The 67380-nt window shown below is 40.5% G+C and overlaps 4 protein-coding genes across 6 annotated transcripts; 2 read left to right on the top strand and 2 right to left on the bottom strand.

Annotated features, from left to right (window-relative positions):
• Positions 1-309: 309 nt before the first annotated feature.
• LOC143516342 (uncharacterized) lies at positions 310-3779 on the top strand. Its single transcript, XM_077007892.1, has 7 exons — positions 310-378; positions 451-730; positions 884-1011; positions 1090-1209; positions 1311-1358; positions 1449-1529; positions 3711-3779. Exons 1-7 carry the CDS (start codon positions 310-312, stop codon positions 3777-3779), a joined length of 795 nt encoding a protein of 264 aa, XP_076864007.1.
• A 10512-nt stretch (positions 3780-14291) lies between these two features.
• On the top strand, positions 14292-25360 carry LOC143516826 (uncharacterized). Of its 3 annotated transcripts, XR_013131803.1 has the most exons (8): positions 14292-14566; positions 14646-14902; positions 16216-16363; positions 17179-17288; positions 17670-17805; positions 24735-24795; positions 24905-24955; positions 25046-25360. XR_013131803.1 is itself a non-coding variant. In XM_077008677.1 (7 exons), the coding sequence occupies exons 2-6, from the start codon at positions 14744-14746 to the stop codon at positions 24749-24751; spliced, it is 570 nt and encodes a 189-aa protein (XP_076864792.1). In that variant the 5' UTR covers positions 14292-14566; positions 14646-14743; the 3' UTR covers positions 24752-24795; positions 24905-25033. The 3 variants fall into 3 exon arrangements, 2 of the variants coding, with proteins under 2 accessions (XP_076864792.1, XP_076864791.1); XM_077008677.1 differs by lacking the exon at positions 25046-25360 and having other exon boundaries at positions 24905-25033; XM_077008676.1 differs by lacking the exons at positions 24735-24795; positions 24905-24955; positions 25046-25360 and having other exon boundaries at positions 17670-18907.
• Positions 18745-19999, bottom strand: LOC143516115 (E3 SUMO-protein ligase ZBED1-like). The gene is made up of 3 exons (XM_077007710.1): positions 19307-19999; positions 18877-19090; positions 18745-18779 (listed from the first exon to the last, which is right to left on the bottom strand). Exons 1-3 carry the CDS (start codon positions 19997-19999, stop codon positions 18745-18747), a joined length of 942 nt encoding a protein of 313 aa, XP_076863825.1.
• A 23096-nt stretch (positions 25361-48456) lies between the features above and the next one.
• Positions 48457-61612, bottom strand: mfsd2ab (MFSD2 lysolipid transporter A, lysophospholipid b). The gene is made up of 14 exons (XM_077008679.1): positions 61392-61612; positions 60230-60355; positions 58713-58837; positions 55599-55722; positions 55432-55510; positions 55168-55337; positions 54926-55016; positions 54102-54220; positions 53785-53868; positions 52888-52971; positions 52540-52652; positions 52321-52464; positions 51823-52011; positions 48457-50090 (listed from the first exon to the last, which is right to left on the bottom strand). Exons 1-14 carry the CDS (start codon positions 61464-61466, stop codon positions 50033-50035), a joined length of 1581 nt encoding a protein of 526 aa, XP_076864794.1. The 5' UTR covers positions 61467-61612; the 3' UTR covers positions 48457-50032.
• Positions 61613-67380: the final 5768 nt, after the last annotated feature.

A 67380-nucleotide genomic window follows, 5' to 3' on the forward strand; every position in this document is an offset into this window, starting at 1 on the left:
AAACTCAAAGCCATAAAAGAAAGGTGAAGTTCCAGCCCAAAAATATCCTTCGAGGTTGTTCCTTCTTTATTGCAACAAAAAATATGGTTAATACAAAAACTAGTTCACCTTAGTGCTGTTGAGTGCATTAAAAATGTGCTGTCTTGGCTGGTTCCCCACGGCTACGGTAAGAACCGTGTGTTCCCCAGTCCAAACCGTCCTAATTACTCATCACAGGCACCTGCCTTTATATCTGTGACCTAAAGTGCTCCCCCAAGTGAGTAAATAAAAAAATTACACTAAAAACCTACCTATACGTGCAGATAAGAAATGGCTCCTACAGACCCAGAAGATGACATTAATGGGAAAGTTACAGAAATGAAGATCCTTAATGAAAAGGTTTGCATGAAAACTTCACCATAATCTTTGTTACTGTTGTACATGTGTTGTTTTGAGTGATTATTTTTGTAGGTCCTTAGCAATATAGAGGCAGCGCAGAGGAAGCAGCAAAAGACCTTTGGAGACCGGAAGCAAAAGTCTGCCAAGGTATTTGCAGCCAACACTAGGGACGAGGTTCTTATTTCCCACGACTCTAAGAAGCGCTGCACTGGAGACAGTCTTGGAAGTCTGCACCAAGGACCATATACTGTGTTGGACGTTTCATCAAAAGGTGTAGCCACTCTGCAAAAGGGTGTCTCGTCGGTCCAGAAGGTCAACATATCTAGACTTCAACCATATAACAGATTAACAAGTAAGTGTTAGAAATACAAAATGAAAATTTTATGGAAAAAATATGAATAGTGTATATTACAAAACAAGATGAGAGTTAAGACATTATTAAATACAGAAACATTCCATTGCATGAGGCAACATGGATACACAGTGTCACTTTTCGTACTATCAGATGTACCGACTGAGAGGACATATTTGCGGGACCATTGCTATCCTCAGCTGGAATGGCAGGTGGAACACCCATATGCTCTCTCGGGTCTGCATTGGGAGAAAGACCTGAACCCTCTTCAAGATGAGCTGGTTAGCAGTGTGTCCATTCTGCAGTGTTAAATTTTATTGTCATGTTGATGACTTACAGTTGTTGATCTTGATATTTAGCTTCACTATGTCCTGGATATTAACCGTCCATCAAATGAACTGATCGTGAAGGATGGTGTTACCTGTCTGACACGTGAGGACTTTTGGAGCCTGGGATTGAGTCGGTGCATGGAGTCAAATGTGAGCATTTTAAATGTGACACATCTTGGTGTATTACATTATAAATTTATCCTATACACATGACTTGTATCATCAAAACTGTTGTCTGTGATAATTTCCAGATTGGAAATGCATGCCTTAGGATTGTGGAAGAAGCAGCACGGAAAAACGTAACTGCTTGTCCTATTTTTAATACTGAGGCTCCCTAAATATCTCTTTATTTTGCATTTGGACATATTTGTAATCTTTGTACTGCATAGGGAAAAGATGTTTATATTTCGGACTTCTACGTTGTTGCTACATGGAAAGACAAACATGCAGACCCACAGCTCAGTTTGCCGGTAGGTTTAGTTGCGGTATTTCTTTTACTACTAATGAGATCTATTTTTAGGATAAGATGTGTATGCAGTGTCGCATCTGACCGTGCCAATGTTTGTACTTTCCCTTTACTACCAGGAAAGCATCAGGTTAGGGGTGGGCGATATGGGAAAAAAATAGTATCACGATTTTTTTCATAAAATCACGATTTCAATTTTTTATCACGATCTTCCATCCAAAAAAAAAAAAACAAAAAAAATTGGGGCTACAAAGCTTTCTTTTTAAGCAGATTTAAATGAATGATATTGCAATTTTCCATGTGCAAACATTGTAAACAAAAAATGTAAACAACACACGTGTGTAGCGGATACATATGTTAGTTTATGGATTATGAACGGGGCACCATCCTGATTGCTCAGGAACCAGTATTGTGATAACGGAGTTAGGTGGAATATGGTTTGATCAGTCTCATTACTAAAGGGTTAAGTTCTGGTTCCGCGCAGTGACCTAATACCATCGACCAAAATATGCATTTACCACCGTGACCAGATGAATAAATGTCCACATTTATTAAATGGTTAATATTACAATTGATACAAAGCATATGAATGATTTGGCTCAAATTGAAACTAAACCTATATGTGAATCTACTAATTTAAACCAGGGATATAATAGTGAACAACAAAGAATATAAAATTAAACAACAATAGCGAGTGATAAACAACTGTCGGATCATGAGATTTATTTATTTAACTATCCTAAGGCTTGCCTAACTAGCGTAGGACCCAGGGACGGACACGAGGTCTTTGGAGAGAGAATAGAAAAGAAGAAAGAGGAAGTTTGGGCAGGTTAATGGTAACAGTATTTACTATTTTGAACTCCGGGAGAAATAGCAGCTGGCAACCCCAAAACAGCATATGAACTGAGCGTCTTACTTCGAAGGAGAGACGTGGTTACGCGGACCAACCGGTGCGCGTTCACGGTTCGTTTCTTGAGACGGCTAAGGTCTGAGGAGCAGGTCACGTGAGACGGCTCGGGTCGCGGAGGCTTAGCGGTGACGTCACAGTCGAAGCTTGAGGGCGCAGACAAACTTGTGCAGATGACTTGACTGAGAAAGAAGATGAGCTTGACTTGAACGACTAGACGAAATAAAAGTACTTTTGACGACGAAACGTAGAATAAAGAAAATAAAAAAAATAAAGAAGAATCTTCTGTTGGACTCTGTGAGAGCGTTAGTTGCGGTCTCTTGGCATCGCTCTTCTGGACACTGCGGTGTTCGGCGTGAGTCCAGCGAACAGTCGCGATGGTTTGGCGTGTTCGAGTCTTTGAGTCTCGGCGACTCTGGCGAAGTTCTCCAAGTCTTCCCAAATTACCAGGCTGCCAAGCTCATTGTTTCGCTTCGAGCTAGGGCTTTTAAAACAAGTTTTAGGGGCGTAATTGTAAGGCGCTTTCATGTTCATCAGGCCATTGACCATTGGCCTTTATTAATGAATATTCATGACCTCTGCCCAGACAGGGGAGAGAAAGAGAGAGAGAGGGGGGGGGGGAGCGAGGAGTGCCCGTCTTTCCAGGTCTAGTTAATGACTTAACCAAAGAAGACAGATTAACACAATTCGAAGACAAAGTAAACTAATCCTAAATAAATTGTCTTACATACTCTGCCTAAACAAGAACTAATTTGGTTCTATTAGTCTACACATTGAGCCATTCTCAATTTCCACTTTTGGACAATAAATGACATAATGCACAGACAGGCATAAATGTGAGGTCACATACGTACACATGAGAATGATTACATTCGATGAGTAACATACAAACTAATACATAGATATGCATCAATGTGGTGTGTTTATACAGTAACACGTATTCTAATAAGATCACTTAATACTGAATACATGAAAGATCATAAGTTGTGTCTTTATATCAACCACATGGCACAGTGTTCATTTAAATGGTCTTGTGGTCCTTTGTTCTTAAGGCTGGAATGCTGAATACTGGTTTCAAGAATAATTAATCTTTCCTTGTATGGAAGGTAGTCAAGTTCGGTGTCTCTAGACTGCATTCGCCGAGCTGGTTCCTGTAGGCTGAAGCCCAAATCTGTGTACAGATCAGATTTGGAGTTACAGAGATCTCTGAAATATTTGTATCTTCAGCTCTGGATTATAACACAGGACATAGAGTGGGTTTAAACTGTGGGCGATCAGATAAGGATGGAATTTAGAGTTTTATGGTCCTTCCTGACTGTGGTCCCAGTGTCCTTCGACGAAGGTTGAGGTTAAACAGCCTCTCTCCGAGCCCAGGAGGTCAGATAAAGTCAGAGTTCTAAGCTAGGGGAGAGAAGCACCATTGTGAATGGGGGTCCTTGGGAACCTGTTGCTGGGTAAAGAATCAGTGTTTATCTTTACATGCAATCAGAGAGATGTGAGTCAGTTTCTCAGTTCAGTGGGAAAGGATTCATTTGGGTGTCACAGTGAAATGGCGTTTAGCTGTCTCCACTACACGTGACACTGTGTAGGGCTACGCCCCCCTCTCCTAGCTGTCACTCCGGTTTCCCTGTTCCTCATGTCTGTTGTTCCCTGCTCCTTGAGCCCGCCTTGGTGTGTGTTTCTATGGTTTCCCCACGTCTGCCACGCCCATGTCGTTATTGTCTTCACCTGTTTCCATAGTTGCCAGGTTTGCGGTTTCACGCCAAATTGGGCTTGTTTGAAAATCCAGCCGCGGGTAAAAATTCTGTGGTCGCGGGGTGCGGTTCTTTGGGCTACTTTTGAGTTGGGCCACCACGGGGGTTACAAGTCAACACAAAGAATTGATCGCGATATAATACTTAATTTGTCTCCATTTTAAACACTTTGTTCTTTGTGCCACCATGCCCGTTTATATTTCATGTTCGGACTACCTACCTGTTATGACCCCTGCCCGGTATTACGACTCTGTCCATTCAATAAATCTCGCTCTCCTCAGCGTTTGTGTCCACCTCCCTGCTCTGCGTCACGCAGTTCCTTACACTGTGAAAGTGCACTATTGCACTAAATATTTCCCAGCACTTTAAACTTAAAGTAAAATATTTATACATATAGTCGAAATGATTCGATATAATTCGCTTTTTATTCACATTATTTAATGGTTGTTTATTTTCAAAACACCCTATCTTAACGTCTTCACGTTCTTTCATGTTTCGTCCTGGAATTACAAACGTAAAGAGAACTGTTCAGTCAGACAGCTATTTGTTGTGAAACTAAGTAGTTACAATTTCAACCATTTTCAAGTACTTTAGCTTAAATTCCAGCACTTTTCAAACCTGAAACACAAAGCAACTTTAAACTTCGTCAAGTAAATGTTCCTTCCCCTGTTTTAGAGGGGTGTTTCTTTATACTACCACATATCGTTCGCGCGAGGTGTGGCGGAGTCGCGCGCTATGGTCACTTGTGAGGCGGCTGCCCGCATTGTTTCACTTTCGACATATTACTTGGGATGTCTACGTCTCAAGTGATTGAATAAATTTGTTGTACTGGCATCGGACGTTTTCACGTGTTCTTTGCACACTTTACATATCGCTGTAGTTTGGTCTTGGTCAGTGGAAGAAAATCCGAATCAATTTCAGATTACAGAGGTGGATTTCCTCTTCTTTACCTGCTCCTCGGTTTGGCTTTCAGCCGTCGTTGTCCACGCAGTTTTTAGTTATTACAAACACAACATGGAGGCGTGGAAGACGCACAGTTCGCTGTGATTGGTCCGTCCTACGCCCTACGTCTGACGCATCGGTGGAAATCAGCATAAAAAAGTCATTGCGCTGGCAAAGGCGATCTATACGATTTCTCTAATTTGGTAGATCGCCTGCGATTCTCCACTCGTTATCGCCATTCACGATTTTATATCGTCATATCGTGCACCCCTACATCAGGTCAAAAGATGCCATTCTTTTTCCTTCCTGGAGTAGGCAGCAGGATCAAGCAGATCACTATTTACTCTGTGTTGAGTGCAGTTTTGAAACATTGATTTTAGTTTTCGTTGGAAGTTGGTTTATTGTTTTATATTTATTTTGGAAATATGAATTTCAGGTGATTAGTACCACAGAGGGAAATTTTTTTTCTTGATTCTCTTCGTCCAAATGGCTTTGGAAATGATGTCTACAAAACAGTATTTAGGTTGAAATTAAGAATAACTGTTTTGACTTTGTCCTAAGGCAGTGTTTTTCATATTTTTGCCCAAAAAGTGACATTAAAGGGGGGTGGGGGGGGGTCAGGTGGGGAAAAAAATGTAAACATTAATTAACCAATATTTAAAAGCATCTTACAGAAATTGCCAGTTAGCAAGAAGCTATGCAGTGAAAAAACACTGTTTTGGAGACAAACTCGAGGTTTTGCGAGAACCTCGTTCTCAGGCTCCGAGTTTTAGGTGGTTCTTGTTCCGCGTTTCAAGCAGAGCCTCATTCTTAGGAAACAGATTTCAGACAGAGCCTTGCACTGGAAAAAATCAAAATCTTACCAAGTGTATTTGTCTAATTTCTAGTCAAAATATCTCATTAGACTTAATATAAGACATAATTGCCTAACAAGTACAATTTCAGCAAGATATAGGGACTTGTTTTAAGACAATACAACTTGAATATCTTGTTAAGTGAAAAAGTCTTGAAAACATCTTGTTTTGAGTCATATGTCATGTGAAACAAGCTTTTTTGACATTTGAAGAGGTTTTTAAGCTGCTGTGTTATTTGCAACAGATGAATCATCTTCTTTCAGGAATTACACTTACTTGATTTAAGAAAATATATCTTATTTATAGTAAAGCCTTAAGTTTCACCAGTTTGACAAAAACGAGTGACTTTCTGGAGTCTCTGCTGTTTGCCTCATGGTGATCACAAGACTAGGAATTCCCAGAATGTTGAACTATTCCTTCAATCAAAATAAAACTCCAACAACATTGAATAAAATACAATGATACACAAATGCAATGAGGAGTTTTTAATGTTCAGTTACATGAACATCTCTACATTTGAAAGGGTAAATAAATGTTTGAGTCATTTCTCATTTAACATCTGAACATTACTCAAATTATACCACAATACCATAATGTTACTACACTGAAACCCCATTCACACACAAATACAACACATGAATCAGTTACTTATTAAAGTATCTGATACACACTGGCCTTATCTAAATGGTTCAATAGTGAGAGGAGAAAAAAGTTTAAGTAAATGCTCCCCAGAAAATCAAGTTTATAAAAGAAAACAAAAAAAAAATCAGTACATCAACATAAATAGTGGCAGTAGTGGTCTTAATATTTGTAGTTAAAACATTAATTTCTGCTCAAAACAGACACAAGTATTTGTATTAAGAGAGTAATGCTCATTGACATCTGTGATATCATACTTCATTGGAACATACTTGCTATTATTGAAGTTCAAATAGTAGTATGGTGTATAATCAACAAGTTTTTCAGCATCTACAAAAATATTGGCTTGGGCTAGGTAGGGAACTTCTACCTCGTATGCTAAATAATGATCATTCCACCCATTTATTGAGAGAGGCTGGCATTCAAAACAATACAATGAAGAATTTACTATGTAGATGTTTTTCACAAGTCCAAACTCTGGAGTACTATTGATGACATTAGTAATAACCAAAGTTTTCTCACAAGTATACTTATTTCCATGTTGCATTATCCACTTTACCGAAACTATATGTTGAAGATGCTCTATTCCTAAGAAGTCTGTAATCTTTCCTTCTACATAGTGAACATTTTTAACCTCAGAGACTGGGCCGATTTCAACTTCATTTGAAAAAATTGGATGTGTCTCATGCACATTTTGACTACATTCATATAGTTGGTTGTGCTTCACAAGAGACTTACAAATATTCTTAAAACTACTTTTCAAAGCCCACTGCTTGAAAAAGCAATGCTTTGACTCAAAGCGCATACACATATGCCTCACCATAGGACCAAGAGCCTTAATCTGAGAAGGCAGATGCAGAAGGAAATGCTGTTTAGGTATAATATTTTTATCTGGAAATAGTTCTTTGAAATCTTTTAAATGTTGCTCTATTAAAAGTTTCAGCCTTGAAAGAGTTTGGAGAGCAATAATAGGTGAAAACAGAATTCTGACTATCTGTAACAACTTGAGGAGCATTTGCGTGTACTCATTGTCTCCAATTTTGTCAATAAGAAATGGCATGATCTTTAACAAACCAGCATCTGCCCTGCTGACTGTTTCAATTTATTGTCATTTGATGACAGTGTATTGACAGATATCGGGCAAGGCTTATCTCTTGCATCCAAAGGAGAGTAAGGGAAACTAATAATTGCACTGTTGAATGTGTCTAACTCCATATGCCCTGAAAGCACAAGATGCTTTAAAACACATTTGATTTCATATGGGGCAATGTACGAACGTAATTTGTTGAGTGGATTGCAGATTGGCTACCGTGAATGTCAATCCAAATACAACCGTCACTGCAGATGTGCGATTCATCTACTACTATTTTATGTGACGAGATCTATGCACGTTCCTTCGCGATCGACCGACACTTCTTTCGCGATCGACCGGTCGATCGCGATCGACGTAATGAGCACCCCTGAGCTAGAGTGTCTCCACACACAGACATAAGTGCCCCAAAAATTGTCTTCTCACCATTTGCAGTGACAACTTTAGCACCATCATACAGCTCAATCAAGTCGCAATTAATCCTCTCAAGGACCTTATCAATACCACAATCAGAAAGATCTTTTGATTTTACCATGGCAAGCAGACGAATGGCAGCAAGTCTTGACCTGTATTTAGGGTTGATGTTACCTAAGGTATAATAAATCAATAACAATTTGTTTTTGTTGGCCCGAGATCCAAGAGGATTGCACAATTCAATTTCATCTGTATATAAAATTAATTGCAATGCTGTGGGAACTCTCAATATTTGATATAATCATCTCTGGTTCAACTGGCTGTAACAGTTCTTTGATTGTCTTATCCTGCAAATGTGTTGTAGCAATTTGACTGAAAGGGTCATTAAACTGGTCAAATACTCCCATTATATCACTCTTCAGTTGACCAAGGTCCCCATTATGTGTCTCAATCATATTACTCATTTGATGTTTTAGGTGCTCCAGTAATGCTGCCTGGTATTGCTGGACTCCGGACACCATTTGGTTAACAGCTCAATCAAAACAATAATGCAAATAAACAAACAAATTACAAACTAATGAGAGAAATGTGAACAAGGCTATGGAACAGTTGGAATTGAGTTTATAAATGAAATTTACGCTCATTTCAAACTCTGTAATTTTATTCTGAGACTCAAGAGATTCACAATTACAACATATCCTTATTTATCTTATTCTGTCTGAAACAAGCCCTTTTAGACAGAGCATTCCAGGAGCCTATACAAATAAAATTTGATTTGATAAAAAACCTGTGTAAGTCGATGGGTTTCTCTGGCCTGAAGAAGAAATGCAGTTGCATATTTGGAAAAGTCCATGTTGACATGCCCTTCTCCACCTTCTTGAAATCCACGCTGAAACAGATTTACATCTCTATTAAAACATGTAGCAGAAAGCACAAATGCAGTAGTATGTTTCCTCAGAAGATTCACATCAGGCTATTCATGTAACACTCTCTCAGCTAGAGAAAAGCAAACATCTCATCTTTGATATTTAATGAACATCACATTTTTTAAATATCAACATACTAACCATTTCATGAGTACACAGTTAGGATTTAAATATATTCTGAATAAAGCAGTTAAATTCACTTCACTGTAACAACGAATATTAAAAATATTAAAAACAACGAATATTAAATAAGACACCGATATCATCATATCCGCCGTTATCATGGTTCATCGGACCAACACGTTGTCTTGGGACCCTTAAAAAACTACCTTAAACTGTACAGACTGGGATAAAACTTCAGGAAACAAACAAACAAGAATATAATGTAACGGTCCACGTATCTATTAATATCTTTTGAACAGTCCCACAATGTTTTTGAACGGGCCAAACGCGAAGTTAAAATTCAAGCAGGCTCAAAAAGAAACAGGAGCACGAAATGCGAATTCTTCTAACGGGATGAGAGAAAGTGGACATTCAGTTATGTCATATTACCAAAACTCTGGGAAGAACCTCCTAAAACCGATGAAAACAGCGATTTATTTTACCGCGCGCTTGTGATGACTTGATTTCGCTTAGACAGCGCGACCGGAGAAAAATGGCCGCGGCTCAATCATTATCACGCGGAAATATCCAAGTCCCTACTCAATAGGAATCGACTTATTAGTAAAAAGGGCAGACTGGTACAGATAACATAAACGTACGGGCGAAGGTGTATTAATGTAGACAGAATACACAAATAAGATGCAGAAGTACTCTGCTGCGTTACAAACTGCTGGTAACTTACTTGTGTAGATTCAGGTAGTGCTACATTCTGTTCCGCCTGGGTTGGAAGTGTTGCGTCTTCAGTATAAGTTGATGGAGCGGCGTGACCTGGGGCGTTTTCGGCGGTCGAGCAGCCAGCATCACTATCAAGACAACCTGGTATGCTTGTTGTAGTGGGTTCGCGTGCCTCAAGTGCTACCTGAATGCTGGGTACATTAAAATCCTCGAAATATCCTTCTCTCGGGTGCATTCGAAGTTTTGTAGATGTACGTAGCCCTGCATTGTCCTCCGTGGCTTTAGCTGCCGTTCGGTCTCCGCATGGCCTCATACATTTGCGACTAAGAAGATGCGAGGCATGGCTCCGATTGACGTGGTAGTAAAAAGAGTTGTACACTCTGTAATCCTGAGTGCAACCATCAATGCCACAGATAACACGGAAATTCGGACTACGGCTGTGTACGGTATGTATGTGGTTAAGTAATGTTCTTAATGTCACTGCCACAAAAAGGCAGCAAATGAAGCAGCGCCAAATCATGTTAATGTATAAAGACACTCCTCACAACAGCCCTCGATCCCATAGCAAACCACGAGAAGGATTGTTGTAGTGGCGGAAGGTTACATCAATAGGAAAAGATGGTACGTTTTAAATTATTTAAAGTTGATAAAGCGTAAAATTGATTGACACCAAAATAAGGGGTTTAGGTTGTTATTGTGAGATTAAGACTAATGTAACTGTCCTATATTCCAAAGTTTGTTAGTAAATTTAAATACATTTTATAACCCATTATGCTAACAGCGGATGTAGACACTGTATGTAGTACTACAGATCGTGTAGGGCCCTTCTTCCGAAAAAGCGGGAACGTCCGTTAAGACTTGATTAGAGAATAGTTTTTACCTCAGAGGTCCAGTATATGCGAACATTAACGCCACAAGTTAATTATATTGGATTTTATGATATAATAATAAAACTATATGTTATATACTATTGTATGTTATATACTATTATATATATAACTATATACTGTTATATCAAATGACCGTGTAAGCTCTGCTGCCTTTGTGAGCTAGCTGGCTAACTCTTGCTAGTTAGGTTAGCTAAAAGTAAGATACCTGACTTTTGCTAGGACGTCCTTGGAAACGTTAGCTAAGTACATCTGGAAACATCTCCCTCAGACGTCCTGAGTTATGGAAAAAATGGACGCAATATCAACGGCTACCTTACAAGGTAATTATCATTAAGTATTATTTAAGTTAACTTGCATGTGCTGCTACCCATTCATGGTGGTAGCTAGTTAGAATGACTGCGGTGACTCGTGCTATTTTTATATTCAAAGTTGTGCAGGTGTGTACATAATATTTTACTGAAATTAGTATAGCTACATGCTAATGTTTTACAGTAAGCTTATTTTTGTATGATTAATTTATATAGTATGATTTATATAGTTTATTATCAAAAATAATTATATTAAGACCAGAAAAGAGAAAGCATGGGAGTTAGGCTAACCATGTTTTTTTCTTCTTCTTTTTTATCTTTCAAAACATGCTTTATGTAGAGGGGGTTAAGTTAATGAGAAGTATCTTTTAATATTTTTATTTTATTTGTATGTTGTTGTTTAGCTGCAAACATCAGTGAAGCCTTGTTACCAACCCTGTCCCGTGAAGACATTCGTGATCTTTTTCCTGGACCTGAACATTTTCACAGGAGAAAAGCCATATGGAACCTGTTTCACAAAGAACAGGAGGTACACAGTAACTTAAATCAGCTTACATTATACTTTCACCATCAGCATTCAGTCAGTTTTAACAAATAATTATAATTATAAACAAAATCATAACAATTACAATAAATAATCTGCTTTTAATGGACTCATCACTGTATGATGTGGAGTTTCAGCTTTTGTAGTTAAAAAAATGTGTGTTAAACTTGTAATTACCAGCTATATAATGCATAATTATATATTATATAATGCATAATATAATTTTTATTTATTTTTTTAGTTCTATATAATGTTGCTAATGTTTTAATTTATGAATTGTAATATTGTCTTATATATTCCTTAGCATGTGCAGCAAACAGCATTCCCTAGTCAAGAGAATGGTTCAAATGGCAGAGTTTCAGAAACTCCTCAGCCCAGCAATGCCCAACCTGATGTGCAAGAGACACTGGACCCTCCAAGAACCCTGCAGATACCCAACCCTCAATATGTTGTGTATACTGACAGTGAGCTGGAGTATTTTAGGAAGCAGTATTTTGAAATGCAGCATGTTGGCCAAGAAGGTGAATGCACTCTTTCAAAAGAACTTCGCTGCCGATTAGTGAGGAACACACTGACCAACATGGTGTCCATCATCAGAGCAACTACTACCGAATTCATGTATCCACCCAAAAATCATGTACAGTCTATGGCAAAGCGGCTTGTGGAGTATTATCCAATGCTACGTGATAACTCTGTGAACTGCAAACACACTTGGGTATGTGTTTGTGAACATTTCATTAATGTCAGTTTTTAGTTTCAGTGATGGAAAACTGTACACCATCCATGATCGAACATGAAAACTGAACTATAAATAATATTTATGGAACTATAGTATAAAGTTTAAATGTCTGTTAGGCATTTCAGTGTAATTTTATTCTGTTGTCATGGAACCTGCCATCATGATCTCTAAATTATTTATTTATAGTATTCAGTTTTTGTTTGTTTGTTTTTACATAATTTAGTTACTAGTTAGAATACAGAGTATAACAAATCCCCCATAGTACAACAAAATGTGCAGTCTAAATGTTTGGTTGTAAATGGTGAAATTAAATGAGTGCATTACTTACATGTCTTTCACATGCAGGAATTACTTTTCAAGCAATTAATGAAAAGACTCCACAACATAAAGACACCAAAAAAGCGACAGGGATCTACACCACAAAGACAAAGAAAACGAAGACGGCTCGATTTTCAGGGTTCTGATGGTGATTTACAGTTGTGATCAAATTTATTCAACCCCCACTGAAATAAAGTGTTTTGGCCAGTTTGACATTGATTTTGATCATTTCAGTCATCTTATTTACAATTATATCAAAGAGGCACTTATAAATTAGACAAACATAACATAATATTTATGATGGAATAACCACAAATGTCTTTACTGTGCTCACATCATTATCAGTTTTATTCAACCCCCTAGTGACATTATTTTTTAGTACTTAGTACAACATCCTTTTCCAGTTATGACAGCTTTCAAGCGTGAAGCATAGCTTGACACAAGTGTCTTGCAGCGACCTATGGGTATCTTAGCCCATTCTTCATGGGCAAAAGCCTCCAGTTCAGTCACATTCTTAGGCTTGCGCACTGCAACTGCCTTCTTTAGGTCCCACCAGAGGTTCTCAATTGGATTTAAGTCTGGTGATTGCGATGGCCACTCTAGAATGTTCCAGCCTTTCATGTTCAACCATGCTCTAGTGGACTTGGATGTGTGCTTCGGATCATTGTCCTGTTGGAAGGTCCAACGTCTCCCAAGCCGCAGGTTTGTGACTGACTCCATCACATTTTCCTCCAAGATCTCCTGGTACTGAAGGGAATTCATGGTACCCTGCACACGTTGAAGCTTTCCTGTACCATTAGAAGCAAAACAGCCCCAAAGCATAATTGACCCCCCGCCATGCTTCACAGTAGGCAAGGTGTTCTTTTGTTCATAAGCCTGGTTCTTCCTTCTCCAAACATAGCGCTGGTCCATTGTCCCAAACAGTTCTAATTTAGTTTCATCTGACCACAGTACACTGTCCCAAAACCTTTGTGGCTTGTCCACATGACTTTTGGCATACTGCAGTCGACTTTTCTTGTTCTTTGGAGTCAGCAAGGGGGTGCATCTGGGCGTTCTGGCATGGAGGTCTTCGTTATGCAGTGCGCGCCTTATTGTCTGAGCTGAAACTTCAGTGCCCACATCTGACAGGTCTTTTTTCAGTTCCTTAGCAGTCACGCGGGGATTTTTCTCCACATTACGCTTCAGGTAGCGCACAGCAGTCGCGGTCAGGATCTTCTTTCTGCCACGACCAGGTAACGTTTCCACTGTGCCCTTTAACTTGAACTTGCGAATGATACTTCCGATAGTGTCTCTTGGAATATTTAACAACTTCGCAATCTTTTTATATCCATTGCCATTCTTGTGAAGAGCAATAACCTCTTCTCTTGTCTTCTGGGACCATTCTCTTGCCTTCACCATGCTTGGAAACACACCAGTAGATGTCTAGAAGGAGCTGAGTATCACAGTCCTTTTAAATCTGCCTAATTGGTGCTTATCATGCTTGATTGCTGCTCGTTGACATCCACAGATGTTTTCAATACCTGATGGAAAACACTGGAATGAACCTCTGTTCTTAGGAGTGGTAGTCGTAAAGGGGTTGAATAATTGTGTCAATGAAGAAATCACAAAAAGGCCATTTAATACTTTATGACAAAAAAAATTGATGCTATCTTAGTTGCATTTAGTTCTTTAACAAGTCCTTGTAAGATTTCATTATGAACACAATTACAAATGTGCACTGAATTCCATAAAACCCTTCGCAGCATTGGGGGTTGAATAAATTTGATCACAACTGTAAGCACATCCATCTCAGAGTCACCAGGAAGCACTGCATCAACTGTAATCTTAGACAGAACAAGAAGCAGCTCATCATCTTTGGATAGGAGTAATTCACCTGATGGTAAGTGTGATATATTATGATGTTTCATTATAGACTATATGTGAACAAAACACTGACTCCTTTGCTTTTTAAAAAGCAGAAATTGTTGACCAGAGAGAAACTGCTGAAGATCCAGGAGTTCATTTTGGCCCTGATAGTCAGCAAAGTCAAGCAAGACATTACCGTACCCTGCAAGAGATGTTAAAAAGACCGAAACCTAATAAGGAGGCAGTTGCTCAGCTACTTGACCTTGAGTTTGATGCTCGTAGAGCCTTCATCAACTCTGACACAGTGAAAGACCAAGACAGACCTGCTATCATACTGCAAGCATACCCCTGTTTCAAAGAAGTAGATCATGTAAGTAAATGTATTTATTCAGGCATGAAAATCTGTCACCTTTCGGCGAAATTCGCCGTTTTGAAGTCGAAAAGGGTGACCTACGCGAATCGTGTAGATCCGATGAGTTTTTTGTTTGAGGGGGTGGGGGGGTCGGGAGATTATATGTATATATTTTAATTATCATATTGACTTAATAAGCAAACAGAGCACTTCTGAAATTGGCAATTTCAATGACAGTGGCGAGCAGTTTCCGCCCAGAACCTTCATAGAGGCCAAATTGCGTTTCAATCATACGAACGTTCTTCATTCATGTTATTCATTTTCTGCTAAGCGGGACGAGAAGCAGGACCTAGTGCTACACCGCGGACAAGTCAGAAGAGCGTACATTTACCAGATCGTACACTTACCACTACATTTACCAGATCGTACATTTTTAATTGGGTGGATTTAATTGGGTTAGGTTTCAATCGTTTTCATATTTTGCGGTAAAACAAAGTTACTGCCGTTCGCTACAGCGTTGAACACTGTCTAACCACAAGCTCTTGTGATATATAGGTAGATAGATGGGCCTATTAAGTTCGCGTCAACCCCGTGTAGTTAACGGTGACATAAAATGAGAAACAAGTTTTTTTTTCTAGTGTGTCTGTAGTTGTAACTGGTGAATCCAGGGACGGGTGAGGATCACATTCGCGCCAGGGCTGAAAAGGTTGAAGATGAAGTTGTAAACTCTTGTCGTTTGAGTCTACCCTGTGCTTTAGCCCATGTTAGAAAATAAAAACACGTGAACCCTGGTATTTTTACAGTAATTTTCGCCGCTGATGTATTTATTGGTTCATTAAGACGTAATGGTTTTGACTGAGCCATCCATAATGGCGAAAGCGGCTTCTTGCGTTTACGGATTGCGTTTACATTGAATCCATTGACATGACAGTCAAAAAAAAATTTTTTATGGATTATACTATATTTTATGGAGCCCGTAAGGTGACATCATGTAAAAAATAAATAAATAACGCGTGGCCACGACTTATTAACGCGTGGGAACGAGATACTAACGTCGCCTTTCACACGCGGCAACAAAGTTTATTTTTTCACAGCAAAGCAAGCAAGCCCCCCCCCCCCCCCCCCCCCCCCCCCCCCCCCCCCACATGTCATCGCCCCGTCGCCGTATCCCCATGACGTCACATGCCCCGCCCCCCGGTCTTCTCACCTTTTTAACCCCTGACCCATTTTCATGCCTGATTTATTTCATGTATGCCCCTAACTAGAATTATGAACATATTGTGTTAAATCTTTTTTGTGTATGTTTGTGTGTTATCCTTTTTTTGAACCAGGTTATGGATGAACTTCGTCGTATCCTTGACAGATCTAACCCTGACTTTATTTCTGACCTGAAGACCCGCTGGGAAAGCTTTTATGGCAAAGCACAGTTCTATGGGGTTTTTAAAAAGGTTCTGAGACCCCCAACAACACAGGACAAAGGTAGAAACTTTTCAGGAAATACCTTTTTGTTGTTTACTGCTGCTTATACTAAAGCTTAGTCATCAGGAGCTTCAGAGCTTTATGTTGGGTGCTGGAAACAGATCCAACTGTGTTGTGCTACTCCAGAATATACTGGAGGTTCTCTAGCCTGGTCTTGACAGGGTACCCGTGGGTCCTTAAAAAGTCTTAAAATGTCTTAAATTTAGTTTTCCATATTCAAGGCCTAAAAATGTCTTAAAATGTCTGGAATTTTATGAGGGGAGGCATTAAATTATTATAAGTGTGTGTTGTTCAGTTGTTCTGGCGCGATGTGAACTTTGCCGAATCTAGCGCTAATGCAGAAAATAACCGCTCCAGGGTCCTAGTGCTAGATTCCTAGCATTGGAGAATACGGCCTCAACAACGTCAACAATTTTCGTTCGCCACCCCCCCCCCCCCCCCACCCCCACCCCCGTCAACAATTCTCGTTCGCCAACACCAACCCCCCCCCCCCCCCCCAAATCAACGATGTGGAACACACCAGCATCCCCGGTAATAGTATTATTTTTTCTTGTGAGAGGTATTAAAAAGGTCTTAAAAGTCATTGAATTTGAGATTTAAAAATGTGCAGATACCCTGCTAGTGCTTGACTTTTAAAATAAAATGTGTGAATATTAAGGTGAAAATTCATAAACACAGACTACACACCACCCTGCACTCCCATTGAGTTTGATCCAACTTTTTGTGCAAAAAATCACACTGATTTAAACACAAACAAAGAAAACAAGCACTCAATGCAAAAAATATATTAAATAATGTGCTTATGTCTGGAACAGTGACACAATCTATAGCTATGATGAAGGCGCTTCCTGAGCTGTTCCCATCACCTGTGGCCCTACCCAAGAAGTTGGGACATGCAAGTGAGGTAATGGTGCATATTCTTGAGGTAAGAAATCTGAAATAAATGCCTAAGGCCTCATATGTGAAAATCATATGAACTATTAGACACGATTGAGCTAGGGAATGCCTTTTGGAATAAGTTTTTACTCGTGGTGTGCTTTTGATAAAATAAAGGTTGTCTTGCATGAGTAGTGAATTGAACCCTAGTTTTTTGTGTTGATGGCCAAGGTTGTGTTCTCTATCTTGTGTAATGATCAATTCACCATTCCATTTCAATTTTTTATTTCAAAACCATGGTTCGCATTTCTCCTTGAAAGTTTGATTGCAAATTGTATGAAACTTCATAACTATTCAAAATCAAATTCAGACTCAAATATACATGCATGTTTCAGACAGTATTATTCCATACTCATTTATTTTGTTACAGCCCACAGAAAACCCAAACATCTACCTTCAGAGAAGACAAGTCTTCAATCCAGTGCTGATCATTTGTGAAAGCAACTGCATGCTGGCCATTGGGTCTACACCTGTGACAACCCTTCCAAAAGAAAACATAGACACAGGTGTGCTCTATCTTTTAGCATACTACTACACATTTCATCTGACCTATCCAAAGTGCATCGCAACACTCCTGTCAATACTGCAAACAGAAGTTCTGCAGGATGCCATTCATGATAGGGATGCAACTTCATCCTACAAAAAAGCTTTGTCAGAGTGGAAAAAGTTCATTGGGGAGTAGTGAAAAGAGCTCTATGGCCATGCAGCTGTCACCATCATATAGTTGACATAACATATAACGCTGTGAGCGTGTACTGTTTAGTGTGTTCTACTGGTGTTTTGATGCGCCGTGAGCGTTTACTGTTCAGCGTGATTGCTGTTTCAAGACGCCGTGAGCTTGTACTGTTTAGTGTGTTCTACTGGTGTTTTGATGCGCTGTGAGCGTATACTGTTCAGCGTAGGGGTGTAACGATACACTCTGCTCACGATTCGATTCGATTCACGATACTGAGGTCATGATTTGATTTTCTCACAATATTTTCTAAAAATGCAAATTAAGAAAATTATTTATTTTTATTAAGTGTAAACAATGTAAAACAATGCACATTTCCATAAAAAAGGCCTCAGTCCCCTTGCAATTAAAGGTAATTACCAAAAACAGAGGTTTAATATTGTAAACAAAACACTTTTCTTTGGCTTCAGCATCTTAAATAGCCAAGTGAAAACAAATTATATTTTTTCTGAAACATAAGTGTACTTTTTCTTTTACACAAAAAACCCTCTTCTCTGCAATTAAAAGAATGAAGAATTATCTTTAAATTATGCTAATGCAACAAAATATACTACTGCAACAGTATTGTACTATAACCTACTAAAAGGCTGAACAAATGCTTAGTTTTTAAACACTCTACTTTAACTAGCCTAACCTAGGGCACTGACATGTTTTTTTTTGAGAAAAATCAACATGTCTACATTTTCAGGGAGGAGCTGAGATCTTTGAGCGCTTACAATGTCCCCTGCTGCTGAAAATACTCGTTCACTAGGAACAGAAGTTGCAGGCACTGACAGACATGCTTTGGCTAGAGGAGAGAGCAATGGATACAAATGTGCATTTTCTTTCCACCACTTTAGAGGACAGCTCCTCAGTGGAATTGGAGGGTCTTTTCTGTACATTTGAATTTCTGCCTCTACCCCATTGTTGGTCTGTGCTGCTGGTGGTGGTTCAGTAAAACAGTCCCCAAGCAGATCTTCTAGTGCTGTCTTCTTGAAAGGTGGCTGTCCCTGAACAGTTCCATGTGCTGTGCTTGTCAGGTCAATTGTTGCTCCCACCTTTTCTGTTTCTTTTACAGTCTGGGTCATAATAGAGAAAAGAGGATATTTTAAGCCAAACCCAACCTGAGGTTGTGTCTCATTTTCACATATGCAAAGGTGAAAAAAATATATATATTCACAGTCATGATGCAGAATTAGCTATTTACATTAGAAATTAATGTTTTTATACATACACCTACATTGCATTTGAAACATTAACAATTAGACACATGCGCACAGAGGAAATGAAAGTACCTGTTCACATTGCAGCTGGACTGCTTTTTTCATGATCCTATGGAAGACACCCTCCCGCTGCTCGTGGTGTACATGGGGCAGAGCTCGAAATCTAGGATCCAGTGCTGTGCTCTCTAGTAGATAATCATGCTCCCCAGTGTATCTGCTCGAGATGTCTTTCAGTATGGCCCTCTTAATGTTAGCCACGGTGGCAGAATCCTCTTCGATGGGCTCCATGCTCTGCTCAATCATGTGCTTCAGCGGCAAGATGAGTGAGACTGTGGGGTTGTTTTCATCGGACAGCACGGTGGTCGCTGTTTTCAGAAGTTTCACAATATCCTCAGCGTCACTGACGTCGGAGCTGTCCAAAGTGTCGATGTCACGGACATTTCGACGTATCTCTGTACTAACGAGAGCTGCCGTTACGGCTGCTTGTTGTTCCAGATAGCGCTCAAGCATTTCCAGAGAGCTATTCCACCATGTGATTATATCCTTGATGAGTCTGTGCTGTGGGAGCTGCAGTAGATTCTGTTTAGCCGCCAACACGGCGGTGGCCGTGGCGCTTCGGTGAAAGAAGGCGGCTATGCATCTCACTCGACCCAGCAACCGACTGACGCGGTTTACACTTAGGCCTGCTTGGGAAGCCAGATTTAAAGTGTGGGCAAAACACTTAATATGTGGTGCAAGCCCAGACTCTTTCACGGCTACGTCCATATTTCGTGCGTTATCCGTAACGACAGCAATGTTGTGATTAGCTCTTTCGAGCTCCCACTCCACAACGGCTGATTTCAACACCTCGGCTATGTGTAACCCCGTGTGCGACTCGAAAAGCGGACGTGTTTGGAGGACAAAACTCTCCATTTTCCACTCACCAGTGATGACATGTACCGTTATAGTAATGTAGCCCTGCGTAGCCCTCGAAGTCCACCCGTCGGTTGTTAGCGCTAGACTATCTGCCTCTTTGAGAGTTTGCATTACCTTCGCCTTTGTTTCACTGTAAAGAGCTGGTAGTACAGTGCGACTAAAGTGCGGGCGCGATGGAATGCTATACTTGGGCTCGAGCGTGTTAAGAAGTAGTCGAAACCCATCATTATCGACTACCGAAAAAGGCCTCATGTCCTTTGCAATAAAAACACCAATGCACCTGGTTATTTCTTGCGCTCTTGTACTGGATTGGGGAAGCGGGGGTGCAAAAGCACTCTCTAGAGATGTTTGGCCTTGGAGTAGCTTCTTCCTCGCAGGCAGTGGACGGAGCTTTTCACCGTGGTTGCGCTGTAGGTGCTGCATCATGTTTGTAGTGTTTGCCGTTATGTAGGCCATGGTTTTCTTGCAGTATTTGCAAATTGTTTTGTTTTTGTCGGTTACCCTTTCACCGTTTTTGTTTCGGGAAACAGGGAAACCAAAATGATGCCACACCTCGGATTTAAAAGACAAGGGAGCATCCTCAATCTCAAATTCACCTGCCCCTGTTTCCATTGCAAACTGGAAGAAGCTGTAAACTGAGCGTGACGCATGACGTACTTGCAGGGATATAATCAATTGGCGCCCTCTGGTGTTAAAACAATGCTATTCATTTAAATGGAAAAAAAAAACAGAACGCACTCGCAATCGTCAGTCTCTACGATGCACATCGCTACATTTTTGAATCGCGATGCATCGTGCCACGATGTATCGTTACACCCCTAGTTCAGCGTGATTGCTGTTTCAAGACGCCGTGAGCTTGTACTGTTTAGTGTGTTCTACTGGTGTTTTGATGCGCCGTGAGCGTTTACTGTTCAGTGTGATTGACTGCTGTTTCAAGACGCCGTGAGCGTGTACTGTTTAGTTTGTTCTACTGGTGTTTTGATGCGCTGTGGGCGTTTACTGTTCAGTTTGATTGACTGCTGTTCCAAGACGCCGTGAGTATGTCCAGCGTCAAGCTTAATAAACATAGCCTTTAAACACACCTTGTCTTTGACTCCCTCGCACCCGTTACAATCCAGTTAATAAAAATGCTTCCTCAGAGGGTCTGATTGTTAAAAAATTTTGTTTAAGTGAAATGTAACTTTTGTTTTAAGTTTCAAAAACATTTTGAGTTACCACCATGCCTACTGCATACTTGTTTTTCATTAAGTGCTATGTAGCCTCATTTCATGTCTCGAGTTAATTAAAAAAAATTGTACCATACTGGATGTTGTTGTTTTTACTGTTCCTTGTGTTATTATGAAATATAGCTTATTATAAGTATTACAGTCTTAAATTAGAATGACTTTAAATTGTTTTTTTGTTCATTTAAACTTCATATTGAGTGTAAAATGCATTAAAGGATTCTAATTTTGAGATTTCTTTACCAAATGAGGTTGCTTAAAACAAGATAGGCCTTTCTCTCGCTTCCGGGGTCGACATTTCCGGTCTAGACAGTTCTGTGTAAAATCATTTCCGTTTGGAGCGTTCGTACTTCTGCCATGGCGCAAGTGACTAGCAAGTGTTTTTGCAGCGTACCGCTACAAAAACAGCCTTATTTGAGTTTCCACTCGTTCCCAGCTGACGAGGAACTCAGAAAGAAGTGGTTGAAGGCCATTAGAAGGAGTGAGGGGCCGAATTTCCAGGTTATTAGGAACAGCACGCACGTGTGTAGCGCACATTTTAAGCCGCAAGACATCTACGTTACGGCAAAGGGCAAAACGTGGCTGAAGAAAGGTGCTATACCGCGTCGTTTCAGCTGGACTCGGCCAGCGAGGCAGTCTGTGTACAGCAGAGTGAAATCCCGCCTAGAGGCTTTCCGTGCACATCCTATGTACAAGTCTGTCTGGGCTTTGGGTCTAGAGCACACACTAGGGTTGCAGCGGTAACCGGTTTCACGGTATACCACGGTATTAAAATGCACGGTTATCATACCGTGTGCGTTTGCTTATTACCGGTAAAAAGCAAGCCAGCGGAGAAACTGACCCGCGCATGCGCAACTCCGCTCCGGTTCAGCTACTCAGCACACAGCAGTGAGAATGGCAGAAAGTGCATCAGACTTAACACATTTTTTAACAAAAAAAAAAAAGCTAAACTAAAATCAGTGGCGAAAATGACGTAATCGCGGTGGCTCCGCCCGTGCGCGAGGGTCTCGCGCGCTGTCGATTCGCGAGGTCGTGCACCTCTCGAATTTTGTAACTTTGCGCGCGCTGCACCTCAGCGCAATGAACAAAGTCGTGTTTGCAGGATTCATACACGTTTAAAAGGTGGAATTAAAACACTTGTACGTCACTTTAAAGGTCCGTTTCAATATTTCCCAGGACCTTAAACTTAATTAAGTTAAATATTTATACATATACTCGAAATAATTAGCTTTTTCATCACATTATTTAATGGTTGTTTATTTCCAAAACGCCCAATCTTAACGTCTTCACGTTCTCTCATGTTTCGTCCTGGAATTAAAAGAGGCTCGTATTTGTTAACGTAAGACAAAAGAACTGTGCCGAGTCGCGCGCTACGGTCACTAGTGAAAGTATAAACCTAGCTTTTTATGGTCCTTGCTTTCGCTGGATGTGAAAGACGCCATTAATTTACATGCGTTCAAATTCTAGCGTACCTGTTTTTGAAATGTTAAAACCAGACTCTGTGTGAAAGCCTTAAAATAGAAATCTCTATTGTGATGATGTCAGAAATAAATCCTCTCTTTCTGCAGTATCTGGTTATATTCTAACTTGGCAGTACAACGGACGTTTACGACAGTTGTTGATCAGACACTGACCCAGGCTGAGTTTATCAGATATTAAATAATTTAAACTTAAATAATTGTACTGAAATCCATGATTTAGGTTTCTCTAATTTTGCAGTATTTATATAAACATGTGTACAGCTTATTTTTTTAAAGGACACATTTTGTATACAATAGTTCCAGGTTTCTACAATAAATAGTTAATTGAACAAAATTAACTTGTTGTAATTTCTTTAAGGGTCAGTGTATCTTTTAATAATATACAAACTAACTGTGATACCGTGATAACCGTGATACCACGGTATTTTCTGAGACGGTTATCATACCGTGAAAATCTCATACCGTTGCAACCCTAGCACACACACACACACACACTATGCTAGGATACCATAATCGGACACAATTTTGTATGCTATAATACTAGAAATGGGAATAATCACCAACCTCTTGGAATGTTTTGTACAAATATGCGTGCCTTCAGGTCAGATTCGTTGTGTTAAGCTAGGTTTAAACTTTCGCGAGTGACCATAGCGCGCGCGTCTGCTCGAACCGCTTGTCCGAAACGATATGTGGTAGTATAAAGAAACACCCCTCAACAGGGGAAGAAACAATTACCTGACCAATTTTAATGTTGCTTTGTTTCAGGTTTGAAAAGTGCTGGAATTTAGATTAAAGTGCTTGAAAATGCTTGAAACAAATAAAAAACCGTGAGCTTTGACCTCTAGCTTGTGTGGTGTCTCACTTTTTTTTTAAGAACCGGTAGCACCGAGCCATTACACGGATCTCCTTATCTACAACATTGGACACTGAACACACAAAATCATAAGACAATAATGCAGGCACTTATAATAGTACAGTTTGATGAAGGCATAAATGATAGAATGTTGAGTGAGCACGGAGCTAAGACACTAGCTAGGCATGCTAGCTAGTTAACTTGGCTAAACTAAACGACAGAACTGGATCCATTTACCTTCATAATCAAAAATAAACTGCTCGAAAAAAAACTTGTATCCTTTATCGAGTTTCGCTCGTTTGGTCCTCGATAGCTCCTCGACGGTTCTGGCAACATCGTCCTGCCTAAAGCGCGGAAGGTCAGCCAAAGATGCAGAGTAATAAAACGCCTCCATTCTCGTAGCGGTGCTGCTAACCGGAAATAGGTTTACACATCACCTCGCCCGGAACTTGACCCCTCCTCCTTGCGTGAAAAAGGCTTATTAATATGCTAGTTTATGGCATTTATAGACATTTTTTATAGTATTTGAATAGGTAGGTTTTGCTTAAATCTAGTCATAAAGCCATATATTAAGTAATTTTTAGTGTTTTTTTTCTTAAATATCTTGCTTAAAACAAGATTAATATGCTAGTTTTGGCATTAATAATAATTTTTGATTAGGTAGGTTTTGCTTAAATTAAGTCATTTTTAGTGTTTTTTGAGAGTACAAGATCATTTTTAGTGCAAGATTTTTTTTCTTGTTTCAAGAAATCTTATCAAGCTAAATTTTCTCACTATACTGGCAGATAATTTTGCTTGATTCAACCATTCTTTTTCTTGTTTTGTTTATATTTTTTCTTATTTTTTGGCACAGATTTTTTGCAGTGTGTTCTTAGGCTCTAGGTTTATGTGCAGCCTTGTTTTCGGGCTTTAGGTTTCGAGCACAGCCTTGTTCAAACGCTACAGCATTCATGCAAAGCCTCGTTCTTAGGTTTCCACAATGATCATTTATTTACAGATAAAATGATTTTTTTTTTCTGTATTGCCAGAACAATTGCAAGCTTAATTGATCCTAACCCCTGGACTGAGAAAACAGGAAAAGACATTAAAGTAAGTTTTAATGTGTATAACTGGAAGTCATGTGGTTACACATTTCTTATTTCATCCATTTTATTACTTAATGCTGCAGCTGTAGCTAAAGCGACATCCATTTCTCCAGAACTTTCCACGACAGACTGGACCAGATTCCTGTGGCATCTTTATGTTGATGGTAAAAATGTGTAATTTTTCTACACTTTCATGTATTAAAGTTACTGTTTACCGTTACTGTAAATTTATTGGGTTTTTTTATGTATATTAGTATGCACTGGGCCTCTGCACCTCTGCCCCATGTACCTTCACAGAGGTAAGTCTAAGCACATTTAAGCAACTCAGTAATCAAACTACTAATAAATTTGACTGTTGCCATGTTTTTGTTTAAAGAGTGATATGCAAGGACAGATTAAGGATAGTCTGGGCCCCTGGGCAAAGGGTTGAACAGGGCCCCCCCACCCTTTTCACACATGCGCACTTTATTTTATTATTTTGTAATTTTTTTTTCACACACGCATTTTTTATAATTTTTTTCACATGCGCTTTTTATTTATTTTTTCACACGCAATTTTATTTATTTTTTCACTTTTTTCACATACATTTTTTATTTTTTTCACAGCCATTTTTATATATTTTTTTCACGCGCGCACTTTTTTATATATTTTTTTTCACACGCGCACTTTTTTTCACACGCGCACTTTCTTCCACATGCGCACGCACATTTAAATTTTTTTTCCACACGCGCATTTTATTATTTTTTGTTTCACACGCGCTTGCTCACACACGCGCAATTTTATTAATTTTTTATACGCGCACTTTTTTTCATACACATTTTTTTTTCACATGCGCACGCTTACACGCGCAATTGTATTTATTTTTTTCACACACTTTTTTCACAGCCATTTTTTATATTTTTTTCACGCGTACTTTTTTATATAATTTTTTCACACGCACACTTTTTTTCACACATGCGCACACTCACACGCGCAATTTTATTTATTTTTTTATACGTGCACTTTTTCACACGCGCATTTTATTTTTATTTTTTGTTTCACGCACACGCTCATATGCGCAATTTAATTTTATTTTTTACACGCGCACTTTTTTTTTCCACACATTTTTTATTATATACTTTTTTCACACGCATTTTTTATTTCCCCCCGCGCACCGCCCCTCCCCAAAAACATAAATAAATTAATACATTAAACAACCTGTCGCTAACTAACCCTAACTCAAGAGTCTATTTTATATATGTTTCTTTCTACTCTTCTTTCTTGCAAAGTCATCCACTAATTCATCAAAATTAAGCTGTCTGACCAAATCTGATTCAATGGCCAGAAGTGACAGTGAGTTCAGGCGGTTTTGGCGCATCCTAATTCTGAGTTCATTCTTAATACGAGCCAGTTTGGAGAATGAACGCTCCCCTTCACAATTTGTGATAGGCACAGTCAAAAAAAGTCTAAGTGCTATGTAGACATTTGGAAAGGTTGACTGTAAATTCAAATTTATCATGGTTTTGAGCATTTTACTAGGATGTTTTTCTTTTTCTGTTATGAATGATTTGTATTGTATCAATTCATCAGCCAAGCTCATGTTCAGATCTGAAGGATATGCTGCAGTGAGTGAGTTTAAAGTGAGCTCACTGTTGGACATATTGTCAGGCATGAAAAAAACATCAAATAGCTCAGTTAAGTGTGTATATGCATTCAAACGGTGGTTGAGACAGGACACAAGTTTGTCAATGACAACATTGAAAGTTTCGATCCGAAACTTGTCCTTTCCGTTAAATGCTACACCTAGCTCTGCACTATCATCAGACATAATTTTGCGCTTCTTTGTACGCTGGAGGTCATGCTTGTACTCTTGGGAGACAGCAGTGGTGACATTTAAAGCTGCTCCTTCAAACACCTCAAAGTTATCTCTCTGTGCTGCCACAAAGTCTCGTAAAGACAAGAGAAGTTGTGTAGCTGTACATATGTCAATATCATGCTTCTGCAGCTGCAGGCTTGTGGCTTGGAACCTCTGTAGTATTGTGTCCCAGAAGTATGCCATGAAGGCCATCTCCAATGTATCCAATTTGTCACAGAGTGCAGAAGCATCACTTCGAGTTGCACATTTCTCCTCCATATCTTTAGACATATCATTCAATGCCTCTCAGTTGTGCATAATATTTCCAAAGAGCCTTAGTTGACTCAGCTCGTGCGCTCCATCGAGTACCTGACAGTGATTTCTGTGTGAGTTTGATATCAGTATCACGGAAAACCTTTCCCCACCTGTGTGTAGATGATGCACAAAATGTGTACATTGCCTGTACAAAGTCAAAAAAATGTCCAGCTTCTGAGCTACTGTCAACAGCATTGACACCAACTAAATTCAGTGAATGTGCTGCACAGGGGACATAACAAATCAAAGGATTTCTTTGTTTAAGATGAGCTTGGACTCCATTGTACTTTCCCGACATGTTACTTGCATTATCATATGACTGGCCCCTACAGTTGGATAAGTCTAGGCCCAGATTCTCCACCATAGCAACGACACACTCTGCCAAACTGTCCCCACTATGGTTTTCAATAGGCTCAAAAGCTAGAAAACGCTCAACTACATGTCCGTCATTATTAACAAACCTGAAAATAAAAGTAAGTTGGTCCACATGAGCAAGGTCTGGAGTGGAGTCAACTATAACAGAAGTATTTTGATTCTTTGATCTCATTAACAATTGCCTGCTTTGTTCTCTGTCCCATCAAATGGACAAATTCTTCACACACTGTTGATGATAAGTAGGACACAGAACCTTTTCCCTTACCTCCAAACCTTTGGAGGTGCTCAGCTAGGAATGGGTCAAATTTGGCTAAGAGTTCTATGATGCCCAAAAAATTACCATTGTGGGCTGATCCTAATAGCTCATCATCTCCCCTGAAAGCAAGTCCCCTCTCCCCCAAAAACTGGATGACTGCAACAACTCTTTTCAAAACTTCCCGCCAGTATTGTCTTTCTGCATCAATTTGTTTGACAATATCAGAATCAATTGTTGCTGTGCCTCTGGAGCGATTATATAATGCTAGCATGCAAGCCCTATGCTCCACACTCCCCTCATGCTCACCAATCCGCTCTGAATGTTTCCAGTCAGAAAATCCATGAACAAAAGTATTGTGCTTACTGGAAAACAGTTTGCAAGCAAAACAATACACACAGCCAGTTGAAGGAGTGTAAAGTAGCCACTGCCTAGTCACAGTTTGCCCGTTGGGTAGAGAGCAACTGAGTAGAGCATTTGTAAAGCTCCTACTGGTACCCCCAATGCCTCGATCCCTGACTGAGGCTGGGTACTTAGCACTTCTGTTTTGAAATGCAGTTTCTCCTCTATTAACAAGAATCGACTTGGCTTGGTCGGTAATGGTGCAGGGCCATAAAGCAGGGTCGTTGACCATTTCACACCAGGAGTTGGGGTCCTTGCCCTCCTCATTTGAAAAACGACACTCACACGATGCAGCTGGCTGGTCTGATTGTGGGTCTGACACATCTGCAACTTTCCTTTCATGGTCTTTCTGCTGTTGGTCTGTGGTAGCCTGGCAGGGCTGGCATTCCTGCTCTGCACCTGACTGGGTCTGCAAAGGTACATAGTCACTGACAGGTGACACTAAGCCAGTGGTGATCACATCTTCATTGCTAGAACTCTGATCATTGCTAACATTAGCAATACTTGTCTCACTCATATCCAGCGGTTTCTCAAAGAAGTTTGAGATCAAAGGTACGCTTTTCAGGAAACCTGCCTGATTTGCTTCCTTAATCTTTTTTGCTTTTCTTTTTGAGGCACCACTTTTTTGTTTGGGATCCATATTATTAATGGCAAGTGTCTCTTAAGATGCAAGTATAGAAGCTTGTCTTGCAAATTCCTATTCCTATCCAATACTTACTATGTTGTTTCTATGTTGTATGTTCAGGAAAAAAATACAATCACAAAATTGTAGAACCAGATACAATATGTAATTTTAAAAAAAGGCTGACCTATAACTATTTAGCTATAAATTGTTGTTATTGTTAATGTATTGTATGTATGTACTATTATAAAGCTTACACTTCTACTATTATCAATAATGTAATATGCAAATAACAATAAACTTTTTAAAAAGCTGTGAGTTGCTAGTTAGCAACGTTACACTAGCCTTGAAAAAGGCTTTGAACTTTTCAAAGTTTAATATAGTAAATATAGTAATGTAATATTATATCATGTAATGTAATATAATACATATAAACATTTGAAAAGACTATAAAAAGAATGTAACAGAATATATGCAATATAGTATAGTATAATATAATATAAAAATATTTATATATATTATAAAATAATATAATGCAGTATAAAGGTCAATGAGCCTTTAAAAAGGCTGTTGGTTGCTGATCTGGTAATAGCAAGGTAAAAGTTGTAGTAAAAGCACAGAGCAAGTTCACAAGCTGAACTGTCTGAATGTGAGGAGTTTTGATACTGGCAGGGGGTTTTATATAGATCTTGCATATTCGCTTGGAAGTTCTCGCAACACCTGATTGGCTCAGCCCCCATCTTGATCTTGCATATTCACTTGGAAGTTCTCACAACACCTGATTGGCTCAGCCCCCGTGAGAATTTATGGCAATGTAACAATTTTTCACCACTGAGTGAGAGGGTGGGGGAGGGGCAGCGTGTGTGTGTGTGTGTGTGTGTGTGTGTGTGTGTGTGTGTGTGTGTGTGTGTGTGTGTGTGTGTGAGAGAGAGACAGAGAGGGGCATGGAGAGGGAGACAGGGGAAAGGTTTTGAGTATATTAAAAATGCCGTGTTAATGATATTAAATCAAGTTTCATTATTGTCAAGACCCCTTCACACTGCCTTGAAGCATGTCAAGTCATGTCAAACTGTCATTGAATGGTCATTGAATAAGCTGAATAAAATATATTTTCCAATAAATAATCCTCAAACTAAATATCAGGGGTACATGCATACGCAGCCACAGCAACTACAACAAAACCCACTTGCTGTTTTATCATCTGTCACCAAACCAAAATTGTGCTACTCAGTAAAATTAGCTTGCAGTTCTGTTGTATGAAAAGGCACTTTTCCTTTCATGCATTCCTTCAGAACTAGAGTGACCACTGGTCTCTTTACTGTTGTTTATTAAAGGGGAAACATGAAACTAGTCAAATGGCTTGTTTTCACATAAGTGAAATCACACCCTTGGCCAAATTCACTCAATTTAATCAGTGTCAAAGATAGCATTCATCAGACAAATTGCTTGTCTTAAATTTAAATAATTGCAAAATTGCTAAATTAATTTGTGTCTCTGCGCTTAAGAGAAATTGAACATAATTTTGAAACAATACAAATTCAGAAGCATTAAGTAAGGGCCTGAATTTGTAGGTCCCTAGAAAGTCAAGGAGCCATGGTAAACGACTTCTATGGAAGTCAAGGGCCCCGTAGCAGGGGCCCTCGTGATCAAGGGCCCTCTAATGGAATGCCCTGCTCTTCTCTAGGGCCCCCTGGTAGGGGCTTTCATAACCAGGGCCCTCTAAAAATATGCCCCCCTCTTTCCTAGGACCCCTAATAGCCATAAGTCGAAGTCAGAGCAGTGCCACAACGCCTCATCCATTTTCCTAAGGGCCCCAAAAGCATGGCTAGGGCCCCCCAAAAGCATGGCTAGGGCCCCCCAAAGCATGGCTAGGGCCCAAAAGCATAGCTAGGGCCACCAAAGGCATGGCTAGGGCCCAAAAGCATGGCTAGGGCCCCCAAGAGGCCCTGGGGTCAAAGTCCCTAATAGTCAGAGGATCCTTAAAATGGAGGGCCCTCGGAAATAAAAATATATTGTACCATAAATGTTGATAGGCATCGCAAAAAGTTTTTGGCCAGGGCCCCCCTGACCTCAAGGGCCCCTGGGCGCTGGCCCCACTGGCCCGGTCAGTAATCCAGCCATGACTGTTCCCACGCAACAGGTGCACGCGCTGAGGCATTTCTCAAGACGTCCAACTAAGATTGATTACTTAGTTACTAAATACAGAGGAGGGACAAAACCCATACTGTGTACAAACAATCCTGATTTCAATACTAAATGACATAACCTAGCGTTAAGATATAAGAAATTATGAGGAAATTAAATACACCCACTTACAATCAAAACTAGAACACCTCAGACAAAGCACATACTACGCTATTTGTCAAACAACGAAGGAAGAAATTTAACCGATGACTTATATCCAATATATATATGGGATACAGAGAAACAACTCATTAACAGGACAAACCCAGCAACCATTTAAAGAATAAAAAAGACCGTCAGCATAGCGAACCCAACTTATTCAACACAATAAACGACACACAAACTTATTAACACCCGGACTTGTTTTATGATCACTAAAGTGTAGTCTTAAACTAAGGGTTGGCCTGAAACGTATTCAACACTCAAACAATGACAATATATGAACCCACAAAGTATAGTCTGAGACTAGGGGAGGGTGCGAAATTGAGAAATTTAACTCAGAAGTAAAACAAGTAATCTCAGGACGAGAAAATATCCACGCACGATCACTAAGCTTTACCGACCAGACACAAGGAGAACTTATATACAATATGCAAACAATGCATGGAACAGAAACAGATGTAATAGGCTTAATTATACAAAATGACCCACAGCAAGCCTTGCAAATGAACACTCAACGTAATCGCCAAAGACACAAGCTACAGCTGATACTAAATATATGCGGGACTAAACCAAAGGGGAAACCTGAATAAATTAAATACGAATGAGGGAGGAGTCACATATTACATACGAGACTCTAATGTTTTATAATTAATTACATCTGAGGACACACGATTCTGTGTTGGTCACCCATACTGTCACATAACAGCCAGCCCTTCAAATATCACACTGCTTATGATATTCTTCAATAGTATAAATCACTTTACTAGTCACATTCATCTGTTCCACTAAGGTATTCCATACCCTTAAAACTAACATTATATTCTACTTAAAACCATTTATAAAACTAGCATTTTCCTCACCAGTTACATACGTTGATAAAAACAGATACTCACCCGGAAGTTCTAAATATAGAACGAGAGTTCCGTTCTGACACCGTGAGGTTTTACCATCCTCAATCAATTCAGGTGCATTATCCGGCTTTTTGCTTTATCGGAATAATATTAATTTATGGACTCCTCAAGATCCAAAGGTTAATATCAATACCTAGCTAGCAAGACTCGAACTTGTGTAGGTCTCGTTCCTCTCGTCAAAAGAACGGATCGGCCGCCACACCACGGAATAAACCTTAAATAAAAACTTGTTAGTTTTCATTATTACACAAAAACTTGTTAGCTTTTATTTTGCCGGTAGGGACTTGAACCCTAAAATCACCTTTATGGGACTCAAAACCATTTCCATAGTTACATATACTTTTACCTCTTTAGACAAGACTGGATTTAATTTAGAATCATCCAAGTACTGTCAGTTCACCACAATTTAGTTGCAATTCAAATTTTGCAGATTTGTTTTAACAGGTTCTGCTTTACCACTATTGTTGTGCCGGCACGGTCAAACTGTCAGTCATTAGATGAAAAGAAAAAAAAGTTCCAAATTATTTTGCAATCACGTCGGGTTCACCAAAAATGTTGCGCTTTAACCTTTTCTTACCTTAGCGCAGCGTATTCGTTGATTGCAAAAGAAAACATTACCAGTCTTGTCTTTAGCCTTTTATTTAAAAATACACATAGGCCTATTAATTAATTTAATACAGAGATCTCTGGAGAGCTCACATTACCTAATCATGTCACCCCATGTGCAGCTCTGAAGCTGTCTGCTCTCTTCACCATTATATATGCTTTCCTTCCTAAACATAGGAACTGCACATTCCATAGTTCAACCTACAGCTGTCTCTATTCTGGAAGCGAGGTCTTACTACCTGGCCTCACCACATAAGGTCACAGTGAGCCTTCTCTTACACATCCCATTTTAGCCTACTGCAAACGCATGGTGTATTGGAAGTGGCTATGAAGGGATTAAGATGAAAATCACAACACATCCATGCGCTGTTCATGCATGGATGCTATCATGCTCCATTGATTTGTTTCTGGTTTGTAGCGCTCGGCCGTGTTGAGGTCTACGTGGCTATTATACCCGCCCATGGCGTAGAGACAGCCGTTTAACACAGCCATGGAAAGGGACCTGCGTTGATTACGCATGGGTGCGACCTGCAACACACAGACACACCATAAACAACACATACACAGCAACTTAACAAACACTAAAAACACACACAACAATCTTGCCCACATGTACACTCATACTGACCTCATGCCAAGTCTTGGCCACAGGGTTAAACTTTTTTACATTGTTGAAGTAATGAACACGGTCAGTGTGAAGTGCTCCCCACAATGTACACACTCCCCTCCGGATGTGCGGCTTACAGCGGCAGCACACAAAACACAACAAAGGGGCAGGAGGGCGGGGACAAGACAGGGACCCGTTCCCTGCCGTCCTGAGCTGAAACACAAAACACAAAAGCTCCTCGTCGCAGGACGCAGACCAGGCAGGGACCCGTTCCCTGCAGTCCTGGAGCTGAAAACATAAAAAGACAGACAGGTTAGCTCGCCTCTTAGGCAGGACCCTGGACCCAGGGCGCGAGGGCCCTGTGACCGACCGGGGCGTGGTTATGGTCTTGTTGACGGCCCGGTCGGTCACAGGGCCCTCGCGCCCTAACCGGCCTTAGGCCGCTTAAGCCCCACCGCTGAGTGCGGACCGGGAGCACATGGCCCAACATACGTCACAGGTGTGGATGTGTGCAGGCCGCCACACTGGAGTGCGGCCACGGCTTCCACCAACCACCTCCCGAACCTACCTCTTCGCTCGGAGCTGACCCCTGCCCTTTTCGCTAGGGGTCACCCCAGACACCCCAGGCCCCTCATCTCAAGGTGGACTCCTCCACCCAACCCAGGAGCGCCAGAGACCAGGGCCCTGGCAATCCCCATCAGGGACACGCTGGTCACCCCGAGCTTGAAGGGGAGGGTCTCCTCCTGGAGACCCCACTAGGTCCGGGAGTGCCGCAGTCCACCACCAGGAGCGACCTGCAACACATCACACGCACACAGACGACACACAACACATAACGCGCACTGCCCTGACCTTTGCACCCCCTTATACCCAGGGGGGAGGGGACCCCTTCTTGGCATGAGGAGACACCCTGTCCATACACCCCAGGCATCCTCAGCCTACAAAGGGGTACAGGGGCTCCTCCCTGCTCAGGGGTCCCTCCCAAAGGCCAGTTCTCCCTAAGGAGCAGCGCCTTCTGAGCCACATGCCGTGGCTCAGGAACCCCATAGCTCCCCCGCAAAAACATATTTAGGGGGGGCCCCTCCGGGGAACAACAAAACAAAAAACACAGACACAACATATAACACACACGCACCTAAGATGCCCTCAAATGGGCCCCTCCCCACACAGTTTTTGTTTGTTTGTCTAGTTATAGCGTGTGCGTTTTGTCCTAGCGTGTTGTCCACTGTTTACGTGTAATTCCACGCATGCTCCTCCCCTTGAATGTGTGTTTGGGGGGGGACCGGCTGTGGTCCCGTGCCATGAAGTGTGGCATGGAGGGCGTTGCTCCCGAGGGAGGCCCTGAATAGGGTAGGGCGCGTTTGTGTTGTGTGTGTGTGTGTGTGGTTCTCTTCTCTGTGCAGGTGCTTCTCCTTGGCGGTGTTCCTGGACCTTGTGGGGGTCTCCACCTGGCAGGAGCCCCCTTGTGTTGTGGGGTGACCGGAGCCCGGTCATGAAGAGCCCCTCCCTAGAGGGCTGGGGCCCCTGGATGTTTGGGGACCATGGGGCTCCGGTCTGAAAAGCTCCTGCTGAGGAAGGAAATCCCCCCTCCTGCCCGGGGTGACCAGGAGGCCCTTGGGGCTGCTCCCTAGCCCGCGTCGGGGGTGCTCTGGGCCTCGGTCTCTGGCACTCCTGGATTGGGTGGAGGAGTCCACCTTGCGATGAGAGGCCCCGGGAGGGGTTGGCTCCCCAGGAGGCTGGGGTGACTCCTAGCAGAAGGCAGGGGTCAGCTCTGGGAGGAGGTAGGTCCAGGAGGTGAAGTAGCCACGCCTCGGAGAGGTAGCCTGCACACACACATACAGAGAGAGGAGCCGTAGCCCCTCGTCCTCACACCTGTGGGGCTCACCGGCTGAAGGCCGGTTAGGGCGTGAGGGCCCTGTGACCGACTGGGGCGTGGTTTTGTGTTGTTAACGGCCCGGTCGGTCCAGGGTCCCACCCGGGGAGGCGAGCTGAGTAATGTGTGTTTTTGTGTTTCAGCTCCCGGACTCAGGAGGTGTGTCCATGCCTGTCCCTGCCTTCCTGCCCCTTCGTGTTTTGTGTGCAGCCGCTGTGTGCCACACACCCAGTGGAGGCGAGTGCGGCTTGGTGGGGGGGTCTGTCACGGTGAGGCGGCTCCCTACCGGCCGCCTCTGTCCACAGCGGCTGTTGTTGTTGTTTGGTGACGTCATGTGCGTCCCTCAGGTGGGCGGAGCCCGTGATCCGTCTCACCTGAGGGTCGTTTGTTTGCCTATATATGTCTTGTCTTTGTACCAGTTGACCGCTGGTCATTATATCCTTAATTTGGAGATATTGCACGGGTTTTAGGTTTGCACACTTTCTATTAAACCATCCTTTTTCCCTGAGACTTGGCGTGATCGCTTCCTTTTTGTTGCTCACCCCTGCCCATCACAGTCACCAGTAGGTATTGTTGTGGGCTGTAAACTTCTATCAACCACTATAGCCCAGCGTGTTCGTTTGATGGGAAGGAGATAGCAAGAACAACCATACCAAAATTATAGCAATAACAAAAAAGGCCTTTATTAAAACAGAGATATCTCTGGGGATCTCACATTCTAACATTTTACATCAGAGACCCAACAAGTGTTTGAGCATGCCGTCTTTATATATGATTTCTCCGCCCCCAAACGCTTAGATCTTCTTCTATACCTTACATGGTGTTGTTCTTCAAGCATACAATACTTCTCTTTCTTCTCTGCAATCCCAACATGGACATATGGTTCCTGTCTATGGACTGATAGGCCGGCAAGAGGCCACCATTCATGAAGATGCTGTAAATTCATATTTCCCCAACGTCGGCACAATCAGGCCTACGCCTTCTGCTTTTTAGATCTCACTCTACAGTGTGGTCTGCTCACATCCTCTCCCTGGGGTTCACAGCTCGGACACATCTTAGACAGTGGTTACATTTTACTTCTACATTAAACAATGATTATACTTCACTTCTTTTAAACAGTGGTTACATTTCGCTTATGTATTATGTTAAAAGAATAAACAAAGCATGTTAATTGCTAAGCAAAAAACCCAAAATCACAACAGTATGAAATATTAAAGCATTTTAAGCTAAAACATGGGCATTATGGGAACAGGTTCGGGTATCCTTTTGTATACAGTAATTGTCCTTGTACTTTTAGATTATGGAGTAATCTTTTAAGCCACATATACCGTTCACACAGTACTCAAGTATGTCCAAAACCAGTGCATATAGCCACATTTTCATGTCAGTTGTGTGCATGCAATGAGCTTTCAAATGAAAGAGAGTACTTCAGTCATGTGAATGAACATTTAAGGAGACAAGAAACAGTGACATGTATGTTTAAAGGATGTGAGTTTAAAACTAACATTTATAACACATTCCACTCTCACAAAAACAGGAAACATAATCCACATGCTTTAAACGATTTTAAGTCTGATGTCGTAGTCAACGTAGAATCACAAGAAACAGGCAGTCCTATAGTTGATGCTCCTTGTTCTGCAGATACAGATAGTTTTATTAAAGTTGGAAAATATTTTGCACGTTCCAGCGACTGCTGTTGATGAATTACTTCAGGAATTGCAGTATTTATTAAGCTCTGCATCGATTCCATTGACTTGTCACAATCTTGCTGACATTTTTAAAAATCACAGTCTTCAGATTGAGGAGTCAGTCATTAGAGAGATAGCTGAAGGAGTGTGCAAATTAAATCCTTTGAGCAAATCCATAGGAAAAGATGGTTCTCTTTCTACAGCCTTTAAACGCAAGAAGTACTACAAGGAGCATTTCAGTGTAGTAGAACCAGAGTACATACTTGATCCAAAGACCAATAAGACCTATCAGTACATTCCCATTTTGCATTCTCTTCATTAGTTGTTCAAGTCCACTGATATTTTGGAGAGTGTTGTTAATAACCAAAAGTCAGATGAAAAAAATTCAGGTGTAGGTAAAGAACAGCAGTGCAGATCTGTTCAAGATGGCCTTTATTTCAAGGAGAATAGTTTCTTTTCTGGTGAAGACTTGAAACTATCAATATCTTTGTATGTTGATGATTTTGAGGTCTGTAATCCGTTAGGCACCTCGTGAAAAAAACACAAACTTTGTGGTGTCTACTGGATTCTTAATAATTTGTCCCCTGGGTCTCATTCAGCACTTTCAGCTATCTACCTAACTGTTTTATGTAAAAATACTTATGTAAAAACATATGGCTTTGAAAAAGTTTTAGAGCCCCTTTTACTGGATTTGAGTACTTTAGAGAAGCATGGTGTTTTAATTTCAGGGCTTGGAGTATTCGTGAAAGGAACAGTCCAGTCTGTCCAGTCATTGCAGATAACTTAGGAGCACATGGGTTAGCTGGCTTCGTTGAAAGTTTCTCTGGTGATTACTTCTGCAGGTTTTGTACAGGTAGGAGATCAGGGCCCGTATTTATCAAACTTCTTAGAATTACTCCTAAGAATGCTGCAAAGAATTGACTTATGTCTAAAATAATTCTTAGTTAAAAGCTGAGACTAAAAGTTAGTTATCAAGCCTCTCAGTCTCACTTTAAGCGAAGTGTAGGAGCAATTCGTAAGTGTCAGTCTCAGAGCTGATTTACGACACCTGGCTGTACCGCAAAGCTGATCCTGGATGACGTCGTTTCAAAACTCCCTGCAAGAACCAATCACTGGATCGGATTTCATGTTCAAGAATATTTCCTGAGAAATGTCAAGATAAAATTCAGAAAATGTTGAAATACCTTCACATTTAACTTAATAATGTTGCAGTCATGATTTTTGTAAAATAACACAGCGTATTTACGTAGTTAATAAATAATCTTTATAAAAAATTTGTTTCCTTCTTTCTTTTGTTATTCATATGTTTTCTCTGATTTATTTTGGATACTGCATACATTCTAACTGAATCACATTCAGGCGGAGGACCACCAGGCAAGCCTCTTAGCGCAGTTTGTGAGGTGGTGCAGCGTATCATGTGGGAAGACACTGTGGTGATATGTGGAATGGATCCTGCATTAATGAAATTCTAAAGTATATCTCAAAGACAATGTTTTTAAAATTTATTTAGATTTGCACACAAACACTGTGATGCTAATAAAATAATTGCATCTGTCAGTATTAAAGCTCGTGCTCCCGACCCTGCTGGCTTGAGCGCAGATTCTCCATCTGCCCCTCCCTCTATGACAGCGCTTCCAAACACCACCAGTCATGAATGGCCGGAGGAAAAGTGAGCGTCTGAAGTCTGGCAGAGGACTCACTCCCAAATGACATACAATAACTGACAAGGCAGAAGTCAAAGCTTAAAATTAAAGTATGAAAATCGCAGCATGAATATTACACTCTTGCACGAAAAAAAGAAAAAAAAATTTAACCCATGCTTATCTTAATGCCTAATTATTGTGCATATTTGTGCATTGTGCATATTTGTGTGCATATTTATATATCTATAAAATTAAAATGTGTACCTAAAATGAAGGTTCGCACGCGTCTCTGTCTTCTCAGTGCCATCTCAGCCCCCTAGTGGCAACTCTTAACGACTTATGAGTCCTCTGGAGCAGTCTTAACTTTTCGGGAGAGTAAGAGTGATTCTTATACTTGAGAGTTTTGATAACACTTAACTCTGTGAGTAGGAGCAAATCTAAGAATTTTTCAGCACTTGAGTAAGAAGTTAGATAATAAATGATAAATACGGGCCCAGAAGTTCAGGCTAAGGCTGTGCAGACTGGTCATTTTGACCTTCGAACAAAGGAAATTCATGAGGCACATGTTAATGCTGCAAAGGAAAGCTCAGCTGTCTGCTGTGGTGCAGAGCCATATAGAGAGAGAGTCGCGACAACTCCGTTCACTCCAATGGACCAGTTTTTTTACAGCAATGGCGGATCGTGGAGCCTGTCAATAGTTCCCGGAAGTTAGCAGCAAATACGAGCAGCGCAGTCAAACTGGAGCAGTGGACCATCTGTGATACACTTTTACAGGTTAGTACGCTTAAAAAATCAGATTGTGTATTATAAGGACATCAGAATCAAATTAACGTGCATTTAAATGTGCAGTAAAACATTTTAGTGAATTATCCACCTCTTAATAAGCAGATTTAGGGAACTAAATCTATGCTAAGGCAACGCGAATACGGTTAGCGAGATTTCACATTAACGACTGACAGCCTATTAATAGTAAATTCCTCTCTTAATGCCATTTCACCTAAACGCAATGTTTTTGCGGGGGAGCTAAGTATTGGTTAAATAACATTTGAGTGTGATTGTAGAGTGTGTTGGAGTACCAGCTAACGTTTTATTTCCTTTTATTTTATTTATTTATCCTTTATTTTATTTTCCTTTTTATTTCGTTTTATTTATTTTTATTTTATTAACGTATTTCCTCAGTTTTTGAAACTGCTGGATATAAAAGGCATATACTATTTAGTGTGATTAAGTTTTAAATATTCTATCACTTAAAGAAATAATATAATTATTAGGAGTTCATACTTATTATACCTGTGTCAACACTATAGCTGTGATCAGCAGCTATGGGCCCTGTCTTTACAGGTCCAGTGGTGCATCGTAGTGCAGGGGGCTTCCTCTTTCTGAGTGTGGGGCGATGCACAAAAATGGTGGGAACAGCATCTGCTCTCAGCCTAGTGTTGCCCTGTTTGGTTTTGATGAACTGGTCTGCCTCAAAATGTGCCTGCAGAGTGATGTGAGTTTACTCCTCACACATGACAACTCAGTTTTGTCTACCCATATACATATCCCATAGTGGGTGAATACACAGTATTAGAGAACACTTACTGGATACGTATACACTCATTACACATACACTACCGTTCAAAAGTTTGGGGTCACCTAGACAATTTTGTGTTTTCCCTGAAATCTCATACTTTTATTTATCAAATGAGTTGCAAAATGAATAGAAATATAGTCCAGACATTGACAAGGTAGAAATAATGTTTTTTTATTTTATTTAAAATAATTTTCTACTTTAAACTTTGCTTTCGTCAAAGAATGCTCCCTTAGCAGCAATTACAGCATTGCAGACCTTTGGCATTCTAGCTGTTAATTTGCTGAGGTAATCTGGAGAAATTTCACCCCATGCTTCCAGAAGCCGCTCCCACAAGTTTCATTGGGTTAATGGGCACTTTTTTGGTACCATACGGTCAAGCTGCTCCCACAACAGCTCAATGGGGTTGAGATCTGGTGACTGCGCTGGCCACTCCATTACCGATAAAACACCATCTGCCTGCTTCTTCTCTAAATAGTTTGTGCATAATTTGGAGGTGTGCTTTGGGTCATTGTCCTGTTGCAGGATGAAATTGGCTCCAATCAAGCGCTGTCCACAGGGTATGGCATGGTGTTGCAAAATGGAGTGATAGCCTTCCTTATTCAAAATCCCTTTTACCTTGTTCAAATCTCCCACTTTACCAGCACCAAAGCAACCCCAGACCATCACATTACCTCCACCATGTTTGACAGATGGTGTCAGGCACTTTTCCAGCATCTTTTCAGTTGTTCTGCGTCTCACAAATGTTCGTCTGTGTGATCCAAACACCTCAAACTTTGATTCATCTGTCCATAACACTTTTTTCCAATCTTCCTCTGTCCAATGTCTGTGTTCTTTTGCCCATATTAATCTTTTTCTTTTATTAGCCAGATATGGCTTTTTCTTTGCCACTCTGCCCTGAAGGCCAGCATCCCGGAGTCGCCTCTTCACTGTAGACGTTGACACTGGCGTTTTGCGGGTACTATTTAATGAAGCTGTCAGTTGAGGACCTGTGAGGCGTCGATTTCTCAAACTGGAGACTCTAATGTACTTCTTGCTCAGTTGTGCAGCTGGGCCTTCCACTTCTCCTTCTACTCTGGTTAGAGCCTGTCTGTGCTCTCCTCTGAAGGGAATAGTACACACCATTGTAGGAAATCTTCAGTTTCTTGGCAATGTCTCGCATGGAATAGACTTCATTTCTCAGAACAAGAATAGACTGTCGAGTTTCAATTGAAAGTTGTTTTTTTTTTCTGGCCATTTTGTGAGTTTAATCGAACCAACAATTGTAATGCTCCAGATTCTCAACTAGCTCAAAGGAAGGTCAGTTTTATAGCTTCTCTAATCAGCAAAACTGTTTTCAGCTGTGCTAACCTACTTGCACAAGGGTTTTAAAGGGTTTTCTAAATATCCAATAGCCTCCTTACAGAGTTAGCAAACACAATGTACGATTAGAACACTGGAGTGATGGTTGTTGGAAATGGGTCTCCATACATCTATGTAGATATTGCATTAAAAACCAGGGCCCGTATTTATCAAACTTCTTAGAATTACTCCTACACTGTAAAAAATTTCAAGTCTCACCAACTAAAAAAATCTTAGTGACCCGTTGCACCTAATTTTTTTAGTTGGTCTAATTTAAGCTCTGCAAATTGCAAATTTTAAGCTCTGCTGACAACTACAGAATTCACAGGGTATCTGCACATTTTTAAATCTCAAATTCAATGACTTTTAAGACCTTTTTAATACCTCTCACAAGAGAAAATAATACTATTACTGGGGATGCAGGTGTGTTCCACATCGTTGACGGGGGGTGGCGAACGAGAATTGTTGACCGGGGGGGGGTTGGCGAACGAAAATTGTTGACGTTGTTGAGGCCGTATACTCCAACGCTAGGAATCTAGCACTAGGACCCTGGAGCGGTTTTTTTCTGCAATAGCGCTAGATTCGGCAAAGTTCACATCGCGCCAGAACAACTGAACAACACACACTTATAATAATTTAATGCCTCCCCTCATAAAATTCCAGACATTTTAAGACATTTTTGGCCTTGAATATGGAAAACTAAATTTAAGACATTTTAAGACTTTTTAAGGACCCGCGGGTACCCTGATTCAGTCTAATTAAAGAAAATAAGTTGAGCCAACAGAATGTTATATATTAACCAAATACACCTAGTGAGTCCAACAAAATGTTTTATGTTGTTCCAGCTACAATTGTTTAGTTCAGGTAATTATTCATTAGTATCCAATTTGCCTGAACTATACATTTTATGCTTTATGAAGTAAATTCAAAATATACAGAATATAATTAAGTAATTGTGCATTTTATTTGCATGTTAAAAAGTAAACCAAAATGTCAAAAATATTACCAAACAGGCATATGAGAGCTGCTTTATAAATGTAATAAAAATTGAAACGTCGTCGAGTCAGGAGGACAAGAATGAGCCATGACACCAACGTTAGCTCAATGCTAATTTATTAGCAATACGCTAACGGCAAAAACACACTGGTTCTAAGGGAGGGGGACACTAACACGCATACAACACACATCCAGGGAAACGGGAGAACTGACCGCGGAGCTGTATGTGGTTGGAAAAAGTATCTAAAAAGTACTTAATTGGAAATCGATTGGGCTTCAGCAAATGCTTAATTACTACGCAGTTCTAGCTAGCTAGGTAGCTAACGTTAGTCCGCATGCTAACAGTTTGCCGACGTGAGGTAAAGTTAAATTCCAAACGGACAGTTAACGCGTAACGGACCGTTAATCGGTAGCTTGTCCTTGCCAACCACAACAGTATTAACACTAACATTACTAAACTCATAGCAAAGTTAAACACTGAAAAACAACTTGTTGGCTTAGCTCTAGTTTTGATAACTATACGTTTGGAAAATATGTTGAAATACGACCTAGTTCAAATTCAAACTCAACAAACACCACCAAGTTAGTTGTGTTAGCTTAGTAAAGATCCACATTAACTTCACTCAGTGAACGTTTGAAGTCCTCTAGATAAACGGTGAAACGCTGGGTCTTCATTTTAGTTTTGGTGCAGAAGGCGCCAAGAAAATCTTCTCTCGAGCATGCGCATTAGTTTCACCACTACCACTATTGCTCGCCCAACACAGTTTTTTACTTTGGACTTGACATGTTGACTGAGAACCATAATGCTCATTCACTGAACACAAAATATTAAGTTGAATGGTAAAAATGTAGCAGCTGATGGCACAACTCGTTTTTTGTTTTTGGAGTAACTATTTTTATGTTTCATGCTTTGCCCACATAAATTTTTATATTCACAGAACATAAGCAAACAAAGATTTTTTACAGTGGAATGCTGCTAAGAATTGACTTATGTCTAAAATAATTCTTAGTTAAAAGCTGAGACTAAAAGTGAGTTATCAAGCCTCTCAGTCTCACTTTAAGCGAAGTGTAGGAGCAATTCTTAAGTGTCAGTCTAAGAGCTGATTTACGACACCTGGCTGTGCCGCAAAGCTGATCCTGGACAACGTCGTTTCAAAACCCCCTGCAGGAACCAATCACTAGATCGGATTTCATGTTCAATAATATTTCCTGAGAAATGTCAAGATAAAATTCAGAAAATGTTGAAATACCTTTAACATTTAACTTAATAATGTTGCAGTCATAATTTTGTGAAATAACACAGCGTATTTACGTAGTTAATAAATAATCCTAATAAAAAGAGATTTCATATCTACCTTTAAGTCCTATGTGACACACACTGGTATGTATAATTTTCCCTTCTTTCTTTTGTTATTCATATATTTTCTCTGATTTATTTTGGATACTGCATACATTCTAACCGAATCGCATTCAGGCGGAGGACCACCGGGCAAGCCTCTTAGCGCAGTTTGTGAGGTGGTGCAGCGTATCATGGGGGGAGACACTGTGGTGATCTGTGGAGTGGAGGGGGGTCAGGATCCTGCATTAATGAAATTCTAAAACATATCTCAAAGACAAGGTTTTTATCATTTATTTAGATTTGCACACAAACACTGTGATGCTAATTGTCACTTCAAAATTATTGCATCCGTCAGTAATAAAGAAGTTGCTCGTGCTCCCGACCCTGCTGTCTTGAGCGCAGATTCTCCATCTGCCCCTCCCTCTCTGACAGCGCTTTCAAACACCTCCAGTCATGAATGACCGGAGGAAGAGTGGGCATCTGATGGACGTCTGGCAGAGGACTCACTCCCAAATGACATACAATAACTGACAAGGCAGACGTCAAAGCTTAAAATTAAAGTATTAAAATCGCAGCATGAATATTACAATCTTGCATGAAAAAAATGAAAGGAAGAACAAAAAAAAAATTAAAACCCATGCTTATCTTAATGCCTAATTATTGTGCATATTTATACATAAAACTGAAATGTGTACCTAAAATGAAGGTTCGCACGCGTCTCTGTCTTCTCAGTGCCATCTCAGCCCCCTGGTGGCAACTCTTAACAACTTATGAGTCCTCTGGAGCAGTCTTAACTTTTCGGGAGAGTAAGAGTGATTCTTATACTTGAGAGTTTTGATAACTGGCACTTACACTTAACTCTGTGAGTATGAGCAAATCTAAGAATTTTTCTGCACTTTAGTCCAAAATTCCACTCTAAGAAGTTTGATAAATACGGGCCCAGATGTTTACAGCTAGAATAGTCATTTACCACATTAATAATGTATAGAGTGTATTTTTGATGCATTTAATGTTAGCTAAATTGAAAAAAAAACTGCTTTTCTTTCAAAAATAAGAACATTTCTAAGTGACCCCAAACTTTTGAATGGTAGTGTATAAAAAACAACCAAGGATGTGCAACAAATTTAAATTCATATCACATCAATACTCATAATAATCATTTTCTCCTGTCTTTTTCTCCTCTCTCTCTCTTTAAGCCAAAGAACCATAGGGGATTCAATGGAGCCTACAACTAGATAGCACCCTCACCCTGCACCCGAGTCTGTCTGGAGTCTTTGGTTTTTTTTGTTCACTATTCTGTATTTTAATAAATCAGGCATTAAGCTTTCCCATCACCCATCACCGTTTTCTTGTCTAAAATATTCAAGTTGCTGTATATCTGTTGCTCTTTCTTTTCTATTTCATAAATAACATGTATGCAGACCGTTGGTTCAGTTTTTGTTCCGTGCTCAAACCAGAGACCATCTATGGCTCAAACACATCCCAGACGCAGGCTCAGTAGTTGTTTTTTCAGATTTTCTTGCATGTTAATTTGCTTGTTTTAATAGTTTACTTATTGCAAATTAATCTCAAACTAAAGCAGAAAAAAATCAGTTTTATTGCAATTATGTGTCAATTTGCAGACCAATTATGTCCATGAATTTCTTCAGTGTATATTTAGTGAGTGTGAGAATAGCAAGTAAAGTTGTTAGTAGTTCATAGGTTCGGAGTAATTCGCGTATGGGAAAAATGATCAATCTGTTAAAAAGAGGCCACCCCACATATTTTTGGTAAAATACATAATTTATTTCATTTGTAATTATTTCATTTCATATTGTATCAGTTCATTTTATAGTATTGATTTCAAACATAAGCACTGTGTGCACCACATACAACAGACTGGCAGTACAAATGCAGTGTAATACTGACTTATACCACCAGAGGGAGATACCCAATAATGAGCGCATTTACGCCGGGGTAGACAACATCCGTCTACTATTCAATGTGAATGCTATGCTGATGAAGGTGGCAGATACTGATGTACTGCAATGTTCGATATCTTTCAGATATTAAATTCCATAAAACACACCTGGAGTCCCATCTGTTCTTCAAGTGTGTAACAGTGAGGACTATGTAAAAAAAAATATGAAAATACGGATACGTAACTATATACTTCTGAATTCCATTTAGGTCCATTGCTTGGACTTAAAAAGCTGAAAGTGCAATATTGTCTAATATTCTACTATATCTTGATGGATTATCAGTTATACCCAACACAATTGTAAAAAAAATATATATAGGTGTTATTATTGACTCAGATGTCTCATTTGACTCTCACATATGTTACCAACATTTTTATATGCATGCAATATTGCTAACCAGAGAAAATGTTGTGCTTTTCTTGCATCAACGTTGGATTTTTTAAATGGATGCAGCTGCCAGTGTCCTTATAAGAGCTGGATCATTTGAGCATATTAGTCCTGTTCCTGCAGCTTTTAGTTCAGTGTATATAAAGCTGTACAGCCCAAGGCTCCCTGCTCACAGAGTTCTTTGGAAACCTGAGGTGTTGGTGCTGTTTTCCATCACTTCATCATGCATAGGTGTGGGTTTGTGACTATTTTATGAGTGGAATGTATTCTCAATGAACCCTCAGCACTGTGGTTGCCCTCTGGCCCTTCTGTTTAATTACGCCGTTACAGATAAGCCACATGCTGATCACCGGCACATGTCTACTGTTTATGGACTGTACATGTGTTGCTCGTTTTCACAAATCTAACTACATCTCAATCAATTAAATCTATCAAAACTTATGTATATAATGATTTTTACAAGAGGCTTTGACACAAAGCAGCTTTGCAAATATCTGGGTTCAGGATTCTTCCTAAAGCTGGACTGCTCAAGGAGGTTTTCATTGCCACTGTTGCCACTGACTTGCTCATTAGGGATCTGGATCAAAACATTTGCTCATAAAACAGTATTTGACGAACAGAATTTGAAAGGAAACACTGACTATGCAGTCAAAATACAGTTATTATGTATGAGTATCTCATAACAGTGAAAATTAAACCCCTTATACACTGTGTGCAGAATTATTAGGCAAGTTGTATTTGAGAGGATTATTTTTATTATTGAACAAAAACTATGTTCTCAATCAACCCAAAAGACTAATACATTTCAAAGTTTAATATTTTAGAAAGTTGGAGTGTTTTTTTTTTTTAGATTTGGCTATCTTAGAAGGATCTTTGTTTATGCAGGCAATTATTACTGTGCAGAATTATTAGGCAACCTAATAAAAGACAAATATATACCCATCTCACTTGTTTATTTTCACCAGGTAAACCAATATAACACAAAATTTAGAAATAAACATTTCTGACATTCAAAACCAAAAACAAATTAGTGACCAATATAGCCACCTTTCTTCATGATGACACTCAGAAGTCTTCCATCCATAGATTCTGTCAGTTGCTTGATCTGTTTACGATCAACATGGCGTGCAGCAGCCACTACAGCCTCCCAGACACTGTTCAGAGAGGTGTACTGTTTTCCCTCCCTGTAGATCTCACGTTTTATGATGGACCACAGGTTCTCTATGGGGTTCAGATCAGGTGAACAAGGGGGCCATGTCATTATTTTTTCTTCTTTTAGACCTTTACTGGCCAGCCACGCTGTGGAGTATTTGGATGCATGTGATGGGGCATTGTCCTGCATGAAAATCATGTTTTTCTTGAACGATACCGACTTCTTCCTGTACCACTGCTTGAAGGTGTCTTCCAGAAACTGGCAGTAGGTCTGGGAGTTGATCTTCACTCCATCCTCAACCCGAAAAGGTCCCACAAGTTCATTTTTGATTATACCAGCCCATAACAGTACTCCACCTCCACCTTGCTGGCGTCTGAGTCGAATTGAAGCTCTCTGCCCTTTACTGATCCAGCCTCGGGCCCATCCATTTCATCACTCTCATTTCATCAGTCCATAAAACCTTAGAAAAATCAGTCGTAAGATATTTCTTGGCCCAGTCTTGACATTTTAGCTTATGTTTCTTGTTCAAAGGTGGTCGTTTTTCAGCCTTCCTTACCTTGGCCATGTCCCTGAGTACTGCACACCTTGTGCTTTTTGATACTCCAGTAACGTTGCAACTATGAAATATGGTAGAACTGGTGGCAAATGGCATCTTGGCAACTTCACGCTTGATTTTCCTCAGTTCATGGGCTGTTATTTTGCGCCTTTTCTTTTCAACACGCTTCCTGCGACCCTGTAGGCTATTTGTCACAAAACGCTTGATTGTTCGGTGATCCCGCTTCAAAAGTTTGGCAATTTTAAGACTGCTGCATCCCTCTGCAAGACATCTCACAATTTTTGACTTTTCAGAGTCCGTCAAATCTCTCTTCTGACCCATTTTGCCAAAGGAAAGGAAGTTGCCTAATAATTAAGCACACCTTATATAAGGTGTTGATGTCATTGGGCCACACCCCTTCTCATTACAGAGATGCACATCACCTGATTTACTTAATTGGTAGTTGGCTTTCAAGCCTATACAGCTTGGAGTAGGACAACATGTATAAAAAGGATGATGTGATCAAAATACTCACTTGCCTAATAATTCTGCACACAGTGTACATAGTGACACTAATTAGTTGGACAACTGGCTGCTCAGTTGTTTATTAGTCACTTATTATCTTAGCATTATGAATTTATGCATCTGCAATCTTGTCATCTTTTTCACTTTTAACATACGAGTCAAGTTAAAGTCCTGATTATTCATGATTGACTGGCAACATGTACAGGGTAATGCAAACATGCCATCATGTACATGTGTTAACATTTTGCACAGTTAATCCTTCCACAATTTTTAAAGGTAAAATAAGTTACAAATAAGTTCAATATCGGACATGCACTCTAGACAAATGAAACAACAAATCTTTAAACATTTAAGCACAGCCTTCAGCCACATCACACAAATCCAATGTAAGAATGAGTATTTATTAAACATATTTTTTCTTTTTCAGTTGTTAGATGTTTTTAAATAACTACATGAATGTGTTTGGGTCATTCCCAGTCAAAAATTACCTCAAGATATTTACACAGGACTGTACATATTATATACACATAAATAAACAAACATATGTACAAGAGTGTAACATGGTGTCATTGGTCTAAGAAACCAAAGTGCAGTTCCAAATACCAGTAAGACAACCTGTACCTCATGATGGCTTTAGATTCAATAAAACCATTGGTCACAATAAGAAAATTCTAATGAGTATTATTTACAGACCCATCCAAATGATGTATGACATATACAAAATGTATCTTCACACACCACACAAGGTCCTCGTCAGGACATGACGGAAAAATCATTACAGACGTTTTTTTTCCCCCCAAGTGAACTGAATCATATAAAACTTTACATGTAGGTAACCAGTGTTAACCATAACAAAACTAATACAACACTATTTTGCTCATACAGTCAAAGCACCTTTTGGAAGTCAGCCAATTAAGAGAATAGATAAAATGTGTACAAAACAAAAACCATTGATCTCGGATGCAAGGGTTTCAGAAGTTGACGTCAAAACTAGAATCAGTTCCACAATCAATATGCTTCTTTCCCTTAAACATGGGGGAGGGGTCATGGGACAGAGTGCTTCAACATTAAAGCAACATAAAAGTACAGGATATGAACAAAATATTAACAAAAGGAGTTTAAATTAATTAAGGAGTTATTTGTTTATACTGGAAGCATTTGATAGTACAGGTCCAATGGTGTTGAAGTCAGTACACTCAAGGCTCAGTATTTATCATTTAGATGCAGAGGTTGCTTTAACTGGGCAAATCTTTGCCTTCTGCTGAATGCAGTTGGAGATTTTGGCTCAGGTAGACGGGATGTGGCTTAAACTCGCATTTCACTGGAAGTGCTGCATACATTGAATAATCACAGAGACCACATCCACTTTCAGAATCTCACCCAGATTCTAAAGGCTTTGGGCTTGAATGAAGGCAGGCGCACGCACGCACCTTAGACTTGTAAACTATCCCAACACAGTGTTTGGATGTAAATCCCACACAAATTTATACTGCTTGTATTTGGCAACAGTACAAAAGTGAATAACTTATTCTTCTGAATGAATAAATATGTAGCTGTACAAAAAGTACCCTTGATGTTTGAAATGCGTTCGACAACAGCGTCAAAATAAGAGATATAAAAATGTTCGATGTTAGCACACTGAAATTTCTCCTCCTCATCCTCATACAGGTAAAGAATCTAGCAGTGCAATCGTGCTTTTAGTGAAATCAACTTCTGCTTAAGGACATTTCACTGATTCTGATCCAGTGTAGATCATTACACATTATTTTTTGAGACTTGTTAATGACACAGAAGCATTGCTGTCAACACCGAGAAACACAGTGACGTGGCTCTTTAAGATCCTCTAGCTGAAGTTTTTGGAAGGGCAGTAGCAAAGCTGTGTCTCCATCTCCCATCGACCTTCTTTCATATCCTGTCTTCTGACGTCTAGTGCAAAACGTTCTCAGTCTTGTGGTTTTACACCACACTTCTGTCCGTCTCTGAAGAGTCTGTTTCAGAGTCAGATTCATTCAGCCTAAAAAACGAACAGAGTGAGAATCAAGAATAAGAACAAATACAGGTGCTGGTCAACGAATTAGAATAATTTGAAATAGTGCAATCATGAAATTCTTTGAATGCATTTTTTGTGCAGAAAGCAAATCAGGTGTTCACCGCACCTGTCCTACTCGTTAGACTAATCACAGAACTCGTTACCTGTAAAAGAATTTGCTCAGCTGAGCTTTCCAAAAGGCCCATTTAGGCCATTTAACTGTGACACTGTTGTTTTATTGAATTAGAATAATGGAGAAACCGTTTCATTGAATTAGAATAATTTTTATTATAATTACAATCATCACTTTCTCAGTATTTTGTGGCTGCCTCCTTGGCTTGTATGACTGCCTGAAGTCTCCGCGGCATCGATTTGACCAGCTTGTCGCAAGTTTCCGCACTCACAGCTTCCCAGGCAGTGGCGATGTTCTGCTTCAGTTGGTCCAGCGTAGTAGGCTTTCTGTTGCGAATTTTCCGCTTGACGATGGCCCAAAGGTTTTCAATGACATTGAGGTCAGGCGAGTTGGCCGGCCATGCCAAAACTTCAAGCTGTTTTTTAGTGAACCAATCTTTGGTCGACTTTGCCGCATGAGCCGGTGCAAGATCCTGTTGAAATATGAAGTCTTCTTCGCCAAACTGTTCCTCAACAGTCGGAATCAGGAACGTTTCCAGAACATCTTGATATACGGCAGCATTGACAGTCTTCTTGAGGAAGCAGAGTTTCCCTACACCTCGAGTGGACATGCATCCCCAGACCATAACACTCTGGGGAAACTTGACGGATCTTTTCACGCACTCGTGGTTGTAGGTTTCGCCACCACGACGCCAGACATGAGGACCTTGGTCACCGAAGGAGATGCAGAAGCGTGATTCGTCACTGAAGACCACTTTCTGCCAGTCTTCAGCAGTCCACTCGCCGTGTTCTTTGGCCCACTTCAGCCGTTTCTCCATTTGTTTCTTGTTCAGCATCAGTTTTACTGCTGGAACGCGAGATTTGAAGCAGAGTTCGCGCAGACGACGGTAAGTGGTTGATCTGGAGACGTCACCGCCGGTCTGCTTGTTCCACAAGTCGGTGAGCTCGGAAGTGGACTTGAACCGGTTGCTGACTGCAATCTTTCTCAGCAGGTTGTTGTCGCGAGCAGAAGTTTTCCGGACACCGGAACAGTTGGTGCGCTTGCTGCAGTTTTTCTTGAGAGCTTTGCAGACGGAAGATTGGCTGATGCCGAGCTGCTCAGCAATTTTAGTTTGGGTCAAGCCTTGTTGGCGAAGGGCTTGAATCTGAGCCACTATTCCGGTTGAGAGGTCGCGCTGCTTACCCATGATTGATTTTACAACTTTATACTGCACAGTGAACACTCTTCACAGAAAACAAAAATTCGAGCATTTATTCTAATTCAATGAAACGGTTTCTCCATTATTCTAATTCAATAAAACAACAGTGTCACAGTTAAATGGCCTAAATGGGCCTTTTGGAAAAATCAGCTGAGCAAAATTTTTTACAGGTAACGAGTTCTGTGATTATTCTAACGAGTAGGACAGGTGCAGTGAACACCTGATTTGCTTTCTGCACAAAAAATGCATTCAAAGAATTTCATGATTGCACTATTTCAAATTATTCTAATTCGTTGACCAGCACCTGTAGATGCTTAACAGTAGCACAAATATACAACATGTGACCTATGGCAAAAGCACTTGTAAGCTTATGGTTTCAGATTTACCCTTGATCCCGGAGTAGTTCCTTGAGCAGTTTGCGGTTGCCCTGACGCTTCTGCTCATTAATGGGATAAGTGATGAATATGATGAGTCCTATGATGATGAGAAAGATGGGAGCGGCGGACACCAGGATCTTCAGCGTAACATCCACCTCGGCGGGCTGCGTGCACCCTCTCGTTACATAACCGGCAAAACTTTTTGAAAAGAGGAAGAGAGAACAAAGCTCAGTCATACAGTTGAAATCAACCCAGTGACAAGAGGAGGCATGATGGCTGCTGACTGGGTGCAGATATACATCAGTCGGGCAGCCTGAAAGGTTGGGTGAATGTGGAACAAAGCACAACGTCCTCAGCTCAATCAGCCCGACTACAGCTTACGTCAAACTTCAACATCGACATTCAACTGAGGCAAAAAAAAAAACAAAAAAACAACAACAAACAAAACAAAAAGGTGTGCATGTGTGTGTATTCATATCTGTGCACATAAGGTGGAGGGTGCCTTACTCTAGGCTGAGGGTTGATACTCCCAAAGAGACTCCAGAAGCAAACTTTGTGAAGAAAACGTAGAAGGAGTAAAAGATGGCCTCGTGTCCTTGAGAGGTCGGGTTTTGCACTTTAAAATCATCAACCACATCAGGAAGCATGGACCTGCAACACAGCTGTGTTAGACCTTGGTAGGCCTCTCTATCGGTTTCCTAGCTCACATCCCAGGCCCACACTCACCAGGGCAAGAGAAAGGCTGCTGCAATACTGACGCCGGCAGCGAAGGAGATCACGTACGCCACGATGAGATTGCTCTCCATCAGGACCATTGCGATCAGGAATGGCGTCACTGACTGTACACAGCACACAAGACAGGACAATTTGGTAGGAATTCCTGACCAGTAGTGAGACATTTGACGCTGCTAGGGAGTGATTTGAAATAATTAGCTTTGATGTTAGAACAGACCATATGGCATTACATAACACTAAACCACACTAATTAAACTGGACTATAAATATAATGCTAAATTTTACTTCCAACTTTTTCAGTGCACTAAGCTGCTACTCAAACTCCTATTAAACACTTACTGTTGTTCCAACGAAAACAGCAGTCTTCTTGCCAAACCGGGTGAGGAACCACTGCCAGAATGGGATGGTGAGGGTGGCGGAGAGCTGAGGACACAATAGGGTCAACAATCAGAAAAGACGGGGCACACCCTGTCAGTGGCATGATGGACTGAATCCATCCATGTGTGGTCTGCTTTTCATACTGGCAGGGCCATTGAATGGTCATATGGTGGACCTCAGTTCACATAAAATGAACACCATGTCTACACATATATCTTGTTGCTTTATCATATGTTCCGTATCTTTGCATCTGCCATGCATGCTTGACGTCGGAACATAAAGAACAGGTTGCTCCCCGGAGCAGTGGTTGTATAACAGCTGCCCTTCAGTTATATCATAGATGCACACAAGTTCAAACTAGACCCTTTCAGCTTTGTCACGCAATGTCCCAGCCTCTCTAAATGGCCAGTGTCTCAGCACGGACTGCTTCTCTGCTTCCAGTGTGCATTTCATTTATTTATTTGGGTTAACGAGGACGTACCAAAATAACAGAAGGTCTTAACATCCTTAATCCTTAAATCCTTAAATTAACAATTAACAAATTTATTTGCATACAAGTTATGCATCTAAACCCAAATCAGTTCATTTCTTCTGGAATGAACATTCATTGACTAAGAAACCAGTGTTGAGAGCACAGCTATAAATGCAGTCATTCCGATGCTAGTAAATGCATTGCAAATGATTCATTTGATCTTGGGATTGAGTGGAAGGCTTCACATGGTAAATGGTCGTTGATCAGTCACATGGGACTAACCACGGTCTGATTTCCTCCTCTATCCAAGCAAGATGGGACTACTAGCGGATATAAATTTTCTCCCATGGTGGCTATTGTCCTTTGAGACTGCGATCAATGCTTACCATGACGACGAGAAGAACATTCTGGAAGTGGTCTCTGAACCCCAGGGTGTAGCAACAGAACAGTGCAAAGTTACCTTCCAGCAGCTGTACAGAAGAGCATAGACTGTATTAGCAAATCCAAACAAGCACAACGCCTGCCAACGTAAGCTAAGGGTAGCCGCCATGGTCTGATGCCCAGACGGGAGGTGTCTCGGGTGGTTCACCCAAAACCCACAAACACAAAAAGCTCTACAGTAAAGCTCTTCAGTAAAAAAAAAAAAAAAAGCTCTTCAGTAAAGCAAGGTGCCCGGCAGGCGCCAGCAGGGGGCAGTACTCACCATGAATGCCAGTGAGGTGAAGAGGAAACCCATCACCAGTTTGGCATACGGCCCATGACCCATCACCAGACGGATGCCCTGGAAGAATGACATGGGCTCCGTCTGCACACTGTTGCTATCTGTCAAAACAAAGACATGGCATTTTAGAGGCCAAAGGACTTGAATCATTTGCAAACAATCTGCAATGACGGCCTTGTGGGACTTTGAACTATTTGAACTAGTTGGAAGGTTCTGTCATACAGCCAGTGTTGGGCCCTTGAGCAAGAGCCTTAATCCTCCCAGATCCAGGGGTGTCGTTATGGTAATAATGTGACTGCTGCAAACACTCCATCCATCACAGCTAAAGCACTCGTTTAACACCCTGCTGTCCGCATAGCATGCGTTAGCAGAATCCCTCAAACAGAGTGTGAAGTGTTCAGCAGAAGGCACCGTCGAGTAAGAGCGGTCACACTGCATACAGACTCTGTACTGTCCTTTCCTGTCCCGATGGGGCTCAGCCTACAAAGAGTGACCTGTTACAGACTTTCACTCAGATTAAGTGAAACGAATCTGGGATACTGCAGGACTGACTTCACTGCAGACCCCATTCGAGGTGCATTTCCTTGACCGATGTGAAAATACCCTTCCAAGTTTACCCTGGGCTTCTTTCAGCATTCGAAAACTGACTGAAGTCAGTTACAGACACAGAGCAATTTGAGACCAGTGGCAATCAAATCAGTAACAGACAATATGAATCGATCCATACTTCAAAGCTGCACACATGGCTATATTCCTTCATGAAATCCACATTGTCAATAGTCAGGGACATCAAATGACAGATTCACCTTTGTGTTCCTTAACACCACAGAAGAGGGTAATGGCACACAGGATGTAGATGGCACAAATAACACCAGATGCAATCATGTAAGCATGCCTCTAAAGGAAGGAAAGAGAAAAGCATACATTACACATTTAAGATGATGCCAGCATCAACACACATCTTAACCAAGACAGCTGTCAAAAGAAGACTTCATGAGGAAATCCGTGCAAGAGTCTTCACACAGTGTCCCAGAGTGCCATGACTCACCGTGTCGTCGAGTGAAATCTGTGGCTGACTGGAGTTTGCCTTGAGTTCGAAAAGCTGGCTAGTGAAGTTGAGATCATCCCCGACTGGTACGCATGGAGCCGTGGCTAAACCCACGATCTGCCCCTGAATGCCAGTGCCAATAACTGTTCCCAGAACTTCCACAGTCATACCTGAATGAGACGGGTCAAAGGAGGGATAGCGTTGAGAGAGCAGTCGGCAAATGTACGAGAGAGCACCATAAACCGGACCGTGAACAGAACTCACGATAGGCGGTGGCCGAATCCCTCTCCTTCTGCTCCGAACTGATGAACATGGTGAGGGCAGAATACGGTACATGGAAGCACTATACAAGGAGAACCAAACATAAAATCACAACCAAATTCCCACTTGCACTCGGTTATCTGAAATATTCGAAAAATTCTGACACTTACTGTCTGCAGGGTTTGGAAGAGGCAGTAGAAGAGAAGGTACCAGATGACCTTTCCCTGATCAAAGGGAGGCACGTACCAGATGAGAAAGTAACAGACTACTGCAAAGGGGGTGGACAGTGCAATCCTGCAAAGAAAGCAGTTACAATGGTAATCAGGGCTTTTGACTTTATACACAATTAGGCTCTACAGAAAATCAAGATAAACTGCCCACATTTAAAAGAGGACTGATTTGGCCAAGTAGAATTCTAAAGAAAAGAAGAAAAAAGAAAAGAAAGAAAAGGTCACTGGATTAATTCCCTTTCACTACACAAGCTTAGCAATGTCAGCCATGCTTACTCAGGATATTTGGAAATGTACTTGAATGTAAAGTAACAAGAACATGTGTACACAGGGAACCCCAACCCTCCTCTTCCTGTGCAGGGCAATGGTGGTTTAAGATGACTCAGAGTGATGTCATGAAGTCATCACATCCTGCGTTTGTCCAACCGTGCATGGTTTACAGCCACATTCAGGACATTCCACAGGGCTGAGACGAATCATTTCCCCGCACAAAACCCAAAATAAGTAAACCGGTATGCTGAAAAGATTTGAACAAGTAAACCATCATTCCCCTTCATCTACATCATACAGAGAATCAAGCAGGTGGGAATTATAAAAATATGGTATACTTGAATTACAGAATATTTATAGTATGAGGATTACTAGCTAGCTATGAAAATTAGTTGGGGTTAGATTTAAATTTGATTAGAAAACTACAATAATAAATAAAAATAATAGGCTAATAATAGGCCAACAATAACAACAAAATCTAGAAAATAGGGCAAGACTACTGTGGTGTGTAACGTGGTGAAAATAGCAACATTATACAACTAAGACTTTCACCACAATACACACCCTATTAATCACGCCTTCTGTTCAGAAATTTAATTACAGCGAGCATTTCACAACATGCTGCTACACAGTGATGTTTTTTTAAACAATAATTTATAATGAATATCAAAACCTTGACAGCTGTTGTTTATCCAGTGGAACTTGCACCAACAAGTGAAAATAAAAGGCAACATGCAGCTATATTTAATTTACACAGAGCTACGTTTTCCCTACACGTATGCCCAGTTTTTTTTTTTACGCACATAACCCCCCCAAGGGTCCCCTGCGCCTTTCAGACATCAGGAAGAGCATGGTTGCTTTTTCGTGGGCTCTGATTGGAGCAGAAGTAGTGGTGTGTTGTGGGCTGGACCACTCAAGAGTTTGCAATTTGCATGTCCGTCACTCAAGCCAAAAACCTCCCTGGCTTGAAGGCAAAAGCTCAGAGACTTGCAATTCGAAGAATTGTCGTTTCAATTACTGTAAAGAGTTTTACTGTTCTCAGATGATAGTCATTCAAATCAGATTTTCCTCCTGTATCTTGACTTTTTACTTTGACACAAATACAGGACACGTTACGTTTAAACAAAGTGCCAATCCATGTTCAGATTTCCTTTCACAATGCCACATGCACATCCAAACCTCCAAATATAATCTGGTAAAATCTAATTCGCCATTTTCATCTCATCCTACTCCTGAGAAATAGCAGTGGGAGAGCTCGGTAATCAGCACTCACTAATTATCTCCTGACTAAGAGCAGCATGTCAACATCCAGCAGGATGCCTCAACAGTGCCAAAGGTGATATGTGCTTCTTTCACATACACTGTTAAGTTACGCTGGGCAAGTATATGGAAAAAAAAACCCAAAATCATGCTGCTCTTCTAGGCTGAACCTTCCCATAAGTGCCACAATACACAGGCAGAATACGAGAAGTACATTCCGTTCCCCTCCCCCGCCCTGCGTGCTAGCCCCACCCCTCAACACACAGGCTCCACTGCTTTCTAATTAGGTTGTATACTCTGCAGACTCACGCTCATTAATACAACCTCACAGGGAGACCCAGACTACAGCGTGTGCGTGACCAAAATTGTTCACAGACAACCTTACAGAAAGTGCATTAGTAAAGCCCTGTGTCCTTAAGCAACCTGGCAGACTAGGCCAGCACTGAGACAACGCCCAATCTTTTGGTAGCTCTCCAGAATCATTTACAACAGACATTCGTGTTTACTGTATGGGCTGCACATTTTCTGCATGCAAAGGTTGAAGAGTAGTAAATATACAACAAATAAGCATTTCAAAAGAGGAAGGAAAAATAAGAAAGAACCATTTCATAGAGACAGTTAAGTCAGCAACCCAAGTTCGCATGCAAAACATGTTTTACATTTATTGTTCCAGTAAGGAGCTATAAAGTTTTATTCAAAACAGTTTCACACTGGAAATAGACATACTTATTTTAATCCATCAAAGCTACCAGCTGTAGCTAATTAACACATAAGAAGCAAAAATGTGTTAAAGACTCTATTTGCACAATTACCAGGTGGATGTTTTGCCACATGGACATTTATAGATACTGTGCAGTGTGGGTATGCTGCAGCTGGTTACCATGCTTTAATCATTAGCACCATGGTTTCCAGTAACAGACAGGCTACATTTCTGCTGGTCCCACTATACAATAACACTCCTCTAAAACCCCTCCCCCAATCCTCAGTCATCACCCCCCATCACTGTGTTCAGAACAAATTCACACCGCAGTTTCCCTACAGGCAAACATACACACCTTGCATCAACATGTATTTTGGCACAAACAAGGCATTTATGCACAGTTGGTATTTGTGAGAGGCACTAAAGGAGAACTCAAATGTCTAGTTTGAAAGAATCCTTGGGGAGACGTGAATCCAACTGGGTACAACCAGCGTCCTGACTGGTATTGCAGGGAGAACCTGGTAGCGCAATCATATTCAAAATAAGGCCACTGCCAGAGTGCATGGTTACTCAAGAGAACTTGTGTATACCCCAGAGACAGTATATACAGTCTCTGGTATCCCCTAAGAGAGTTCTTACTCAGACAATTGAATTAGAAAAGCAGCCAAGTCTTTTGAGAAAAAGAGGGAATTTGATGCATAAATTGGATGTTTTGTTTGGGTTTGTTCTTTTTTTCCAATTCTGTACCAAATGAAGCAAAGCCAGACCGAAGGTGTGCAGGGAGAAGATAAAAGAATCCAACACCATAGCGGTCAAATACATACCAGGGCATCATCCTTCCAAATCTGCTCCAGGGGCTCCGACTGACCAGGAAGCCCACGGTGGGGTCAGTGATGGCATCCCACGCTCGCCCCCCAAACAGGATGATGGAGGCGTAGAAAGGATCCAGCTAAAGAGCACAGAGGGGACAGAGGCCAATGCTTCATTTCAAAACACAAACATCTGCACAAAATGCCTGATCATCCCAGTACAACCATTACAAAACCCACCCCACTAGGGTCATGGGTGTCCCAACAGAACGGGACGTTGTGACAGCCCTCATTATGAAATTACTTTTTTTTTTTAAGACTAGTGCTAGATGTTCTAAATCTCCGTAGAATGATATTACACACGTTGTCCTCTGATTGATATCTGATAAGCCATAACTACTTGCCACTGGGAGAGGTCAGCAAGGTCAGGCTCTAAATGGTGATGTTGTATTGTTTGTAAATACTAGATTTATTCTGAGGTGGGATGGAAGACAAAGCATTTAAAAGGCTGTAGTGACTTGTAGCCAGAAGAACTGAACACTACAGCTTGCTGTAAAACATCTAATAAAAATCTAAAACCACGGTGAAGTACTCAAATGTACCCTAACCCTGAGTTTATTCCCATAAGAATTTATCCATTCCATTCATCATTTGCATAGCGAAATGTTAGACTGTGGGATTGTTGCAGCACAAGTGTCCAAGCTGACCTACAGATCACAAAGGACACACAACACAATGTGTTGCTCTATTGGCGTCATGTTCACTCTCCTGCTAGGAGGCACTCTGGCAAGGCTGAGCTCGCAAGCCCTGGACTGATTACAGGCGCTCCATCAAGGCACTGCGGCATATTTAGTGGTTAATCACAGACACGAATAGGGAGCGTCAACTCACTCTTGGAGAGCTAAACTAGTTGCGGTTGCTCTTGCTTAGCAACATGATAAACACCAAGGGCTATTATACACTTAGCCACAGGCATTCCTACCCTTGTATCTAGCAAAGTAACCTGTAAAGGCCAATGCATTTCCCGACAAGTCAAACACCCAGAAAACATTTTTAGACCTATTTTTAAGTACAATGCATCCAGGTTGGCCATAAAGAGGCAGTTGTTTTGTCTAGTGACTGAGGAAGCAAACTTACTGGCTTCTGTACTTTAAAAGTGAAAGTTATAATACCCAGGAATACAAAATGTTCCAATGGGGGGATTTTTAGGTACTTGTTGATGTATTTCATGGATGTGCAGGTACCAATATCAAACAGGTGTCATTATACTGACACCCAATACTCTGGATGTTTGAGAATCTACCCTAAAACCTTTGTGTGGGGAACCCTCCCAATGGAGCATAATCCGTGCACTGCAAAGCAATGTTATTCTCATGTGATCTGCACTTCATAGCAAGTATAAACATAAAAACTACCTTCATAAAAATTGCTTGCTTCATTTGGTGATAATACTTATTTACTTATTTCTTAAGTAAATAAGTTATACTTATTTCTCCTTTAAGCAGACACCCTAAAATGACTGCTAAACTCACCAGAGCCACGTCCAGGAGATAGATCTGCAGGAAGAACCCCAGTGCACATCCTGTGATTTGATAGGGCGCTCCTCCAATGGCGTAGCATAGCTTATTGCACACTGACAAGTGACCTTTCGCTGGACGCTGTAAGAGAGGAAACAAAGACAGAAACTTAAACTATATACTATTGTCAGTATTTGGAACAAGGCAAATTGCCCGTGTACATTTTCAATAGGGCATACAACCTATGTTTATTAAGATTCCCTGGCAACACAGAAGAACCTGGTGTGCTGCCCCAAGAATGCTTGTGCATGCACACTGAAGATTAATAAAAGCCAATGCTTAACCTTAACAGTAAAGTTTTGGAGCCAAAAGTCAAAAGAAAAAAGACAAAAGAACCAGAAAAACCTGAAATCTAATGTATTCATACAAGGAGGAACATGAACTGTTCAGGACAACTCGAGATATTCATTCAAAGTCAGTGCCCAGTCACCTTCAAGCCCAGTTGTTATACACAAGTTCACACTATTCAAGTCACTCAGAGCACAGCTCACACCTCACACGAAAACTACACGAAAACCTGAGTTTACTTGGGGTGTGAGGAAGAAAGACACACCCAAACTAGTGATCTAAAATACAGTTAGCCATGTTCACAAGACCCCTCAGTTCAAGACGGTAGTTTGAAGTTGACAAATGACACGTAGCGTTAGGTTATCCCTGCCAAATGCTACGTTGCAGTTCTCTTTATTTAGACCGAGCTGAAGCTTGTGTGGAGCTTTAAATTAATCAAGGTTAGCTGAGGTTAACGTCTGAGACATGACCAACACATCTTTAAATAATAATACATTTGTAAAGTTTCATTTACAGAAGTAAATGAAAGGGACAGTCAAACCAGTTATAACCAGCATATATAGCTAAGAAACCAATTTTAACTCGCGCGATTATGTAGCGAAGTTAACCATGACAAATGATTTTAGCAAACTAACAAGATAATTAAAAGCTTTAAAAGGGTTAGGGTTAAATAATTAATAATCTAAAATAAAGACCGATAAAACCATGTACTGGGAGGCTATACTCACGCGCGCAATGCAATGCCCTTAAATACTTTAAAGAGGATAAAACTTTAAACTTAATAAACTCAAACTGTTCAAATAAACCAAGACATTTAACAGTATCTTACCTTAGATTGTACTGCAGCGCTTTCATGTAAGAGACTTGCGTTAGAATACTGTCCTTCTCCTTCTCCTTTTGCCATCTCCTTGAAATTATGCCTTGTGAAAGACTTATGAAAATATGAAAATGTAAGGAACCAATAAATTCGTGTTCCGATCGTTTGAAGTGTTGCCCTCCTTAAATTTAATTCAAATGCCAAGCTATGCTGCGAACCGGTAATAGTAACCAATGAAATAACCCCACCCACCCCCATTCATGCCTTCTATAGTGCGCCCACGTGATGCTGACGTCACATCATCCGGCTGGGGTGGTTACACGTTTCCAGTGACGTTGTGGTTACGAATGACATTCTTACTGTAATATTAGGTCAAAAAACCACTCAGGTAGCTTGTGTTGAAATGTGGATTAGTGTTTTTAAAAGTAGCACATTGGCTGATTATGACTAAGTCTAACTTAACATTCATTCTCACCACGGATGTGTGTAGTGAAATAATTTGCATAAAGTGGACATACTGATAAATGTATCATTCACTTATGGTAGATTCAGTACTACCGTCACACTACTATTACACTTTCTAGACGTTGAAGCATCAAAACTTCAGTTTTCTTTATGCTGAGCCACAGCTCTGTTTGTGTACCTTTTTTGTGTCCATATAGAGAGCTTTCCAGGAATAACATTGTGTTGGGTAGGGCCTTGACACCCCATTCACAGAGATAAAAGGTGTCCAAGAAACCAGATTTAGGTAAAAACTCAGCATTTCTGTGTTTACAAAGTCAAGTTCATCATAGACCATAGCAACGTGTGTCAACAGCAGATAAAGATAAGCTTCTATTGCACCATGCCTGTTGGTGTTGATTGCATTTATGTTCGGTCATGTTGCCTGGGAGTGATGGAGTATTTCTTTGCCCATTTGCACGGGCAAAGGACTGTGCAGTGTTAGCACGAGGGTTCTCAACAAATGCTGTCAGTACTGCTTTAAACGGCTTGACACATGCAGTAACTGCGTACTGCAGCTTAATCAGAAGGTCACATGACTGGAGCAAAGCAACAGCAGAACTGATGAAAGAACGCTAACCAGAGAGGGCTGTGGTGGGGACTCCGTGGTTTAACAACATTTCATGCTGTGTCCTGGAGCTGGGAAGGAGCTGAAAACCATTGCATTTTGCTAAGTGCAGTTAGATATGGTCTGTAGTCAGGCGCCCTCCGGTCACTGATGTGATAGATCGTGTAATGGCACTGTATTCCCAGATCATAGCAAGGCAACATAACTTACAGTGTTACCGTGATTCTTATTTCTGAACCGTCTGGAATAAAACAGGCTTTTATTTGTGTTTATTTATTCATTGGTCACCTGACATTTTGTACATGTGTGAGGCCAGCTCATAGTTCCTCTAAAATTAACAATTTCTATTTTTTTTTATTATTATTAGGTACATAGATTTTTACAGGAAACACATTCTGACTTTGACCAAAGTTTTCAAACAGAGTTTCTTTAGTCTTTTCTTTGATATAATATGATTTTAATGTACAAAGGGTCTAGGGTGTACAAAGATTTTAATGTACAAAGGGTCTAGGGTGTACAAAGATTGTCATGTACAAAGGGTCTGTTTTCCTACAGTTTATTTATTTGGTAATGAATACGAAGGCAAGGTACTGCAAGATTTCCAAGATATTTTACATTAAACATATTGTGTGAACTGTCTGTCAACCAAGCGGAACTTTGTACAGTTCTTGTGTGTTATTTTGGTTTCTTATTCTTCTTGCCACCGCTCACATGTGTTTGTTGGCCAACACACAGAGAACAGGTTGACCACAGTACAGGGGGAGTGGTTCTGCATGAGAGCACCAGCGGCCAAGGCTATACATAGGAACTGATATGATGGAAAATTGCGAGGAAGAGTATGTGTTTGTTTGGGGGGGTGGGATAGAGGATTTCACGGACCAATCAGGCATTGCCCAAACAACACGATGCAGAACTCCTTGTTTGCCAACAAAAACATGACAGATGCACACGCTGCACTCAAAGTATTTCTAAGGACACCCTGGAAGTCAGCCAGACTGTGAGAACACACAAATAATATTTTCATTTGCTAGGCTCAAAGTACGACAGCTTTGCCTATGTGGTTGCAGGTCAAAGAGACACCAGCTCAACCAGTCAACTAGGTTGGTGCACAGTGTCCTATAAAATGATTACTGTGTCCACAGACAGTATTTGTATTGGTGGTGTGATGTCTTTTAGAGGCCATGTGAGCTTTAATAAAGCTTTAATAATGTCGCATGTTCTCCTGACATGCAGACGCTGCACCATGATCTCAAAGGTTATAGTACTCTTCTAATTCATTTCTTAGTGGCTTTGAGTACCAGTTCAGGTTTACAGTGTTTTATAATGATGAAAAGAGAATATGCACTTTGGAATTTTGGCATTGTGTGTACATTCAGGTGTAAACAGCCATATAACATTCACATGATACCAGCCCTGAAGTGGGTGCAGTCTTTCTAGTTCATAGGGTGTGCATAGTGTTGGTCTTCAGCACATAGGTGGATACTGTCTCGCTCCACCCATATGCCCTTTGATTTTCTGGCTGTGATTGTGCGATGTTGACCACATCACCTGTGCCAACAGGCGTAGCACTGAATATGCCCTCTTGCTGTACCGTCAGCTGATATGGCCACAGTGGAAATTTGATCAAAGGGAGATCTGTTATGTATTTTTGTTAGCATCATAAGATAAGTCATAGAGAAAAGTCATTTTGATGCTATTTCCATTTGTGTAATGAAATATCGTAACATCATAATCTCTTTCATGATAACTACTTCATACATATGGGTGGAAACTGTTCTCTGCTGAACTCATAATGACTATGCTACACTGTGGATGTTGTTTGCATCACGTCACCACCTGCTCAAGTCCATGTGTATTCTTCTGGAAGATTTTCCCCACAGTTTACATTTACACACCTTATAGCCCTTAGAACATGTTTTAGTGCTCGCTAAATCACATGTACCACATGTACTGCAGGACATCATTCCTGAAACATGGGTGAAGGGGGATAGTTGTGTGCTATCGAGACAGACAAAAATTTCTTCATGCTGTAGAATAGTGTAATATCACTGCAATAGGACAGAGGCGTGTGGTGTTGACATCTGGGTTCACAGTCAACCCGCCACTTTTAACCCTTTGACTTCCAGACATGCCAGTAGTTCACTGCTTTTATCTTCATATTTTCCATTCTGAGCCCTGGAGTTAAGGAGGCCATTGCTATACATACACATGCACGTGCATCTGTTGGTGTGTTCATCCAGACATAGCACACCATATATAAACTCACACGAATATGATATATATACATATGATCTTCACAAAGGGGTCAGATTATACAACAGAATATTTAAATATCTCGTCATTTGTTAAAAAGATTCACACCCACACGGCCACACATACACAATTCTGTGGCAGTATATAAAGTTAATTCTTTTGCCAAGCGTGTAGAATCATAGACTTTGCTTAATGTAGATAACTGGACAGACAACTGATTTGAGCTAATAATTCACTTCAATGGCATCACAGGTAGCTTTGACAATAGGATCATAAATAGATCATATATCACTATTTACAAGTTCAAATGGCTCTCAGGTAGTGATGTCTTGTCACCTTTGACAATAAATAGGTCTCACGACTGTACAGATGACTAATGCTGTAGCAAAGGATCAAAATTATGAGTTGATAGCAGTGCACCACTTTAAACATATAGGGAAATAGAGGTTTTAATGGGTACAAGTGAAATATTGTATTATCCATCTCATTAGGGTGAAAACCTCAATCTGTACAGTGACCTTATACTTTTGGATCAAATATATATTTACCACCACAACCAATTTAATGAATAAATGCTAGAATGTACTGAATAGTTCATATTAGAATTATAAGGGTTACAATGGATGATATATGCGGATGACATCAACGGAGTAGATCATACTAACAAATAGGCTAATTAGAGTAATGAAAGAATATAATAAACAACAACAATTTAGCTATTACTGTAATGAACTACGAATTGATTACCAATGAGTAAATAAAGGAGATGTAAGGAGAATTGAAGATTGGGATACTAGGCTAAGGACGTAACGTTAAGTAATCCTATGGAACAGAGTTATGGATTGGGAGAATTGTACAGAAACAAATAATAACCGATTGGCATCCAAAGACAAAGCACATGAACGTAGGCGACGTTCAAATAGTGATTGGTCAGTTAAAATTGCAAATCGAATGAATATGCATTACTTCTGTCTTGAGGGGGTTGTGGTAGAGAGGGGCTTTCCTGTCCTTGACATTCCGCAGAATTCAAATGAAGAAGAGAGAAAATGAAAGAAACAAATGAAAGAAATTAAAAGAAAGTAGAACAGAAAGCAGTGCTATGGATATTTAGTACATTCCCTAACAAAAAACACCTCATTCTGAATAAAATTAATTCTTGTTACTTAATCAGGAACTAAATTGATCACTTGTAATCCTGGATCCTTAGCTGTCCATGTAAATGCAAATGCAAAGTAACTTGGAGCACATGATAATACATATGAATACATAGATGCGGAGTAATATTGAGTGTATGATAATACATGTGCATACATAAATGCAAGGTAATGTAGAACACGTGATAAACCATGGGCACATAGTGAGAAAGGTACACAGACAGTACAAATCAGTACCTAAAGCAGTCATCCAATCTCCCCCACACAACCTAGGCACCCCTGCTTTCAACACGGTGCGCGTGTCATTACCTATACTCAATCATAATGCTGGGATTACACAGCCATCACATTCCCAGATGCATTGCCTACAGAGGAGGGGAAAGATGGCATACATCATAGACACAGGTGTTCCAAGAGCACAGATGCAGGATTTAGTCTACACATTTAAACTTTAATCCAGAGTCCTGATGGCACAAGGTATTATAGACTGATTGCGTGGCAGAGGCTGGATAGAACTGTGGCTCCAAGACCTGATGGTTGTGTTCTCTTCATCGAGGATGAAGATACTTCCCTTCGAAGAGTTGCTTCCTCTGAGATAGGTTAGAATCCAGTGCCTCTCTTCTTGTTTAAGAATACTGGGGAATTTAAGCATGCTTGGATATAGGTATGTTCATGAATTCCAAAGGGATTGTTTATTGCTAGGAATAAACGAGCAAGACCATAAACAGGACCATCTGTGGTGGGTGCCATAATTCTTTATACCGAGGCCCTTAACTGAACTGATAAGGAGGGTTCTTCAAACCTGTGGAAGAAAGGGTTCCTGTGGGTCACACAGTGATAAAGGGATATTCTCCACTACAATGCTGCTGTAGTGTGCATGGGCATACTCCAACAGCAACCCAAAACCTTTGGAGTAGCATCCATTTCTGATATGTGCCTTTCCTGTGTGGTTGTACTGCCATCTAGTGGCTAAACATGTGGTAAACTCTTGGAAAACTGAATATATTATATTGTACTGCTGTTCTTCTCTTTCTAAAGGGCTGTCTCTGTTCAGAAATCCTGAGGTGAAAACTGAAAAAGATAAAACATGTAAAACATGTGTTTACATGCATTCATTTCAGTGTTTATCACCCACTGGTGACAGGTTAATTTAAAAAGACTTGCAAAACATGGCTGCTATAAACACTGAAATTGTGATTAAACAATATACAACAAATAATCTGATATAGAATAAATTATATATATATATAAATATATTTATATATATATATATATATATATATATATATATATATATATATATATATATATAAAACAGAGTTGCAGTTCAGATGATAAATCATTAGAAAAATTGGAATAAAGAATTAACTACTAGGATATTTTAAGGATGATATTTCAGTGCCCACGTGTTCCTTTGCTATTACACATTGGAGATTGTTTCAGCTTCTCTGGGTAAACATTTGGAGCTGTGACAGGGCTGAATGTGTTTTTGCCCTCTGTAGTGAGAACGTTCCTCACCAGCTCA

Source organism: Brachyhypopomus gauderio, chromosome 6 (genome assembly GCF_052324685.1).
Source record: "Brachyhypopomus gauderio isolate BG-103 chromosome 6, BGAUD_0.2, whole genome shotgun sequence".
NCBI lineage: Eukaryota > Metazoa > Chordata > Actinopteri > Gymnotiformes > Hypopomidae > Brachyhypopomus > Brachyhypopomus gauderio.

Bases quoted from the DNA above. Each gene is read 5' to 3' on its own strand.
- LOC143516115 (XM_077007710.1), bottom strand. From the start codon at position 19,999: ATGGACGTAGCCGTGAAAGAGTCTGGGCTTGCACCACATATTAAGTGT. The intron at 19,091-19,306 runs GTACTTTCATTT...ATTATGACCCAG, and splicing joins TCCAGCTGCAATGTGAACAG to ACTGTAAAAGAAACAGAAAA. The intron at 18,780-18,876 runs GTCCTCTAAAGT...TTCTGTTCCTAG, and splicing joins TCCAATTCCACTGAGGAGCT to TGAACGAGTATTTTCAGCAG.
- mfsd2ab (XM_077008679.1), bottom strand. From the start codon at position 61,466: ATGGCAAAAGGAGAAGGAGAAGGACAGTATTCTAACGCAAGTCTCTTA. The intron at 55,017-55,167 runs GTGAGTCATGGC...TCCTTCCTTTAG, and splicing joins AGATTTCACTCGACGACACG to AGGCATGCTTACATGATTGC. The intron at 52,972-53,784 runs GTAAGCATTGAT...TTGTGTCCTCAG, and splicing joins ATGTTCTTCTCGTCGTCATG to CTCTCCGCCACCCTCACCAT.
- LOC143516342 (XM_077007892.1), top strand. From the start codon at position 310: ATGGCTCCTACAGACCCAGAAGATGACATTAATGGGAAAGTTACAGAA. The intron at 1,210-1,310 runs GTGAGCATTTTA...GATAATTTCCAG, and splicing joins GTCGGTGCATGGAGTCAAAT to ATTGGAAATGCATGCCTTAG. The intron at 1,359-1,448 runs GTAACTGCTTGT...TGTACTGCATAG, and splicing joins AAGAAGCAGCACGGAAAAAC to GGAAAAGATGTTTATATTTC.
- LOC143516826 (XM_077008676.1), top strand. From the start codon at position 14,744: ATGTTAAAAAGACCGAAACCTAATAAGGAGGCAGTTGCTCAGCTACTT. The intron at 14,903-16,215 runs GTAAGTAAATGT...TTTTTGAACCAG, and splicing joins GTTTCAAAGAAGTAGATCAT to GTTATGGATGAACTTCGTCG. The intron at 17,289-17,669 runs GTAAGAAATCTG...ATTTTGTTACAG, and splicing joins TAATGGTGCATATTCTTGAG to CCCACAGAAAACCCAAACAT.